Source organism: Mya arenaria, chromosome 2 (genome assembly GCF_026914265.1).
Source record: "Mya arenaria isolate MELC-2E11 chromosome 2, ASM2691426v1".
Taxonomy (NCBI): domain Eukaryota; kingdom Metazoa; phylum Mollusca; class Bivalvia; order Myida; family Myidae; genus Mya; species Mya arenaria.
In genome coordinates this window covers 65,711,247-65,779,746 of record NC_069123.1, presented here as the reverse complement: position 1 = coordinate 65,779,746, position 68,500 = coordinate 65,711,247, and the positions used below count along the sequence as shown (strand labels likewise).

Here is a 68,500-nt window from a genome sequence, read left to right as displayed (position 1 = left end):
AGTAAATTCTACACCGATACATATGCTAGTCGACATACAACCATATATCCGTGTCTTTTTTGACAATTACCCAGTTTCTGATAATGCCGAAGCTAAATAGTGAAGAGAGAGCCAGGGTTTTGGCAATGCTTGAATGTGGGCGAACGCAAGAACAAGTCGCTAGACGTTTTAATGTCTCTCGTTCGACAATATTACGTCTCATTCGACGTGTCAGAGACACGGGAACGTTTGCCGATAGGCCAAATTCAGGCAGACCCCGTGTAACGTCAGTACGGCAGGATAATTACGTACGTCAACGCCATCTACGTGACAGATTTGTGACTGCTGAATCAACGTCACGCGTAGTAGTAGGTAACCATGGACGCCCCGTTAGTCGACATACGGTGAGAAATCGACTACGAGAACGGGGGATAAGATGCCGCAGGCCGTACCGTGGTCTAGTGCTTACGCGACGTCATCGTCAACAACGTGTTAATTGGGCCCGCAACCACGTTTCAACTTGTCGAACGCCAACGGACGTATTCGTGTCTACAGGCGACGCCATGAACGCTACGCTAACAATTGCGTTCTGCAGCACAACCGTTACGGTGGGGGCGGAGTTATGGTCTGGGCAGCTATCAACCATAGATTTAAGTCCCAACTCGTCGTTTGCCAAGGTAACCTCACAGCCAGGCGTTGCATTGACCAGATATTATGTCCTGTAGTTGTCCCTATGCTTCCCAACGTCAGGGCCTGGTATTCCAGCAAGACAACGCGCGACCCCACGTAGCACGTGTCACCATGAACTTTTTACAGGCCAATAACATTGCCGTCTTGCCTTGGCCGGCGTGTTCACCAGACTGCAATCCGATTGAACACGCCTGTGATTACCTTGGACGACAGTTACGTCAACGTCAACGTCAGTCTGCCAACGTCCAGGAACTTACAGCAGCGCTCCATCAGGAGTGGGCCAGAATGCCTCGGTATTTGCTACGTAACTTGTGCGGTTCGATGGCACGTCGTCTTGCTGCTGTAATTGCCAGTAGAGGAGGTCACACGCGCTACTAAGCATGTCAGTGAATTTGCTCTGACCATACATTGAATTTTCAATATTTTAAGCATAATGAGCATGAAATGCTGTATAATCAATCATCAATTCTCTTAAATGATAAATATTGTAAATGCCACCGTTCTTTTCTAATTTTTAATCATACTTAATAAAATATAGTACAAACAGTTTGAATGAGTCGTATAAATACCAGCGTATTTTCAGTTACACGGACGAGTTCTCAATTTCGATTAGGACATTCATGTGGATTATTGCGCTTTAGAATATTGTCTTAAATTGCAAATTTATATTAAAGATGATTGAAATTAAAATGATTGTTGCTGGATTTGTGATTTATTTATCTATTCGTCATAAACCAGACAAAGAAAATTTAATTATAAGTTCCAATGCGGTGATACAACTTGTTAAGTCTATTCATTATATTTACTAGTTTCATCGAGGAATGAGAACTAAAATCGCCACACCGGCTAGAGATATTTCAATGGAGACTGAAAACATTCCAATTACACTTAAAGACAAACTCAAAGTTTGATCAACAAGCAACCATGTGACATACACAACTGAGGAAAAAAAGTCAATTGAAGACATTGTGCCTTAACAAGCAGAATCAGCACACTGGCAAGGAATAATAACTACAAATGTTGGAAAACGGCTCAAATAACTTTGTGGACTTGCTGATCAACGGGTCATACTTCAAAAGTAACAAGGCAAAGAAGGTACGGACACATACAAGAGCAACATGCTGCATTTCTGTATCTCAACCAGATGGCAAAATATCATGGAAATTGTTATCTTCTTACATGCCGACTCAAAATGTACTTCACGCGATTGTTGCAAAATTCCGTGGCACCAAACGTTTAAGAATTACCCCAAGCCAACGCGAAGCCAGTCGTCAGCATCCAACCCAGCCATGGCATAGCCCGCAAAAGCCCATGTTGGGAATTCCGGCCCATGTGTTTATGCCCTCAAGTGGATCCATTCCGCCTGTAACCCCGACAGCCGTCAAAGTGGTGAGCCTTACGGAACAACAACACAAATCTCATTCAATAACGGTTTGGTAACTGACAGTTGGACCTCCAAGGGACGATATCACGGTTTAGGGTTTAAGATCCATCACTAAGTTTTGTTTCAGGTCTCTTATTTTCTTTCTGCTCTCTCTTTTCTCTCAAATAAAAAAAAACACCAAGCTTATTCTGGGCTATATGAATTAAATGCATCAAATTTGTTTCTTTAATGGACAGCACCACGTTTAATGTAATTATATTTCCGGCTTATATTTTTTCAGTGTCGTGTAGTTATATCAGCCCTTTCCACATTCAGGGACAGTTTCACATTAGGTTACATTAAACTATATGACAATTTACCCCGCCTCGCATACCCTCCTTTTCTACAGTAGTTATGTACAATAGTTCTCTTACACACACCCCATATCTCAAGTGATATCAGCAGGTGCACTTGAGCGTGGATTGTTTTGTATGGATCATGACTCGATTTCGTTCGTCATGGCCAGGAGAGGACCAAAACCCCTTTATTAGGACGTTTGGGCCTGACAATGACTATGACAGTCCATTAAATCGATTATATCTCCGACGGTCATGGTGGTGCTAGGTCAAGAGGGCCGCCCGCACCTCACACTAATTATGGTCTCCCTCAGGGTATTGAGGCGGGTATGATTACGTATCGTCACGGAATGCACCGGAATACGGTAGCTCTAGACTTGAGTACGGTCTCCCAAGAGGTGACTCGGAGTATTGTTGGAGTATGGCCACTTACGAAACGATTCCGAGCATGGTTACCGCCGATCGGAGTATGGTCAGCAACGAAGTGGTCCGGGGTTAAGCACCCAATAGAAAATGTATCGGGAGCCAAGGAAGGAGGCGAACTTCATGTTTGTGAATCTTCTTTAAAATTTTGTCTTCGACGCAAAGGAGGGGAAAGATACTTGAACAGCTTTCAGTGTGAATTACATGAAAATATGCAAGTGTGAACAACTGGTCAATTTTGTGGGAACCAAAAAACTGCACACCTACAACAGTGTTGCAGCATTATCTGCTAGTGAATTAAAACACCTGTGTTTAGACTTTGGCATTGACATTAAATTTTCCCAAAAAGCTAAAATATTTTTGTGCCATGCTCTTGGAGTGTCCACCACTGGTGGAACATCGAAAAGTGGATAAACAGCAAGCAATGAATAAGATGGAGGGTCGTCGAGTACGAACTGCTAACTGCAAAATGTTTAAGTCAGGAGAAGAACTGGTCGAAGGATTTAACGAAAATTCAAGAAATAGAAGAATCATCCATAAAAAAAAGTATTTGTTAAACAGCAATGTACTCACCACATCAAGTGTTAGAACTTATAAAGTTATCAAGACCATTCCAAATGAAGCACTTTGTTCATTCTTTAATTTATTTTGAAAATGCAAATTCAGAGACATTCAGCGTATTGCGACCATTGTGCAATCCTTCACAATCAACAAATGCTGATGAGGTTAAAGTTGTTTTTGCGATAAACAGGTGTGCCATATGGTGGTTCTGTACATGTACTGTTGGACATTCAGAAACATGTGGCCACATTGGGCCGTTCTATTCAGAGCAGCAGATATTCTTGCCACAGGATCTTTGGAAGGACAGTCCTGTACGGAAAAACTGTGCCAGTTCCAAAGGGGAGCAAAGCTCCAGCAACTGTTTTTCAAGACATTAAAATAAAAAAATCTGCAGAACAGTAGGTGATTATGGCAAAGCAGTGTCCAACCCTAACCACCAACCTATGATGGAATTCTGAACCTAAGAGCCAGTTTGTTTGATGTCACACACCACAGTATTGTCATGCAGTCCATGTACTAAATACCAGTAAATATCGTACAGAAAACCCTCAAATTCCAAATGTTGCTGTAGAACTACCAGATATTCTATCCTATGATAGCGAGCATTTGGCATTCAAGCAAGATGTTGAAGTCCAATCAACACCGATGTCTGTTGTTCAGTTACAGCGGTACAAATTCCCTGAAACAGCATCTTCTGATTACCAAAAGTAAAGCAACCGATTCTTGCATGCGGCAAAAACAATGAACATTTCCAGTGAACAGGTAGATCATAAAACAATAGGCCAAGCAGACAACCCATAATGGCATGAGCAACGGAGGGGGGCATTACTGCAATACAATTTGGCGATGTGATAAGATGGAACAAAAATAAAAAAAGTGTAAAAATCTTATGGAGAGCATTATAGGAAACAATTCTCATGACAAACTGAAAAATGTTCTAGCTATCAAGTTGGGGAGGAAAACCAAATCCAAAGCCAGACATGCTTACATAAAGAATTTCCAGCACTGGTACAAGCATTTCAGTCAGTGAACATGGACTGGTTGTTTGTAGTGAGTACAACTTCATCCGCGGCAGCCCAGATGACATTTGTCCATTGTGCATGCCAATAGCAGCCGCGTTCTCCGATTGACCTCTACTAAATAATATAACTATGGAAAAACTAAACCAACTCAGCAATTAGTATAATAAAAAATCGAACACATATGTGGATTTTGGCTCTTCTACTGTACATCAATAGAGTAAATATATCCTAAAACGCCATTCGGTACAGTTACATTTCAAAGCACGAATTTTGTATCGAAAACAAAAAAGTTCAATGCGCATGCCAGTACATGTAACTGCATTATTGTAGCACATGTCATTCATATCATCACGGCAATTTGAGCAATGTTGCTCAGCTTAATTTGCAACCAAGACAACACATAGGTGTGAAGGCCGATTCCTTAAATCTTTAATTGGCAAAGGCATTTAAATTTACCGTAAATAATTGAATTATTTTTGTCATTTGCCATATATTCAATTATTCGTTTGAATCCCTAGTTCATAGTTTACGCAGCATGATGCTGCCTACCATTCCTACTGCCCTTTAAGTATGATGCATGACAAACGTGTGAAATGTTTGCGCTATTTGTCTTCAACGCATGATATCAAAATGTCAAGAGGCGTGTCGGAGGCCATCGTAATTGCTCAAAGGGTCTCCGTTTTAGGGTGTTGAACCTTTAATTAAACTGATGATAATGAGTTTTCATCATATTACATCTCGTGATTGCAACATTGTAATCATAGCCACTATCGCTGTTATCATCTTGCTTTCAGGATGCCAGCAAAAATGATTTACACTAAGAGGGGTAAATCCAAAACGACAGTAGGGAGGCCCTTGAGCAAGCGGTCGACGCTGTTAAGCAAGGCATCCTGACAGTAATGATAGCTTCGGCGACGTTCCATGTTCCCCGGGCAAACCCCGATCTAAATGTGCCAAACGGTAGACCCCCGCTAATTCCAAGGTACAATAAAAACAAGATAGTCAAAGTATATATAGCAGCCAGATGAGAATTGTTTTGGTCAATTGTTGCCAGGCACAATCATGGATGGCCTAAGCATAGCCATAAACATCAGTTTGTCTGGAATAACAATGAAAAGACCAAACATTTTAGAGCACGATCTAGAATAACTTGTTGTGGAGAAGGGAACCAAAGGCCTTAGCAAAACAAGATTAAAATCAACAAACAACAATAATGGCATTTGTCAAGGGGAAGACAGCGAGATCTTTGCATGGTGTCATGATAACATTGGTGAAAGATGGTTCGGTGAGGTGGTTCTGCAATTCTGTGGTCTAGAACTCCCGCAGTTGCTCTTCCTCAACGGCCATTCTTCCTATGAGACGCAGGGAATCCTTATAATGCACCAGTCAATTGTAACCACGGCCCCCCAGGTCCGGGGAAATGCGGGGACTTTGACTTTCGGCCCAGCCAAGCACGGGTAAGACCCCTCCCTGCGGGGAAGACTTGCTGGTAAAATCCCCGCCAAATACCCCCCACCCCAGGGACTCTAGGTAAGGCCCATTTCCCGGTGTTTTGGGTGCAAAGAAAAAAACACCGCATTCTACCAACACTGCGGGGCCAACAGCAAGGATCAAAACACGGCCCATTTACCTGGCATTCCCCGGTATATCCCTGGACCTGGGTGTAGGGGTTGCGTGGTTATAACTGACTGGTCCATAAAGGCGAGGGAATAAAATATTCATATATTATCACTTCCATCCACATGGACCAACAGCTTGACAAGACTGTATTTTGGCTGGTCAACCGCAAATACCTGCTCCGAGTTTCTGCAGGAAACTCCCTAACACCAAGTCACTAATTGGACCTTTCTCTCCTTGTGTCGTCTGGCCTGGGACAATGGCGTCACCGGTGCAAACTTAATAAGTGGATCTAAAGCATGCGGAATATATCCTTTACATACAGATGTGATACCAGACAAAGCATTGGTCCAAGTGGACCGAAAGATGGCTCTTGTGGGAAATCCCTCGACACAAGAGAGTCCTTCGAGTTTAACCGAGCAGACATAGTAGACTGGCATTAATAAGCTTATTGATATAAGTGACCTCTTCAAATCGTTGCGCTTCTCTCAGATACCAACGTAATACCAGCCGGTTACTGACGAAAACTGAAATCAAATTATCCTCAGTTCCACCCCGGTATAATTCAAGTCAGCCACTGTCAAAAAAATGAAACTGAAAGTAACTACTTTCATTCAACAAAGCCTGCAAACTCCTGTTATTAAAAGGAAGAAAAGACAAAACATAACTCACCACCGGTTATTAACTAATGAGGAATTTAATGACTATCTATTGAAAACCAATGTAAACATCACACAGCAATCCTTGATCACAAGTGACAGGGGCACACGCGTTCTTATTTATGAGATATTGTGCACTTCGCCAATAACAAATTATATACATTGAAATCCACCACCAATAGTGGTATTTCTAATGTGAAAATAAAATCTCAAATTGGTACTTAATCTTTTTTCATATATTGCAATGGAAATTATATCCCTACTTGTCTTAGAAATATTGTTTCTTTGGCAGGATTTTAACAAAATATAGGTTCAACCAATGAACAGAAAATTGTTATTCACACGTCTTCATAATATGCATCTTATTATGTTACTACAAATAATTATTTTTTACTTTTTTACATCTGTTGATCAATTTAGTAAATTTTATTATGTATTACTGTGTATTATATGTTAACAATTATTTTGTTTATTGACCAGTTTGTTGTTGTTGTAGACGACTACATTGTAAAACAGGTATCATTGTAACCATATATCTTAATGTGTCATCTTCTTTAAATCAAGATATTATTATTATTATTATTATTTTATTATAATCATTATATATGAAAATTGTAGAGTTCAGTCAATTAAACAGGAAAAGGAATGAAATACAAGGAGCAAAAAACTTGAAAATCAAACCGGAAAAAAATCAACAAAACACCAGAATGAGGGATATGCATATTTGCATTTGTAGTTTACCTGTTGCAGATTTTAGTTGGGAAAAAATGTACATATGCAATTGAGACTAACTTTGTGGATTTAGACTAACTTTGATAAAAAAAACAGTGCTTGTGTAATCACGATTATAACTAATCAATATTAAAAAGAAAAAAGATTAAAAAGACACTGATGTCTGTACCTTCCATCCTGTTTTACATGTCGTTATTCCTCCTACCAACGTCTATACTTCTATGCCATCTCCATCCCTACTCACCCCTTATTTACCATACGTTGTTAACCATTAGTTACATTGTCCTGACTTCTTTAATATATCAGTATTAACGAAAAAAGCTCTTGAAAGAATTTCCCGAATGATGAACACATATCAGATGCTTGCCTTGCTGTTTATTATTGCTTGTCAAACACCTTTGTGCTAAGAAAACAACATACATAGCTACCTGAATCTGCCCTATACATAAAAATATTAGCCTTTATAAATATTTGTTTTGAATAAATTGATACATAGCCAGAAATTTTCCAGCAAAAAAGCGCCAAAATATCACTAATATATTTTTATCTGTACACAATTCATATGCTTCTTTTTGTTTTGATAATTAAATTCAAATGAGTTAAACATGATAATGCATTAAAATGAAAAAAAAAAAAAAAATTGAAGGCCAAATCAAAATTCCATATACTTGTTTTAAAGACTGTCAATTCGGGGATTTTCGTTGAAAATGGACACAATTGAACAATTTCTAATATTATTATTATTATTGCCAGAGTTGCTACAAATAGGCATTATATTTCTGGCTAATTTGAATATCTAGAATGTTCTATATTTATGTCTAAGTTTCAAGCCTTTGCACATTAAGTGTAAAGACAATGACATCGCCTTTTTTCTGATTAAAAAAGATTAGCTTAAAATCATCTGAAATATCAACAATGAAGGAAGTTAGAAATGTAAGGTAGTAGCTGGTGTAACTGTAAATTGGAGCTGTGATTTCTAAGCCTTCTTTTCTTAAAAACAGCTTTAAAAAAAAAACCCCACTTAATTTTGATTTTTAGTAAAAATTATTTTTAGTACAAATTATCATAATACATAATAAAAACAATGAACACATATAGAAGTCCATACATGAACAACGTATGAAATGTTACTGTATGGACTCATCTCTGAAGGCGAGACACACTACAGCCTTCTGGTGGCCACTGTATTCTTTCTTGACCTCTCCTGTGTCCACGCTCCAGAGCCGTGCCATGTTGTCTGACGATGCTGCAATGCAACAGGAAAAGGCACATCAACATCTCACAACTTAACAAGGGCTCAGCAAATGGATGCCAATAATCTTACATTTGTCTTGGTTAATGAAGGGACATAATTCCACAACAATTTAAGCCAGTGTTGTGTGTATTGGCATTGTTAAATGTTATGCATGCCACAATGGCTACAACATAATAGCTACTTTAATACCTTAATTGTTTCTGCAAAAACAGATGTTCAAGCTAAAGATTATTTGTGGCTATTAAACATAGAATCAAATGAAATCAAGACTAACATGCATACCTTTATCAATTGTGTGTGTATTTTTCAATGTTCACATTAATTTATTTTCAAGAAATGTTGTTCTGGCATCATTTAAAGAATGTCAATTGAAATTTTGCGGGTATAAGCAAAAAACCTAATAAATAACAATATATTAAAAACAACAACAATAATACGACTGCTTTCAAATGACGGTGTTTTGATATAATTTATCAGACAGAAATCTGATCACACTTGTACAATAATAGGTAGTATTTAGGGCAAACAATTTAAAGGAAAATATTCTGAAAGAGGAACCAAATATGCCTTATTTACTATTTAGTGCTTTAATCAAGTCAGCTCAAATGCTAATGTGTCTTCCAGGATTGGCAAAGGACATGGTATTTTTCTTCCAAAAAGGACACAAATGTAGCACATCACTGTAACACTTTCCTAAAATGGCACCTTGGAACATGTGACAAGTCATCTACTACAAGCTTACCTAGGCATCTGTTAGCAATTCTTAGGACTTCTTTAACTTGGTGTGCACACCCGTCCCTCATTTCCCAAATAAACTGGTTTAAAAGGTGTTGTCCCGGCATGTGAGAAAATGACCTTTACATATATAGTTCAACAATAATAATCTACTTATGGTTGTGAAAAGCATTGCAAGTCAAAACCTGTGATGATATATTGTGAGTCCTAACCTGTGATGATACATTGTGAGTCCTAATTTGTGATGATATATTGTGAGTCCTATCCTGTGGTGATAAATTGTGGGTCCTAACCTGTGATGACATATTGTGAGTCCTATCCTGTGATGATAAATTGTGGGTCATCACCTGTGATGATATATTGTGAGTCCTATCTTGTGATGATATATTGTGAGTCCTATCCTGTGATGATATATTGTGAGTCCTATCCTGTGATGATATATTGTGAGTCCTATCCTGTGATGATATATTGTGAGTCCTATCCTGTGATGATATATTGTGAGTCCTAACCTGTGATGATACATTGTGAGTCCTAATCTGTGATGATATATTGTGAGTCCTATCCTGTGGTGATAAATTGTGGGTCCTAACCTGTGATGATATATTGTGAGTCCTATCCTGTGATGATAAATTGTGGGTCATAACCTGTGATGATATATTGTGAGTCCTATCCTGTGATGATATATTGTGAGTCCTATCCTGTGATGATATATTGTGAGTCCTAATCTGTGATGATACATTGTGAGTCCTAATCTGTGATGATATATTGTGAGTCCTTTCTGTGATGATATATTGTGGGTCCTAACCTGTGATAATATATTGTGTCCTAACATGTAATGATATAATGTGAGTCCTAACCTGTGATGTTATATTGCAATTCCAGGGTTCGAATTTAACTTTTTTTGATACTCGCAAATTTTTGCGAGCGCTCAAATTTTCAACTCGCAAAACCAGACACTCACTCGCATTTTTTAAGGCAAACCTTTATGTTTGCTAGGAAAAAGTATATATTTAATTGAAAACAATGGCTTAAGGTATAGTTTAATTGTTTTAATGAATGATCATGTAATTGTAAAATAAACGATATCATCATATATGTAACACTGACAGTACGAACTGCGGAAGTCTGATCAGGCCAGTATTGGTCTGTGCAAAACGTTCCTTTCGTCATGTGTTGAGGGTCAATTTAATGTTCCACTCCCTCTTCCACATAGTAACAGTTTTAACGGACGAATTATTTCATTTTGGCTTCTTTTTTGGAACTGATTGATCATTGCCATCAGCCGTCGGCGATTTTAAAATCAACACGCATAAAAAAACTTATCTTTTAGCTTGTCATCATTATACAGACTGTGTCTCGATACGATTATCGCTAAATACCACCACCAAAAATGGAAACGAAAGACCAGTCTACAAAAATACATAGTAACGAGTACCTGCCACATAGTAACGAGTACCTGTCTGTGCGCATTACGTTAATCTACATCATCAATTTCTGCGTGATTATGGGAAAACAAAAGTAGGCATTTCTAAAATTAGTTTTATATCTATTGTGCAGGAATTGATCATCGATTATGATCATATCTATTTCGAGGATTGCATATTTTCTGCAAATTTTGAACTCGCAAATTTTTGCGAGTGTCTTTAAATTCAACTCGCATATTTCAATTTTGGCTCGCATTTTGCGAGTGTGCGAGTGCTAAATTCGAACCCTGCAATTCCTAACCTGTGATGATATATCATGAGTCCTAACCTGTGATGATATATGGTGAGTCCTAACCTTTGATGATATATTTCAAGTCCTAACCTATGATATATTGTGAGTCCTAACCTTTGATTATATATTGTGAGTCCTAACCTGAAATGATACATTGTGAGTCCTAACCTCTGATGATATATGGTGAGTCCTAACCTTTGATGTTATATTGTGTGTCCTAACCTTTGATGATATTTTGCAAGTTCTTACCTGTGATGATATATTGTGAGTCCCCACTGAAGGCACAATCCCACACCCATCTCTGAGAGCTGTCCTTGAGCTCTGTATGCAAAGTCAGGTCTGCTGTCTTCCAAATCTTGGTACAGTTGTCAGCTAAAGTGGTGGCAAGGAGCCTGAAACAATACATACTTTGCAAAGCTGATAACCAAGGACCCTGAAACAATACATACTTTGCAAAGCTGATAACCAAGTTATCACCTTAACTTATTCTATTCTACATTTAATTGCAAAAAAACAAGAGCACCGCCCCGTGGGTGCCAATTGTCCCCTTCCAGATTAAAGCCTTGTGAAAGGGATGAGTGTGTCTCAAGACAATCTCTATGAAAACTTACAAATCCTACCAATAAAACAAATTTGTTTAAGTAACCCCAGCCAATAAGATAATGAACTAATGGCATTTACAGTAAACTTTATCCATCAAAATGCAACAGTTTTAGTCGTAAAACCTACCAGATCGCCCATGTCTACTTTTGACGTATTGCTCTCTATCCACATACTGAGTTTCATGAACTTAGCTTTGATACTTTCTGAGTTATCACAGGACCAAATTGGCTATATTTTTAATATGTCAAGGGCCATAACTCTGCATAACTTTGTCTGACAAAATAAATAAACTAATGTGCATAATCTCCATGTTGCCTTCTTTCCACATACTAAGTTTCATTAACCTAGCTTTAATACTGAGTTATCCGGGACTGAGATTTTTGTGGACGGGCGGATGGATAGATGGATGGAGGGTAAATCTTAAGTCCCCTCCAGTGAAACCAGTAGGGGACTAATAATCACAATGATATCACTGCCTAGAATATGTCATGAACAATACCCGTGTTCTTATAATTAATATCTAGAAATGATTTGTACACTAGTTTTGTTTTCATACAATGCTTAATAAATGTAGCAGTCTTTAGTTAAAGATATCAGTTTTGACAGCAGATATAAATTGACACATGAGTTGCACCCCTTATCAGAAATGACAACTTCCAAGTATGAAAAAACAATGTTTAATTAAGACTATTTTGTGATAGAAATGGTACAAAAACGCTTTCAGTAGAGGCTCAAGCTGTATTATCTTTTCTAGAATCGATATATTTGTTGTATCAAATGATCCTAAAACACCTGAAAATAAATACCAATAGCGTGCACAAACACAATTTCACCTTTGTTAGGTTACTTGTGTATCATTTATGCATAAAAATATTTGCATCCTCTCAAATGAGAAAATTTGGACAACTAAAAAATTCTACTCACGTTGAATCTGGGCTAAAGAGGCATTTGAGAGCGTATCTGGGGCTCACGGTAAAGTCATCCTTCTCATGCAACATTGTGGGGTCATCATTCCTGCCACCTGTGAGGGTCCAAATATAGCACTGACCCTGAAATATACAAGCATTTAAATACATTTTGAGTTCAGAAGAAAAACTTTCATGGTTTTGTATATACATGTAGCACCAACCCTACTTTCATTCATACTCTTGGGCTCTTAAAAGTATCTACACTTTATAATTGGAGGTTTCTGATTTTGATAATGTTAACGTCTACAAAACACAATCCTTTCCAATAGATTACCTTTATCCAATATGTACATTTAATATATGATCAAATAAGAACTATCTAATTTTAAGTATAATGATCAATTTAGTGCCATCTTGCTTTAATATATGATTAAATAAGTACGGTCTATCTTTAAGTATATGTTCAAATAAGTGCTATCTTACTTTAATAGATGATCAAATAAGTACGGTCTAACTTTGGGAATATGATCAAGTAAGAACTGTCTACTTTTTAGCAAATGATCAAATAAATACTATGTAACTTTGAACATATGATCAAATAAATTTAAACTTCCAGAATTCATTTGAAATCTAGTTGAACAAGTCTTTAATTCTAAAGCAAGACTTAGTTATCATCAGAGTATACTTTGAGTTAATGCTGCAATCTTTGTACATCCCCAGATCACAATCAAGGAAAGAAGATTTTCATGAATGCTTAATAAAGGTAGCTTTTCTTAATGATAGCTTAAGCTAAGATTGTTCATACTACCCAACACTAAATTCATACCATTAAGGATTCTCATGAACATTTTTTCTCTAAATTTGAATTAAAGCTGTTAATGATGGTGATATGAACCCTCATCGACTTTTCTAAAAGGGAATACATCATGATCTTACTAGATGAAGCTGTCCAAAGCCATCCTTTCTTGTAAAGACTTTACTCAGAACACATAATTTGCAAGGTTTTCCAACCTATCATTATGCCAGCTTCTGAACATAAAATCTTGTTCCTTCTATATTCAATAGTGATTTTATCACTCAGTAAATTACATGATTAATTATACCTTGGAATATTCTGTTTGTGTTACACGCAACTAATTGAAACAGTGACCTGGGCCAGGTATCAATATATATTGATTTTAACCTTATCCTTAGACATGCCTCAGTGATTTTATTCAGCCTACTGGTCTGCTAAATATACCAGCCCAATCGAAACACTGAGTTTCTAATCTTAAATTTAAGTTCAATCTAAGTTGTTTATTGAATACGGACCCTGGAGATTGATGATAACTTTTGTTTGGAGCCTAGTATTTGAAGAAGGAATAAATATTGCATCTTTCATAGACAAAAAGGGATCTATTTATAGATCATACTTTGTTTGTAATTTATGCAATGTGAATGAGCCCTTGAGAGAGAAATAATTTTGATCTCTAAATTGGGTGTTGATGTCTACATGTAACAGTAACATTGTAACCTCAACCACAGAAGTATGCAACTACACATTTCCTAGATGTTCTTCACATGTACATGCACCAAACATAGGCACAATCATGAAAAAACTGATGATTTCCATCTTGTTTAGTTTTAATATGAATGACATACAAACAAATATTTGCAGAATAATCAATCCTGTTTTTCTCGTCCGGATCGTAAAATCCGACCCTCGCACAGGCTGCTTTGCCAGTAACTCGGCAAATCTCGTTACCGGCTTACACGCATGCCTTCGGATCAGATTTTTTATCAGTACCGGAAACACATGATTGATACTTATAATCCAACAGATCAAAAAAACTGCCAGGATGATTTCAACCTCACTACATTTACTCTAACCCTGTTGGTGGCAGTGTACATCATTGATTCTAACATGACTTTGTAAATTTGCACTTTAAACGTGAGTGTGTATTGTTGGACAAAAAAATACAGGACAGCATAGTAGAAAGTCATCTTCTTTGTTTGTGACCTACACTGTGTTGATAACACCTTACATGATCTTTTATGCAATTATTGGAAAATTGATAACTACACAAGACAGTGATGTCAAACAAAAATATGACCAATGAGTCTGTCACTGACTTTTGACCTGTAGACATGAGTCTAACCCTTTACACACCATCATATCATTGTGAATATTTGTGTATAATTCCCTAATGCATAGCCTAGTTACAGCCGCAACAAGTCAAAATAGAAAGACCCCTGACTGTCATTGTGACCTTGACCTACTGCCATGAGGCTTGCACACGATACACTGTCTTCTCATGGTAAATATTTGAGCCAAATCATTTTAAAATCCCCCAATGTTTGAACCAGTTTAAGCCAAGACAAGCCAAAATACAATGAATTCCGACAAATGGCCCTTGAGTGTGACCTTGACCTACAGAAATTGGTCTAACTCTTACACATGACACACTGTCTTATCACAGGGAATACTTGTGACAATTTCTTTTAAAATCCCCCAATGCATGAACAAGTTACTGCTCTGACAAGCAAAGATGGGACGGACAAATGTACACAAGGGCATACGATGAACCAAAACTGTGATAACTATGTCTTCTCACTAAAAACTGGACTTCACAATAAAAACAGAATGAAAATAGGCTTTACTTTCTCCAGCTTTACTGTATATAGAGCATGGTTTGTGGTTCAGATGCGTAACAAATCAATACAGGCCTTTATGGGTACATAAACAGGGCTGCTAAAGTACAAACCATGCTCTATTCATAGTTATGGTAGAATCATTTTTTTTCCTGAATCTTAATATCAAAGTAAATAAGTAACCTGAAACCAGTTGATAGAGCTGATAAGATACCTTATTATTTACTGCTGACATCATTGTTCCCATAGGGTCAATGCTGATAGACTGTATAGAGGCATCAGGGTCAGGTATCTGAAAATACACAGCGGCAACAACCATTACATGTTAAGGTATTCAGACCACTATAAATAAGCTGATTAACTTACATGTATGATAACCACAAATAATTGATATTAAATTCTGATACCTGGTGACCCCTTATAATACAAGTATCACTTTAAAGGTTATTACTTGATATTTACTTAAATGTAAATTAAATGACTGAAATTACTTGTATTTTGTTCAATATTTAACCTGCAATGTGATGTAAGATAGCCTATTTTGCTATCTTTTAAGGCTAAAACAACTTTTCAACTTAAATCATAATATACTTTTTCTCTACACACATGACCTTTTCAAATGACACCAAAGTAATATTGGGTCATCAAGCATAACAGAATCACATATTCGAGTATCAGTCACCTTAATTAAACCCGGAGCAAACTCATTATCTTACTTTGTGGTTTAAATTGCTTTTATGGAGCTTGCTAGAAGTATCATATTATTCTAGTTGGCACTTTATATTAGTTGCAAGAAAAAAATTACAAACATGCACTTGGGAATACATTTCCAATTAGCATTCAATTAAAAAAAAATGAAATTAATATTCTAAATCTAATCAAACGAACATTGTAATCAAAGAAATTTATGATGATAAACTTTGATAACAAGAATGTTCAGATTAGTAATAAAGCCTCTAGTCCCTGCAAACATGCAATATATTTCCAAGTGTTGACATGTCACTAATGAAAGACAAGACCGTTGTCATGACTGCAGCCTTATGAAAGTCAATACAGTTTAGTTTGCCGTACTAAAGGACGGCTTAACAGTAACATATATAACAAATTTATGCTCACTAAATGCTCATTTTTATCTGTCTTCAGGTCCCATATATGTATTGTTCCACTTTGGTCTCCTATAAACAGTTCACCCTGAAATAATAACAGTCTCATAGTTTATTGGTGATTTGTATAGTTTGCCTTTAGTTTGCCTTTGGTCATTTATTATGGCCAAAAATATTTATATATATATGCCTTATTAATGGTGAAACATTATTATGCCCATAAACATATATACAGTAAAATCCCTATATACGACCACCCTGTTTTCACGACCAACCCGCTTATGAGACCAATTTTGTCAGAACAAATCTCTTCCTCTTAATGGTCATTTAAACCCCCCAAAAATGGGCACCACATCATTCAGTAAAACGACCACTTAATCCAGTCCCTTTTAATTATTCACATGTTAAATTGATCCGTTATGCAGATCACAGGCAATTTGTTGATAGGTACTATACATGTTTGTGTTCACACCTCATTCATATGCAATACAAAGAAGTTCACAACATGTGTCTCCGTAATCACCACTTAGCGACAACAAGTAGTTGCTTTACGATAGAGGTCAAGATTAGAGTGAAAAGCACAGTAGTGTTTGATAATTGATAGGTTTTTGATTTAATGCTTTTGATTGGATTTTCAGGGCAACTTACTGTGAAAATATAATTTCAGGACATTGAAACAGAGTTGTTATAATACATGATACTCTTTGAACAGTTTGTGATGTAAATTAATAATTGACTTTTTATTTATTTTTTCTACTTAAATAGTATTCACTATAGCCCCATATTATCCATACCAAGTTAAACATGTACATGTACATAGTAGAACTCTGAAAGAATTCCACCACTTGACCATTTACAAACCTAATCTGAGTACTGGTACAACCTCAATAATGAGACAAATCATTAAACGTAAAATTTTAAAATATCAATATATTTAATAAAAACAGTACCTTATTGCTACTAAAGAAGATAAATGCAATAATATAGTTACAAATAGAAACAGGTGAGTTTCTAGCTTTTCCTGTCTAAATTGCATAGCATTACAATTATGTATTAATTAAGCTAACGTTGGTAAAAATTATGTCCCTCTTAGCTTACACAAAAAATCTTAAATTTGCCCATTTATTCTTAATACAATATCTATTTCCAAGATCTGAATAAGCCTTATATCAAAGTAGAAAATGATATTCCACCTCAACAGTATTTTATTACATATATCAGAGTCGTAATAAAGCATATGGGAGGTTTCGGGAAAATAATGATGATAAATGTTCACGTCTCAATGTGTAACTCTTTTAAACACGATTTAATGCATGCGAAAGTAAATATTTGTTTTAATTAAAACTAACTAATGAAGAATCATCACATCAATAATTCCTCTCAAGGAGCGATAATGACTTTGTACCACGTAGGTCAATGAATAAGATAACAAAAACAACATATATTTTGAGATCATAGAAAAAAATAACTTTGTAATATAACATGAAATGGCTTGATAAAATCATAATTTGACAGAATTATTTTTAATTGTATTTGTATCTCTTTGGAGATGGTTCATTTTCCAATTGAAAGCAAACAATTATCACTAATTATGATAATGTACAGGTAGTGTTTCCATCCGTGATATCCATTTATTGTTTTAATACATGCATTAAATCTTGACAAGAATGTTAAACAAGGAATGGTATGATCCGATAGATAATTTCTATTTACTATTCTTGGTTTTCTGCAACATATCCGTATGAAAAAATAATATTGCCACCTGTATATACATGTACATCAATATACTGAAATCAACACCAAGACAATATTATGAATAATACCTTCACCTGTTTACTTCAAAAACCATTCAAGCTTAAAAAGCCTTCAAACCTGGTTTGGATGGAGGCATATACAGTTTACTGGCGCATTCACTTGAAATATTCTTTGGCACTGTAAGTTTCTAGATCTGAAATGACATATATACAAGTGATTACATTAATTGTAATGATTGGGATTAGCATGTTAGCAATACATAGTGTTAATACTGACATGTGTGGCATTGCACCTTATCTGCTTTAATACCAAACTTCTAGTATAAACTTTCAGTTTTCATTATTTTGTTTCCTGAAAAATATTTTATTTAAACACATAAACAGTATCTATTCAGTATAATACCAATGTCTTAGAATGCTGTATCTTTAAGCAATTCAAAAGTATATTCTAGAAATGAATCCATCTGCCACTAATCTTCAATGTTTGTTGTCAGCGAAAAAAATTCAAGAAAATCAATTGATATATATCTGCCTGTCTGGGTCTTATGCTTTATAAATTAGATCCTTAGTTGTCTAGGTTATATTTGATGCTTCTCATGACCAGTACTCTAGAAGAGATCAGTACTGTCAGCTAATGTTTGATTTGGTATTTTACTGTACAGACTATGGAAGACAACTCTTCCTAACCTGAGGTCCCAAATCCTGGCAGAGTTATCCTCTCCACCTGTGTACATCCACTTCCCCTCCTCATGGAAACCAACGGCCGTCACATTCTTACTTATTCCATCATAGTTTATCACAGGTTTGGGGTTGTTGGAGTTCAGATCATACATGCGGATGTGTTGGTACCCTGCCAAAGAAATAACACTGCCAACGAGATTGACTCATTTTGCTCTCAAAAAAAATGTAAAAGGGTCAAACTTATCCATGTAGACATAAAGTGAAAAGTGGCCCACCCCTGGCAACTATGTTGTTTTATGAATCAACATGATGTGAAGGAATTAGGCCGAGGATCACCTCAGGCCGAGGGTCACCTCAAAAACATTTCTGTGAAAGTATTTTGAAATTGGGTAAATGGTTTCTGAAGAGATAATTTTCAAAGTTTTCCATATAGACTAGGGCTGCCACGATACGCCAAGACCGTATTGCGGTATATCGCGATACAAGAGCAGCGTATCGCGATACGTACCACGATATTTTTGTGTATTAATAATATTGTTTCGAATTGGAACATTTTTATTCAAAACAGCAAACTGCTTAAACAATTCATAGATATGATGATATCATATGTTGACTAGAACATATCTAACTAAAAACAAATGAACCAAACACAACAATAAAACCATCACAGAGTTCAAAACTTCTATATCATTTCAGTCTTTAACTTTGGACTAGAAATTTGAAACAATTGACACTAAGACCACACATAGTAATTAGACTGTCTCAAGTTCTTCATTACTTAGTCACATTTCTGACAGTTTTTCTTACAAAAGAGTAACATGTCTACAAGATCTGAAGCTAGGCAAGATCTTTGGGCGGTAACTATATCTCCCGCTGTGCTGAAGACGCGTTCGGATGGTACTGACGTCGCTGGGATGCAAAGCCGAGCTTTAACTAGATTGGCAAGTAAAGTAGAAGCAATGCTCCTTCCACCAAACAAGAGGATCCATTTCAATTTTTATTGGTTGGACAATTTTGTACTTGGAAACCTCCTCATCCACCCTCTCATAACTATATTCGGCTTATTGTTTATCATTACATAACTATAATGAAACAAAATTATTAACTGTTACGTTTAATAACAATACTATAAACTGTAAGAAAACACAAAATTGATCGGTAACAAATTGATCGGTACGGTGAACGGCGATCCAGAGACCCGGGTTTTAGGGATATTGCAAGCACCTACATGACTGGAACAGGAAGTAATCGATTATTGAAGTTTTCCATATAGACATATTGTGGAAAGTAGCCCAGTCCCTGGCTGCCATGTGTTTTTTAAGAATCAACATGGGGTGAAGGAATTTGATACAGGGTCATGTAAGGAACATTTCTATGATTTTTGTTTGGAAATCATGCCAGCAGTATCTTAGAAGACGATTTTTAAAGCTTTTTTCCTTTTGGTTGGCATGGCAACCTGAGTTCTGCTTGAAACCATTTTTATTGAAGGCATCTTGAAAAGGGCCAACTGAGGAACATTCCTGTGAAGTTTGGTTGAAATTGTCCCAGCGGTGTAGGATAAGAAGTTGTATGGAAAGGGAAATGTTGGCGATGCACTGAGGAAGACGGACCATTACTGTATCACAATAGCTCACACAGAGCAATCTGTGCTCACAGAGCAATCTGTGCTCACAGAGCATTGTACCCAGGTGAGCTTAAAACATGACATCATCAAATATTTTACTGATAATAAAATGCTTCTGATCAGCATTTTATGTCAAACACTTTTTATATTAGTCTCTTTAATTAAAATCAAACCATAACTTAATTAATTTATCTCTGAATATGTTAAGAAACTTACAACATACTAAACATAAACAAGAGCTGTCACAGAGACAGCGCGCTCGACTATTCCGCCGCTTTTCAATGTAAGGATTGAATTTAGGCGAAACATGCATGGATCACTGTTAGATTAGATTTCAATGCAATACATGGTGTGCTGAGATATTAACATAAATGTGGTTCCATGCAAAATTTTAACGAGAATTTCTAAGTCTAATTATAAAGCGCCATTATTTGCAAAATACAGTTATCTAACTTGGTTATTCAATCAAGTTGGGTGGTTGAATACCATTGTATAAGGTCTCAATGCAATACATCAAATAATTGCTGAGATATTATCCTATGTGTGCTAACATGCAAGACCTTAACCAGAATTTCTAAGTCGCATAATAAAGGGGCAAAAATTATATATTATGAAAGATAGAGTTATCTTACTTGATTAAATAAGAAGGTTAAATAGATGGGAGCCTGTGTGTAAAGTTTCAATGCAATACATGATGTATTTGCTGAGGTATTGACTTAAAAGTGGTTACATGCAAAACCAAAATTTCTATGTCGAATAAAAAGGGGCCATTATTTTAATTTAATGCAAACTGGAGTTATCTTACTTGGTTATTTAAGTAGATTGGATGGTTGATAACCATTGTATAAAGTGTCAATGCAATCCATCCAGTAATTACTGAGATATTAACCTACGTGTGCTTACATGCAAAACCTTAACCAGAATGTCTAAGTCAAATAATAAAGGCCCATAATTTGCATTATATTCAAAAAAGGGTTATCTGGGAATACATATCTAATGTTTCAATGCAATACATGATATATTTGCTGAGATATTGACTTAACTGTGGTAACATGCAAAACTTAACCAGAATTTCTAAGCCGAATAATAAAGGGCAATTATTTTGCATTGAATGCAAACTAGAGTTATCTAACTTGGTTAATTAAGTAGGTTGGATGGTTGAGTACCATTGTATCAAGTAGCAATGCAATACCTCAAGTCGTTGCTGAGATATTAACCTATGTGTGCTTACACGCAAAACCTTAACCAGAATTTCTAAGTTGATTAATAAAGGCCTATTATTTGCATTATATTTAAATAATTGTTATCTAACTTCATTAATTTAGTATGTTAGATAGTTGGGAATACATATCCAAAGTTTCAATGCAATAACTGAGGTATTTACTGAGATAATGACTTAAAGGTGCTTACATGCAAAACCTTAACCAAGGTGTGACGCCAACGCCGACGCCAGGGTGAGTAGTATAGCTCTCCATATTTTTCGAATAGTCGAGCTAAAAACATGAAAAATACCAACCTGCTGCAGCAATCAGCAGTTTATCTGGTGTGATCTCTAATGCATTTACTTGCTGAAATTATAGAAATATAGCAGCAGGATTAACAAAAGCACTACTATCAACCTCTTGGCAACTGTAACAATTACCAGATCAAAAGTTAAAGAAATGAAGAAAGAAAGACAACAGTACAATAAACTAAACATCAGATTGCATGTTTCATATTTACGATAAAAAAATTAAGTTTATGACAAACAACTCCTTTTTCTTAAAACATTAGTAATACGTTTAGCCATTAACACAAATTACAAACCGAAGCGTTAATATGAAAACTGTGACCTGGCATTTTTCACTAGTCTTATGTCACTGGTTTCCAGACATTTATGCAAAAATTGGCTCATTCCAAGACAAAAAATAACAAGTGGGCCATAATGGCCCTAAAATGTTCACCTAAGCAAAGGGCCACAACTCTGTGTTAAAGCATTAATAAAATGGTTGCAATTTATACATATCTTTACTGATGACGATGCCTTGTTTTATATTTGTAAAGGGTCATGCAATGAAGCTACCTGTAAAGTTTCATTGAATTTAGCCTGTTAGTTTCAGAGATTTTTTTTAAATTTTCTTGTTGTTGAACGATCTCAATGCCTTATTTCTGTAGAGGGTCATGCAATTAAGCTTCCTGTCAAGTTTCAGTGAATTTGGCCTGGTAGTTTCAGAGGAGATGTTTTTTTAAAGCAAAATAGGAAGTTGGCCAGATTGTTGTTGTTGTTGATCAATTGCGACCCATTGTTGTATTTTTGTAGAAGGTAACCCATGGAAGCTTCCCGTAGTTTCATTGAATTTGGAGTGGTAGTTTTACAGATGTTTTTTTAAAGCAAAAAAGGAAGTTGGCAATTTTGTTGTTGTTGCTGTTGATCAATGGTGACCCCTTGTTGTATTTTTGTAGAGGGTCACCCAAGGAAGCTTCCTGTAAAGTTTCATTGAATTTGGAGTGGTAGTTTAAGAGGACATGTTTTTATAAAGCAAAACAGGAAGTCAGCCAATTTGTTGTTGTTGCTGTTGTTGCTGTTGTTGTTGATCAATCGTGACCCCTTGTTGCATTTTCGTAGAGGGACACCCAAGGAAGCTTCCTGTGAAATTTCATTGAATTTGGCCATGCAGTTTCAGAGGAGATGTTTTTCAAGCAATATTGACAGACGACGGACAAAGACCGAGCTCTGGTGAGCTAAAAAACAGTTGTTAAAACGTTCAATTAGTAAGAGTGCATCTTTAAAATTGGTTACAAAGTAAACAAACAACAGTTTAAACAAGATACAATGTAGACTTTTTGCATTAAATCTACACAACAGTTCTATGTCATATATACTATATTTACTGTTAAAGACGTGACCCTGTAATTGGGCTCATAATGACCCAAAGCTACTTCAGAGTTCTAGGAACATAAGGCAACTACATTGATCCATGCCTTGTGGTGCTGGACAAGGGTTTGTAGGAGAAGTCACAAGGAAATTGCTCAAAAGGTGCGAACTATAATTTGAATGAACATGACCACTAGCCTATGTCACATACTAAAACTAAAAAAAAATTAAATTAATTTCTAAGCCATCTTATTTTGAACAAAAGCCTTTACAGAATTTTTAAGTCTTTATAATTTGAAAAAAATACTAATGGGCACCTATTTTACCTACATGTCATGCTTTGAAGAACATGATGCATTAACAATACTGACCACTAACAAATGCTACCATATATAAAAGCTCCAGACCTCTGAGCTGTGAACAAGTTTTATTGTGAGTTACCATTTACGGGTACCTATCAATATTTCAAATTTGATCAGTGTACATTGTTGCGTTGGGTTATGGTGCGTTGAAGTACAATTCGAAAACAGTTTAACTTTTAATCAACTACATATTTTAGGTTCCAGACAACATACATCCATAATCATGCAGACAACAGTTTTACATCAAGTCTATAGTGCCATGAATTATATCCCTTGCTAGATACTACAACTCCTCCCTTCTTTAGACTAATACAAACTTGTATTACAACTCATGAAGTTCTAATAATCCTTAAAATCAAATGTTTACTTTAACAATTGACGATGATTATAATTCTTTAACAATCATTAAAGATCTCACTAATGCAATAATAAACTCTTATAGCAAATGTCTGCATAATGTATCTTAAACATCTTTAACCCTTTACTTCATAGATACGCAATTTTACTTATCTATCCATAGCTTCATAGATACGGATCTTAACGTTTTATCCATAGCTTCATACATGATATCGTTCGCACGCCCATACAATAGCTAGAGCTTCTTTCTCTGTCGTCGAGTATCGCTTTTCACTGTCACTAAGTGTACGGCTAGCGTAACTGATAACTCTCTCTTTTCCGTGTTGTTCTTGTACTAACACTGCTCCGAGACCTCCGAGACCAACATTACTAGCATCTGTCACTAATTTAATCTTACATCCTGGCTTAAAGTATGCCAATGTTTCTGTGTTTGCCATTCTTCTCTTAATCTCATTAAATGACTTCTTCTCTTCACTTTTCCACTGAAACTGTGCATTCTTCTTTGTGAGTTTTCTCAATGGTTCAGTTACTGTAGCAAGATCAGGTATGTATCGCGCACTAAAGTTCACCAATCCAAGGAAACTTCTGACTTCTGAAGCGTTCTTAGGTTCTGATGCATTGATAAGGTCTTTAACATGCTCTTCTGTAGGCCCTATGCCTTTATCAGACACAACATGTCCCATGAAAGTTATCTTATTCATGTTGAACTGTGACTTTTCAAGGTTCACCGTGAGACCTTTAGCTTTTAGTGTTTCCATACAGGTTTTGAGATTTGCATCGTGATCTTTCTGACTTTGACCATGTACTATAATGTCATCTGCAATGTTTGCAACTCCGTCACATGACTGTAACACCTGAGTTATTATGTGCTGGAACATTTCCGGTGCTGCGTTTACTCCAAAACTTAACCTCTTGTAGCGGTATAAGCCCTTATGCGTGACAAAAGTAGTTATGAAACGTGATTCTTCGGCCAATGGAATTTGGTAGAATGCCATATTTAGGTCAATCTTACTAAAATAACAGCTATTATTCATCTGTACCAATACTTCATCTACGGTTGGAATCGGATGTCTCTCTCTGGTTATAGCTTTGTTGGCTTGTCTCATGTCAACGCAAATTCGTATGTCCCCTGATGTCTTTGGCACCACCACCACCGGACTCACCCACGGTGTCGGACCCTCGGCCTTTTCTATAATATCTTCTTCTTCAAGTTCTTCAAGCTTTTCAGCCACCTTCTCTCTTAGTGATATAGGCACAGAATAAGCTTTCTGAGCAACAGGCTCTACATCTTCATTAATGTGAAGCTTCAACTCAAAATCCTTGAGCTTGCCGATACCCTGAAAACAGTCACCATACTCAGTCCTTATGTCTTCAACATTATACACTGTCCCTATTTTCAGAATGCCTAACTTCTCGGCAGTTTCCCTACTGAGCAGAGCTGGAGCTTTCCCCTTTATAACATAGAAAGTCACATTGGTTAAATTGCTAGAATTGTCGTTTAGCGACACATCAGCTTCGAATTCTCCCAACAAATTTAAGGGTGTGTTGCTCCCATATGCATACAATTTCTTCTTAGTTCTTTTGTTAGAGTGACACAAGATTTTCTGTTCTTTTAAATGTTCCCATGCGTCTTCGTCAATAATATTGGCAGAACTCCCACTGTCAACGATAATGTTAATTGGAATCTGTCCGATCTTGATCTTGTATCTTGTGAGCTTACTATCTGGAATCGTAAATGCATACTGTCTCTCTGAATCATCGTCTTCAACATTTCTCACATACCCTTCCTTCTTAAACTTGTGTTTTGCCTTAGACTTACAACATTTCTGAAAATGACCTATGTTGTGACATTTGTGACATTTTCGCGACTTTGCCGGACAGGCTGGATCTTTACCAAAGTATCCAATAGATCCGCATCTATAACATGATGGACCGTTTAGACGTTTGCTCGCAAATGGCGCTACTCCATTAGCTTTTGAACCCTTGTGTTTACTTGTCTCGGCATAGACCCTATTTACTGAACTGTCAATATTTTCAATATTTTTACTCCGGATATCACTGAGTTCCATGGTACTTGCCAATAACCTTACTTGATCGAGTGTTAATTCATCCCCCTTTTCAAGTAATTTTGCCCTAAGCCTGTGCTAATTGCATTTCTCAATTACTACAATGTACAGCTTTGCTCCTTAGTCTAGTTATATACTGATCAACCGTTTCTGTACTTTCCTGACTAGTGTTCCTAAATTCATAACGTTCATACGCAATGTTTTTCTTTGGGGTAAAATGTTTCCGCAAAGTTTTCACACATTTGTCATACTCATCGTCCCCATCTACCTCGGTTAGAGTAAAATAAATGTCCTGAACAGCTAGTCCTGCACTATGCAACAATAAGGCTCTTTTCTGCTTTGCATCAGTTATCCCTTTCCCCGTTGCAAATAAATCAAAAGCACGCTCCCATCTAACCCAAGCTTGACCTAAGTGGGTGGGGTTTACATTTGGATCAAATTTGTCCACTCCTAGAACATCAACCGTCGCCATTTTCCTGTTCTGTATTTAAACATAGATTTGGCCGTATTTAAACATTGGTTCTGCTCCTCGTCGCCAGTTGTTGCGTTGGGTTATGGTGCGTTGAAGTACAATTCGAAAACAGTTTAACTTTTAATCAACTACATATTTTAGGTTCCAGACAACATACATCCATAATCATGCAGACAACAGTTTTACATCAAGTCTATAGTGCCATGAATTATATCCCTTGCTAGATACTACATACATTCTGAGCATTATTTCAGTTTGTGTGAAAATGGGTACAGGGTTTCAAGAGAAGAATTCACTTAAATTAAAGGTTATCAAATGAAGACCGATGTTAAAAAGGACAATTACAAAATATAGAAGGAAAGGCAAACCTCCATATTAATGACAATAAAACATTGCCAACAGAAACTATTTGACATGATCATCTTGAAGCAACAAATCAAACTCAACCCAAGATTAGGCTCGTAAAAATTGCTAGATGCATCATCAGGCTTTAAGAGCTAAAGTAAACCTTGGAGGAAAAGTGTGCCCGGTGTGGGGTTGGAACCCATGATCCCCGGAACACTAGCACGGAGCTCTAACAAATAGAGCTAACCGGGCATCTGGTTCTTGCCCACACACATTACACTCCTCCCCTAATTAGCCTGTTAGGCCTTTGGAGGCACTCCTGCTGTTTACCACTGCAACCAGTAAAGTAAACTTTGGAGGAAAAGTGCGCCTGGTGTGGGGGTCAAACCCACGCCCGCCGGAACACTAACATGGAGCTCTAACCAAAAGTGCTAACCGGGCGGCTGGTTCTAGCCCACACACACTACAGATCCATCCATTAATTGATAATGGTATTCATTACTTAATTATGAATCTCAAGAAGTTAAGTATGCTGTATTCTACTGACTCTTTTTCCACAATTCTACATTGTAAAACAAAATGAAGCAGACCACTTGTCGTTGAACACTGATTGTTTACTTACTGAATCCGGGTGTTGCACAGTCCTGTAACAAATCCCACTGTGCGCCTGCCAAAAACGAATTGCATGATCATAACCAGCAGTGGCAAGTATTACAGGGTCACCTGAAGCATCACTTACACTCATTGCACAAGCTATCAATGTTAATGAGCTTGCGAAATGAACAATTATTTTTGTTGCTTTTTTGGTTTGGTTTTTTGAAGTCGCGAAATTGAATGACTTTTATACACAACTTCCTATAGGTTACAGCAAACTAAATGTGTGCAGAAGCAGGTTACATCAATTCAATGTACTATACAAAAGCTGGGACCAATAATACAGTAATCTTACTCCCAGACAAAAGCAAGCATCGGACATTCAACTGCTGAGAAATCAAAATATTTAGACCTGGGTTCAAAAGGACCTCGGTCACAATCTATGTAACTTTGCCTTTTTAGCGCATACAAAATATTTTAAAAAGCAGTCGGTCTAAAATAGGTTCCACGTTAGTAAAGACCTCAGTTTACTTTTATCTATGTTCACGCTACATTACTGTATACATAACAATATTTAGTGCGTTTTTACATAAACCTACTGAAATGTATAAACTATAGTTTATAGGTCCGTGGTTTTAAATGTTCTTGTCATTGATAAACGACCTTATTTTTTATCACATGTACGCAAAATAGCATCACACTATTGCGTATGCATGTTTCTTAAAAAGGCCGACTTCAAATGAAATACGTTTTTGAATATTTCTTAGCCATACTTCAGCTTATGAAATAAATCATGCATACATTGAAATATTTATACTCTTAATTGACCATAAGTCCTAAAACTAAACATTCTACAATGTATAGTTCACAGTGGTATTTTTATTTAGCTGAAAGAGCTTGTATAGATTTTCACAGTTTTAATTACAGCATTACTATATCTTTTGCATTAACATTTTTGCCAAAAAATGTGCCCATTTATATCATAATCCTTACGCCTTTTCTTGATAAGCAGGCGGGAATGATGGTAAATTTAATAATAAAAAAATCATGATATCTAACATCTAATGAAACAGAAATTTGAAGTAATTATTAACCGATATGTTATTAAAGCGTATAACTGTGGGATTCTCATTTTTCATATTCATATTTTTATAAAAGTAGTACGTGACCGTGGTCCTTGGAAATGTTCCTATTCGAAATTTGTTTTAATAACGGCAGCTCTTTATGAACAATTGGATAACTTATCTGTTCGGCTTGTGGCTGTGTTATATAAAGTATGATACTTATATAGGGCATTACTTTGTCTGTGCAGTCACCAATGCGTACGCTCCTTTTTATTAATCACGTCTTAGACACATTTCCCGTGCCTTTAAAATGGCACCCGAGGAACTTTTGGACATGACGGGGAAGGAGATTTATCCCTCTAGCGACACACTGAAGGCCATGTTTCTTGAACGCATGGATCTACACGCACATGAGGAGGAGCGGCGTACTGACGCGGAAAGGCGCCGGATTTTTCGATGAATCAAGAAATCGAGAGATCAGATTAGCACCAATAGTTATACAGCATTGTATTTTGATTTACGTTTCTTTTACACTGTTAGTTAAAATTGTATTTCGTTGTTTTTGTTAGTGAGCTTGGCGATTCAATATCGAGTGTCGAACCATTCAAACCATGTAACCCGAACTTAGCACGCCTCACCCCATCATTTTCGAATGGGGTGTATGTACAAGGATGCTAGCTGCGCGTATATATTTTACAGAGCAGGTTCACAATAAAGGTATCCCTGGTTCTACTAGGCCAAACTCATCCTGAAACCCTACCGGTGGTGGACAGCGCTTCCAATATCTGGTTACACAGTCTGATGGAGGTGGGAAAATATAGTTGCGGTACATCTATGCTGTACAACAATGTTATCTTAATTCTGTGGCCTCTTGTACTGCACGACGGGGGATAAGTAAGGATAGACCAGTGATGGACGTATGCTGTAGATGATCTGGGCGATCATGACCAATTTGGTGTTCATGCGGCGACCTACCAGTGATTTTCAACATAGGTAACTGATCATCCAGTTAGTGCTGGAGGTGGTCATGTATAGACGACCTTTACGATCGTAACTGCGCAGCACTGGGTGGTTTCAAGCTTGCCTTATAATCAGTTACATGCTCGACAAATATGTTATCTAACACCATTTAAGGATATTTTCAGAAGCCGTAGGTATGGTCATCAATAGTGAGGCACAACCATTCAGATTATGATTAAACTGTTTAACTCACACCGAATTGATACTTTCCTACTTATGTAAAGCCAAGTTTCCGGCTAAAGAATCATGACTATAGTGAATGCCTTTTTAACTTCTGAGTACTATTAATTCAGACTTCAATACTATTAGTTATCGTTAGGCTTCGACGAGAACTGTCAGGAAGGTCGTGCAAAATTATGTAATATACTGGGTATGTTTTTAACATGTTTGTCAACTAAACATACTTATATACGCATATTAATAAAAAACCTATTTGATCAACTATATGATTTCATTACCAACTCTGGCATTCGATTTTTTATTTGAACATAAAATACATGTATACGTCAACATAAGAAATGTTCAAAGTTTATATTTAACAATCATCTTATGATTGAATAGATACCCGATCCTTTCCAAATCTGATATCTGAAACACTATATGTCTACCTCCTGCATCCTACGTGTCTTTCAAAAGTGGAACTATCTTGTGACTATATTCAGAGATAGCTTGCAAGGACCGGTTCCTCGAGTCTTTCAATGCTGCAAGTAGCCTCTCCGGTCTCTGGTAGACGCCCTCCTTGAACAAAGAACATATCGCATTTGCTTGTCTCGAAAATCTTAAAACAAATTCTTGGATTTCACCTGAGTTGGATTCACCTTTCTGGTAAATGCAAAACGATGTAAATTCTGCTATTTCACATAAAACAGCATATAGTTCGACAAAACTTTGGATATATCGTTCGCTTTTAGTGGCCTCATGTCCAAAGTATTCTTCTTCTAAGTCAAAGTCCAGTTTAACAGCTTGTTTTGCATTAAACAAATAATTGTATATCCGCCGAACCAGTGCTTTAGAGTTCACAATCAGCTTTTGAACACGGAAGGGGTGTCGACGTTTCCTGCACTGATGTGAAATATTCAGCCATTTACTTAATGCCTTGCCTTGAATGTAACCAGCGTTCTCCACATTATAGTTTCTTTTGAAAATATTGCCTTCATTAAGCCCTTCGCACATCCTGTGCCAAACATCAGAACAATATTTGCACATCCCTTTAACACATTTGCAGTGTTTGTCCCGACATTGTGTATATTGTGGTACTATCTGTAAACACAGCCGGCAAACTAGTGCTTCGAATTTTACTATAAAATCTGTTGGCGAAACTGCATCACTTGACTCCATTACAAAAGCAGCAAATTGTCTATACTGAAAACACGTAAGTGGCCAATGTGGTCTGCCGTGGCAATCAAAGCAAAATATATCCCCGCAACAACAATGCGCAAATTTCATGTTGGGCGATTTCCGTAAAAGAACACGATGACAATGCTCATTTGGGCACCACGTACTATGGTCTTGTATTTCCATGAACACGTGCTGGCGATATCTGAGGTATTTGCAGACTTCTGGAAGTGGAGTGAAGGAAAGAACGGTAGCTGCATCGACTTTATATGGACACGAATATTCTGGGCATAGTATACTTGTCACACCCGATGAACATTTTATTCGTATGTAGCTTTCCCAGCAGCTGTTACAAAAGCGATGTTTACAAGCCATTAAGGAGGTAGTTAGTGGAGAAAGTGGCGCGGCTGTTGTGAGACATATTGAACAAATGTTATTGTTAGATGCCGTAGTTTTTCGGGATGATGATTTCAAAGGTGTGCTTTTGTTTGTATCTGTATTTGTGTGAGACATTACAGGTTTTTGAGACAAAAAGTGTTCTAACAGCACCGTATCGTAACTTTGATATGAATCAACGTTCCAAGCAAACAGCGTTGCCAACATTTTTTTCCTTTGTTGCAGAACATTTACATCCGAAATTATTTCAGTGTGTATGTTGTGCTTATAGTTCAAAGAAATGCATCGTTTGGTTTTTGTGATAAGCTCCACAATGCTCAGCAACGTGTCCATCACTATATCGATGGAAATTGTTTCTGTAATCTCCGGACAGTTTAAGTTAATTGAAATGTCATAGGCTTGTTCAGTTACACTATTTAAATGGCTTTGAACGTCGTGCACAAATATCATAAACGCCTTTGTTCTTTTTCTGTTTTTAGATGTCAAACTGCTTTCGTTCACTACGGATTCAACTGTATTTGAAATGTCAATCAAAAAACGTCGCGGAGAACAACTACATTCAATAATTCGCTGTCCATACAACTTCGATAAAGTCTTCGATGTTATTTCATACTTACTAAACAAAACCCTTACAGACTTCATCTGAATTCCTTCACATGGACATTTAATAGCACTCGATTTGTCGTCCTCATGTACATACTCTACTGTTACGTCTCTATCTTCTGTTCGTAAATTATCAGTATATTCTTCTGGTGTTGTTGTGGTCGGAGCTACCAAAACCGCATCGTCATTTTCTTCTAAGGTAACTTGTTCTTTTGTTTCATTCCCGAATGCCAAACAACTCTGAACCATATCTTGATCATTTTGTTTAACTGCACTTTGTTTCCGTTTTGAACGTTTTCGTCTGCATTTTCGGTTCATACATGGGATGTAATCTCCTTTGCCATGTCCATTTGTTGAAATTGTGTAATCTGGAAAGTTCAACCAACCTTCATCTAACGCCTGCTCATAACCTTCGTTGATTACATTGCAATTATTTACTTTCGCCTTTTGTTTATATCCCTTTGCCTTGTTAGTTAATGTCCATGGTTTTCTAATAGTCGTTGATGAATAATCTGGTTTTCGTTTTATATTACCTAAATGTTTTCTTTTCACTTGAGCACACGTTTGTTTAGAACAAGGACCAAGTAGATATAACCTGTCTTGAAGCTCTTCTGAATTAGGAGGGATTAAAGCTGTATGAATTTCGAAGTATCCACGACGTTTTTCTATAGCAGATGTACTCACGCATTGCCCGTTCTCTGTTGCTTCTGTCCGATACCTACTCAAACTTGTTCCATAGTTGCTATGATTACGTTTATACGTCTCGACTTGTTGAAAGTAAGGTTCATCTGTACTGACATCCTGTCTAATTACCAGACCGGCTTTGTCTTCAGCTCGAAGAATCTTTTCGCAGTTGATAACAAATAAAATTGATACAACGTGATTTAAATGTGCGTGGACACTTATCTTTTGAAATAAATAATCTCTTTTATCGATATCAAGAGGGTCACACTCATCGAACTTCTCGCCGATCAAATCCGGAAGGAGCCATCTACCGTTCTTGTTAATGCTATACGGTACATTTTTTACCATATTAAGGCTTTCATTTCGAACAGTTGTCTCTATATTGTTATCTCCCTCCAACAATATAACGCCATGTCTCCTGTAATATATAAATTATTTGTAACGTTCTAGTTTTTTTTATCTGCTAATGGTATTTGATTGAGATACTCAGTATACGTGCAGTTAATCTAGACCTTATTTTTTACATTAACTCAGCTACTATCGTTCAAGGCCAGTGTATGTTTCAAACGAATGCCGATACTAAATCTGGCCGATTGATTAAGGAACTTTTTTGTTACATACTCATATATTTAGATAAAATAGGTGTCTTTTAGGTTGCAAGAAATACTGCAGATCACGAATGTGTCCACCTCAGTTTCAGGGCAATACATATTTGAAAGATAACAACGATGACCTTAATAGCTTTGTTAACTTTAACAAAGTTTTATAACAATCGATCAGTTATCATGTGTTTATATTATGCACCAGTCAATTGTAATCACGTCCCACAGGTCCACCAGGTTCGGAGAATAGCAGGGACTTTAACTTTCGGTCCAGCCAATCCCGCGTATCATACCTGCCCTGCGGAGACAAACTGCTGCTAAAATCCCCGCCAAATGCCCACGCACCCCGGGGACATTCAATGTAAGGACCATTCCTCGCTATTTTCGGCACAAAAACAAAACCACCACAATCACCCGGCACTGCGGGGCTATCTGGAAGGTAAAAACGGCCCATTTCCCTCGCTATCCCCGGTTTACCCGGACCTTAACGGCCGTGGTATCAAGTGACTAGTGCATTATCATAAAACATGTACTGTAAATGTGTTGCAGGTCTTTCACAAAATTCATTATGTTTAGCAATTGCTGGCAATTATACATTTAACGAAATAAGAAGAAATAACACTGACCAGTATCGCCTGTTATGTTTGGAGTTAAATGCCCGAATGGTATGACCCGTGCGTATACCATGCTTCCCTCCCTTCTGAACCATCTTCAAGATTCAATGTTTTGGCTGCATAAGGCAATTATACAGCTGGTTAACATTCTTCATTTTCTTCCAGGTCCCGATGAAACACATTGACATCTCGTCCACTGAAACAACTCCAAAATTCTTCTCATTTTGCTATAAACAGCTCGACTGTCATTGTCAGATGGTTTAAAGCTCATATTTTTAATAATTGTTTATACTTGTTGACATACATCTATGACTACCATATAAATTGGCTTTCGATCGATAAAAGGTAAAAATTTCATGACATAAGATTAGTGCCATCATTTATAGAGTCCGATACTTTCGTAAAGCATTATAGGTTTCCAATACTAATTTACCCGACCTAGTGTGAACTGAACAGATTTCTCTACGGTGGAATGAATTAAACATGTACAATTTAAATGCTGTTCAATGCAAGTACTCGGAAGTTAATGTATGTTTATTAAGTTTAAAAGCAAACATATCTTTGCCCTAAGACCAAGGTTTAAGCATACTTTAATCACACTCCCTATGCACCCTGAGTTACTGTTTTTGCAACGTTGAAACTTCAATGTTGAAACTTAAACCATAAAATGTAAGTGTTTATTTCAACTTTCAAATCCAAACATTAATTATTCAAGGTTTCAACGATCAAATACGACATTTGTTTTATCGTTGTTATGCCTGCTGGGTATACAATTTTAAATAACGATCCCTGACTCTGATACTTAATACACTCGCCTCAATGTGTCTTATACAGTGATTGTTCGCATCTTACACAAACACGAAATTTATATTTTGCCATTTGAACAAGCATTCGGAGCTCCTCGGCCATTTTTTTCAAAAACAACCTCGGATGTATTTGGACGGTTTACATACTCAAGAAGAGGTACGTTTAAGTCCGCTGCAAGTAGATCGCGTAGTAATTTTATTTAGCAGTTAAACTTTATGTCTTAACTCTTGGGAATCTTATTTATGTTTGCAATAATACACTTCACTGGTAATCAATTTAAACTTAGATCAATAATTACAAGTATATAACACTAAATTTAATTAACGATATAATTCAAACAAATACGAACTACTTCAACTGATGTACCGGCATACATCCGAGGTTGTTTTAGAAAAAAAATGGCCGAGGAGTTCCGAATGTTGAACAAGGGGTCACCGTATGGGGGGTGCTAGTTTAATTAACAACTCATAGCTCGCAATGTCAGTATCATTAAGGCTTTGAAAAGCATTAGCACAAGACAAACACACTTATCTTATAAAGAACTCCATTTATTTAATGCAATTATCATACAGTTCACCATTTATTCCAACAATGCATTCAGGTACTTGCGTACAGTATATATTTATAAAAGTATAATCCATACAATGGACATGGAAATTTTCATAAAGCAATTATTCAAATGCGAACATGTCAATTAAACAAGTACAATAAGAAACATATTATGGATTATAAGAGAAAAACAAGAGATGTCACAGAGACAGCGCGCTCGACTATTCCGCCGCTTTTCAATGTAAGGATTGAAAAGTTTTGGCGAAACATGCATGGATCACTGTTAGATTAGATTTCAATGCAATACATGGTGTGCTATTAACATAAATGTGGTTCCATGCAAAATATTGACGAGCATTTCTAAGTCTAATAATAAAGGGCCATTATTTGCAAAATACAGTTATCTAACTTGGTTATTCAATTAAGTTGGGTGGTTGAATACCATTGTATAAAGTCTCAATGCAATACATCAAATAGTTGCTGAGATATTATCCTATGTGTGCTAACATGCAAGACCTTAACCAGAATTTCTAAGTGCATAATAAAGGGGCAAAACTTATATATTATAAAAGATAGAGTTATCTTACTTGATTAAATAAGGTTAAATAGATGGGAGCCTGTGTGTAAATTTTCAATGCAATACATGATGTATTCGCTGAGGTATTGACTTCAAAGTGGTTACATGCAAAACCTTAACCATAATTTCTATGTCGAATAAAAAAGGGGCCATTATTTTAATTTAATGCAAACTGGAGTTATCTTACTTGGTTATTTAAGTAGATGGTTGAGTACCATTGTATAAAGTCTCAATGCAATCCATCAAGTAATTGCTGAGATATTAACCTATGTGTGCTTACATGCAAAACCTTAACCAGAATTTCTAAGTCAAATAATAAAGGCATATTATTTGCATTATATTCAAAAAAGTTATCTAGGTATACATATCTAATGTTTCAATGCAATACATGATATATTTGCTGAGATATTGACTTAAATGTGGTAACATGCAAAACCTTAACCAGAATTTCTAAGTAGAATAATAAAGGGCAATTATTTTGCATTAAATGCAAACTAGAGTTATCTAACTTGGTTAATAAAGTAGGTTGGATGGTTGACTACCATTGTATAAAGTCTCAATGCAATACCTCAAGTAGTTGCTGAGATATTAACCTATGTGTACTTACACGCAAAACCTTAACCAGAATTTCTAAGTTGAATAATAAAGGGCAATTTTTTGCATTAAATGCAAACTAGAGTTATCTTACTTGGTTAATTTAGTAGGTTGGGTGGTTGAGTACCATTGTATCAAATATCAATGCAATACCTCAAGTAGTTGCTGATATATTAACCTATGTGTGCTTACACGCAAAACCTTAACCAGAATTTCTAAGTCGAATAATAAAGGGCAATTATTTGCATTAAATGCAAATTAGATTTATCTTAATTGGTTATTTAGTAGGTTAGATGGTTGAGTACCATTGTATCAAGTATCAATGCAATACCTCAAGTAGTTGCTGAGATATTAACCTATGTGTGCTTACACGCAAAACCTTAACCAGAATTTCTAAGTAGAATAATAAATGCCTGTTATTTGCATTATATTCAAATAATTGTTAATCTAACTTCATTAATTTAGTATGTTAGATAGTTGGGAATTCATATCCAAAGTTTCAATGCAATAACTGATGTATTTACTGAGATAATGACTTAAAGGTGCTTACATGCAAAACCTTAACCAAGGTGCCAACGCCGACGCCGACGCCACCGCCGACGCCAGGGTGAGTAGTAAAGCTCTCCTTATTCTTCGAATAGTCGAGCTAATGAGAACACAAAAAAACAATGTAGGATGCACAAGTTTATAAAAATATATTTATCATTTTTAAACTTTGCACTAATACTTATCATTTAAAGTGATAATTGGAATCAATAAATACAAATGTATGACAGACATAAATTTTGAGTGATAAACCTTAACTACTTACTACTTTCTATTAATAACAAGATTGTAACAGTCTATTTAATAGCTGAAATCGCACAAATATTAAATGACTGTCGGGTCCTAAAATTTACAGTAATCAACTATCGTCTCATAAGGTTGTTTTCGGTACTTATTCATCCTTTTGGTATATTTAATATTGTATTAAGTTGTGTTACTGTTTAATTGGAAGTAAGAGTGCATCTTTAATGCCAAACAATAATTTGTCATACGTACAGGCCTTCACCTGAGGAGTTTCTAAATTGGATTGTTCATTGGAAACAAAAGCAATCAGGTTTGCATACTTTGATAAAAATAAGTATTCTCCGTTTTATGTACATAATCATAGTAGTCAACTGATATGTTGACCTACTTGAACCGTCATAGTTTTCCCTTTAACGACCCGACATAGTTTCCAAATGTGAATTGCATCCCACCTGTTCCAGCAACACTGCCTCATCTCTAACAACAAAGAGAATACAAACAGTCTTCAACAGACACCCCAGCAGGTATAAAGCGTTGGGTTTTTCGGACGTCGAAAACCAAATATCCGACGTCTATCTGCGAAGATGCCTGGTATAAAGCCTGCGTATTTAAGAATACCTACCAGACCTTTTACGGTGATGTAATAGCTATAATTAACTTTTTTTATTTGATAAATGATAAAAATGTCCACAAACCTCACAGATCAAAAACAATCTATATGTATACCAACGTGAACAAAATCTATAATATGCATACCAGCGGACCCCCCACCCCCACCCCCACCCCACCCCAATTTATATGCATACCAGCGTGACCCCCCCCCCCCCCCAATCTATATGCATACCAGCGTGAAGGAAAATACTCTATATGCATACCAGCATAAAAAAAATCTTCCATGAACACACTTCATATCTAACTTCAAAAACAACTCAGAACGCTAATATCATTTCAAGCATTTCAGATTTAATACTGGTTTAAGCACTTGGGCAACCAACTGTACATGTACACATAAACTCATACACAATGATATATTCAAACTGAATTAAACATGATTATTTTGTTTTTCTTAATCATATTAACATCATATAATATTAATATTATATATTTAATGACTTATGTTCAAGTTAAACACGTATTTTTACCAATCCATTAGTAACTTTCAACACAAAAATTTCAAACTTTGATAAAAAAAGAAAAGTTATTGAACACGTCGACTGCCCAAAGCTGAATGACAGTTACACGTAATTCCTCGTGCACGAAACCTTCTATTATCCGCCACCTAGCGGATATAACGCTACATTCAAACGGAAATTATTTTTCTACTAATTATGCCCCCCTTCGAAGAAGAGGGGTATATTGCTTTGCACAGGCATGTCGGTCGGTCGGTCGGTCCGTCGGTAGACCAAAGCTTGTCCGAGTGATGACTCGACAATTCCTGGACGTATGGTCATCAAACTTCACATGAAGGTTGGGCCTGACCAGTAGATGACCCCTATTGATTTTGGGCGTCATCGGGTCAAAGGTCAAGGTCACAGTGACCTTTAATGGTAAAATAATTTTAAAGCTTGTCCGAGTGATAACTCAACAATGCCTGCACCCATGGCCCTCAAACTTGACATGGAGGTTGGGTCTGACCAGTAGATGACCCCTATTGTTTTTGGGGGTCATCAGGCCAAAGGTCAAGGTCACAGTGACCTTGAATGGTAAAAGGTTGTCCGAGTGATAACGTGACAATGCCTGCACCCATGGCCCTCAAACTTGACTTGGAGGTTGGGCCTGACCAGTAGCTGACCCCTATTGTTTTTTGGGCTCAATGGGTCAAAAGTCAAGGTCACAGTGACCTTGAATGGTAAAAGGTTGTTCGAGTGATAACTCAACAATGCCTGCACCCATGGCCCTCAAACTTGACTTGGAGGTTGGGCCTGACCAGTAGATGAACCCTATTGTTTTTGGGGGTCATTGGGCCAAAGGTCAAGGTCACAGTGACCTTGAATGGTAAAAGGTTGTCCGATTGATAACTCAACAATGCCTGCACCCATGGCCCTCAAACTTGACTTGGAGGTTGGGCCTGACCAGTAGATGACCCTTATTGATTTTGGGGGTCATTGGGCCAAAGGTCAAGGTCACAGTGACCTTGAATGGTAAAAGGTTGTCCGATTGATAATTCAACAATGCCTGCACCCATGGCCCTCAAACTTGACTTGGAGGTTGGGCCTGGCCAGAAGATGGTCCCTATTGATTTAAGGGGTCATTGGGCCAAAGGTCAAGGTCACAGTGACCTTGAATGATAAAAGGTTGTCCAAGTGATAACTCAACAATGCCTGCACCCATGGCCCTCAAACTTGACATGGAGGTTGGGCCTGACCAGTAGATGACCCCTTATGATTTTAGGGGTCAAAGGTCAAGGTCACAGTGACCTTGAAAGCAAACTCAACAATTCTTGGACCTATGGTCATCAAACTTGACATGAAGGTTGGGCCTGCCCAGTAGATGACCCCTATCGACTATGGGGGTCATCAGGCCAAGGTCAATGTCACAGTAACCTTTAACGCAAAAAAGTTAACAAATCTTCCCCCACTGATATCTCAACAATGCCTGAACCTATGATCATTAAACTTGACATGGATGTTAAGCCTGACCAGTAGATCACCCTTATTGATTTTAGGATTCATAGAGCCAACGGTCAAGGTCACAGTGATCTTGAATGGTAAAAGGTTGTCCGAGTGATAACTCAACAATGCCTGAACCCATGGCCTTCAAACTTGACTTGGAGTTGCATCTGACTTGTAGATGACCCCTTATGATTTAAGGGGTCATCGGGTCAAAGGTCAAGGTCACAGTGACCTTGAACGAAAAAAACTTGTCTTGTGATAACTTGACAATGCCTGCACCCATGGCCCTCAAACTTGATATTTAGGTTTCTGGTGACCAGCTGATGACTCTGGATTTTGAGTTCATAGAGTCAAAGGTCATGACGGTCATAACACACTTTATCCTCACACTTTAATGGTCATAATCTTAAAACAGCAACAAATCAGCTGTCATTTCGGTCCATGCATATTTCATTCAATTGTCCATATAATCCTGACAACATGGCGCTCAGGGGGGGCATAATGTTTGACAAACATCTCTTGTTCATATACATTCAAACTTAGAAAATTATACTAAATGCAAACCAGCGTGAAAAACCTTGGCCACAAACTATATGCATATCAGCGGGACCCCCCCCCCCCCCAATATATATGCGTACTAGCGTGAAAAAACCCATTCTATATGCATTCAAGCTTGAAAAATAACTATATTACAATTATATAAGAGTATGTACGTTTAGGCCACACCAAATTGATAACTTGTTCATCCAAAAAATAATGGGGCGAGCGAGCGAAATAATAATAAAAATATTTGTTTTGCATTTTGCAAAAAAGAGGAGCGAGCGAAGAGCGAACAAATATATATAGTCATTTAACTCACTTTTGCTCACATTTTATTCACTTATTAACTAAACAATGATATTGTAAATAGTAAAAGGATAACATCCAGTAAAAGAATGATAACACTAAAAGATAATTCTATACAAATTTTATTTTTGATATCAAACAAATGCTATTTGAGATCAAGCAAATGTATTTCTTTAAACTATTTCATAAATGAGAGAATTTAAAACCAGTTTTCCAGTTTTTTAAACCTTTTTTAAAAGTTGTTTTCAAAATACCCTATGCATGGCTCAGTTAAAGCCTGGACACAAACACTAATGGTCACAGCCACCTGCCTGCCCAATGGCATATCCAAATCTATTTACTAGGTTTTCCACTTTTCCTTAGGAAAACTTAGTTATAAATAATTCTCTATTAAAATACAATGTCATATCTCATGCCATGGAAATGACTAGACAAGGTGACTTGAAAAATAACTCACAAAATGAATATAGGCATTTGCAATCAAATATAAACTACAGCTATCATTCTTGCATTGACTACATGATTGGCCTTGGTAGCCATCTAAGTTCTGGAAGAGAATTTACAAAAAACCTACACTGTATTGTAAATTATTTCAACTGAAAATATGTCACAGAAAATTCCAGCCAGCGCCAGACTGATATTAGGCTTTTTCAGAATTTAATACCTATCATTTTTAAACTTGCGGATTTTCCTTATTTTTTTAGATATCTTGTTCAAATTTAGACAAGTAATTAAGAAAACATAAACATATATAAAAAATTAAAACTCACTTTTACTTCTGTTGTACTGCAAATACTGATTGTGTCAATTTTCATATAAAGCAAAAAAATATTTCAAGAAAATACAAGAATTTGCAATATTTTTTCATAGAAAAAAACAACAATCAGCATAAATATTGAACACTTGAATAATTTCCATATATAGTTTAAATATACACATGAACATCTAAAAAATCTACAAACATTTATTCACAACACAAAGTGTGATTAATACCTTTTTCCAATCACACAGTCTAACACCATTTTTTTTATCCTTTTTGACTAAAAATTACAAAATATACACAATCTGGCTTGTTTGATGTTTTTTGTGTGAATGGTAACTCTCATGGAATTGCATGAAGCACATATGAATGTCAGTCAGATTAATTTTTAGCGTCATCCTACTGTCCACGAACATCGACTCATTGGTGACCAAGGCATCGTACCCAAGCATGCCGTCGTTGCCTCATGGGGACAGGAATTTCATGATCCGCTGCGTTGGAGGAATCTGAAATTTTAATAAGCAATATAATACATAAATGTTCATTGTAGTATAATGTAGTATGCATTACTGAAACAATTTGATGATAACACAAGAAAGGTGGTGCTCGTTCCTTGACCTAAATGTATATTGTATTTTTGAAAGTAAACAAATAATACAAAAACTACATCATATTTGCTATATTAACAGCAAAGAAGTTAAAATACACACCTGAAGTTTTTACCTGGACAGGTGTAGAAGGCATAGATGACAGATTGGAAACTGTCTTTTCACTGTAAGGTTCATCCGAATTCCCGTCAAACATGTCCGAACCAAATTCACTTTGGATAATCACTGTCATTCACGATAAAATTCAGCACTTCTTGTCCAGTATATATTCGTTTACTTTTAGCGGGAGCCAAATTTAAACAAACACATTTGTCCAAAATTTAATCAAACTTTAAATGGTGGAAGAATTGTCATTTGATAACGTATTCACAGGGGCAGGTTGCGTTGTTTTGACACACCACGCCCCCGTCCGTTTTTGCTTTTTTTTATCAATTTTTTTTTATCAAAAAATAGTAAGAATATGTTTTCACAAGTTACAGTTACCACATCATATTCTCACTAAAATTTGATAAAAAAAAAAAAAAAAACAACAACAAAAAACACGGACGGGGGGCGTGGTGTGTCGAAACAACGCAACCTGCCCCTGTGAACGTAGTAATTTTCAAAAATCACGAAGTGAACTGTTGCCAATTTAGTCTCGATCATCTAGACGCCTTGTATCCGGGTCTATATCGTTCATTGAGTCTAATTAGAGCGGCTGCACGATTGAGCCGGTGCTTTGATAATTGTAATTATTGAAAACATTCGGAGCTCCTCGGCCTTTTTTTTCAAAAACAACCTCGGATGTATGCCGGTACATCAGTTGAAGTAGTTCGTAAATTTTTGAATTATATCATTAATTAAATGTATTGTTTTAGAGTTGTATTTATTGATCTTAGTTTAAATTGATTCCGAATGTATTGAAAAACGCGGGGGAAAAAGGCTACATTCTACTAAACAAATTAGCGCTCGTAAAAAAAAATATAACATTTTTTTAAGATGATGCGGGCGCAAGTGAAAAAAATATTATTTTTTTTGCTTTTCTGAAGAAATAGGTGCGGGAAATCCGATGAACAAGTTATTAATTTGGTGTGGCCTTAGCAACTTATGTTTTGATGTGACATAGCGCTAGGAAATTAAAGACCAACATTTTACCAGCATTGGATGAGAACATATAACAAATTAGCATGTGTGTGCAATTTCTCGCATTCCATACTTGTTATCATTAGTTTCGCCAAGGCTTTCCTTCAATGACATTTTTGTTCCGCTACCCACGTACTAGAAACAAAAAACACACATGATAGAAACCTAAAGACGGTAGAGCCGACAGAGAGTCGACATTTCTGTAATATGTTATTAAGAAGGTGGTTATATAGTGGGTTCTACGTTTTCAGATACTTTTATCAGACATCAATATTTATGTGCATGAAGTTTCCATCATTTCCGTTGATATATGACCAGTTTATATTTTATGTAAACAAATAATAATAAATTTCCTTTTATTGCCACATAATTATTCTAATGACAATTAATAATATGCAGAATTCAGTAAAACTACTCTGCATGTATAACTCAGCTGTAATTTAGAATTTCAATCAAATTTCACATAATTGTAGAGCACTACTGGGAGTTGTCCCCCCCCCCCCCCCCCTCTACATTAAGTACCCTAGCTCATGTCAAGGAGTGATAAATGTTTTAAAATACATTATACTATTACCGACAACTCTGTCTACTACAACAGTACCAATATCTGAGCGAACTACAAAAGCACTTATCACTGGGTCAACTACAACGTTACCAACCTATGTGTCCTCTACATCAGAATCAACCACAGAGTCAACTACAACAGAACTAATATCTGTGTACCCTATAACTGTATCGATCACAGGTTCAACTACAACAAAATCGATCTCACCAAACACTCTGTCCACTATAGAACACTAATCACTGGGTCTACAAGAGAACCAATCACTGGGTCCACTACAACAGAACCACTCACTGGATCCATTACAACATAACCAATGACTGGGTCTACTACAGCAGTACCACTCACTGGTTCTACTGCAGCAGTACCAATCACTGGGTCCACTACAGCAGTGCGGATCACTGGGTCCACTACAACAGTACCAATCACTGGGTCCACTACAACAGAACCAATCACTGGGTCCACTACAGCAGTACCAATCACTTGGTCCACCACAGCAGTACCAATCGCTGTGTCTACTACAGCAGTACCACTCACTGGGTCTACTACAACATTACCAATCACTGGGTCTACTACAGCATTACCACTCATTGGGTCCACTAAAATAGTAACAATCACTGGGTCCACTACAACAGTACCAATCACTGGGTCCACTACAACAGTACCAATCACTGGGTCCACTACAGCAATACCCCTCACTGGGTCCACTACAACAGTACCAATCACTGGGTCCACTACAACAGTACCATTCACTGGGTCTACTACAGCTACAGCAGTACCAATCACTGGGTCCACTACAACAGTACCACTCACTGGGTCCACTACAACAAAACCAATTACTCGGTCCACTTCAGCAGTTCCAATAGCTGGGTTCACTACAACAGTTCCAAAAGCGGGGTCCACTACAACAGTTCGAATAGCTGGGCCACTAGAGTGATACTTATCACTGAGTCAACTACTGCAGTTCCAATCTTTTGTCCGCTACAACAGTACCAATTACTGGGTCCATACCAATAGTACCAATCACTTGGTCCAATTTAAAAGTACAGACCAACGGGTCCACTTCAGCAGAACCAATCACCAGGTCCACCACAAAAGTACCGACCACCGAGTCTACTACAACAGTACCAATCACTAGGTCTTCTACAACAGTACCAATCACTGGGTCCACTACAACAGAACCAATCACTGGGTCAATTACAACAGAACCAATCACTGGGTCCATAACAACAGAACCAATCGGGTCGACTAAAACAGTACCGACCAACGGGTCCAATGTATCAGTACGAATTACTGGGTCGACTACAACAGTACCACTCACTGGGTCCACTACAATAGATCCAATCACTGGGTCCCCTAAAACAGTACCAATCACTGGGTCAACTACAGCAGTACCACTCACTGGGTCCACTGCAACAGAACCAATCACTGGGTCCACCAAAACAGTACCAATCACTGGGTCCACTACAACAGTACCAATCACTGGGTCCACTACACCAGTACCAATCACTGGGTCCACTACAACAGTACCGACCAACGGATCCACTGCATCAGTACGAATCATTAAGTCAACTACAACAGTTCCAATCATTGAGTCCACGACAACAGGACCGACAAACGGGTCCACTGCATCAAAACCAATCACTAGGTCTACTACAGCAGTAGCACTCACTGGGTCTAGTACAACAGTACCAATCACTGGGTCTACTACAGCAGTAGCACTCACTGGGTCTAGTACAACAGTACCAATCACTGGGTCTACACCAACAGAACCAATCACTGGGTCTACTACAACAGAACCAACCACTGAGTCTACTACAACAGTACCAATCACTGGGTCCACTAAAATAGTACCAATCACGGGGTCTACTACAACAGTACCAATCACTGGGTCTACTACAACAGTACCGACTAACGGGTACACTAAAGCAGTACCAATCACTGGTCTCACTGCATCAGTACCAATCACTGGGTCCACTGCAACAGTACCAGCCACTTGGTCTACTACAACGTAAAGTACCAATCACTGGGTCTACTACAACAGTACCAATCACTGGGTCTTCTACAGCAGTACCAATCACTGTGTCCACTACAGCAGTACCTATCACTGGGTCTACTACAACGTACAGTACCAATCACTGGTTCTACTACAACAGCACTAATCACTGGGTCCACTAAAACAGTACCAATCACTGGGTTTTCTACAACGTACAGTACCAATCACTGGGTCTACTACAACAGTACCAATCACTTGGTCTACTACAACAGAACCAATCACTGGGTCCACTACAACAGTACCGATCACTGGGCCCACTACAACAGTACCGATCACTGGGTCTACTACAGCAGTACCAATCACTGGGTCTACTACAACAGTACCAATCATTGGGTCCACTACAACAGAACCAATCACTGGGTCTACTACAGCAGTACCAATCACTGGGTCTACTACAACAGTACCGATCACTGGGTCTACTACAACAGTACCAATCACTGGGTCTACTACAACAAAACCAATTACTGGGTGTACTACAGCAGTACCAATCACTGGGTCTGCTACAGCAGTACCACTCACTGGGTCTACTACAACATAACCATTCACTGGGTCTACTACAACAGTACCAATCACTGGGTCTACTACAGCAGTACCAATCACTGGGGCTTCTACAACAGTACCAATCACTGGGTCCACTACAACAAAACCACTCACTGGGTCTACTACAACAGTACCAATCACTGAGTCTACTACACCAGTACCAATCACTGGGTCCACTACAGCAGTACCACTCACTGGGTCCACTGCAACAGAGCCAATCACTGGGTCCACCAAAACAGTAGCAATCACTGGGTCCACTACAACGGTACCAATCACTGGGTCCACTACACCAGTACAAATCACTGGGTCCACTACAACAGTACCGACCAACGGATCCACTGCATCAGTACGAATCACTGGGTCAACTGCAACAGTTCCAATCATTGGGTCCACGACAACAGGACCGACAAACGGGTCAACTGCATCAGTACCAATCACTGGGTCTACTACAGCAGTAGCACTCACTGGGTCTACTACAACAGTTCCAATCACTGGGTCTACTACAGCAGTAGCACTCACTGGGTCCACTACAGCAGTACCAATCACTGGGTCAACACCAACAGTACCAATCACTGGGTCCACTGCAACAGTACCAGTCACTTGGTCTACTACAACGTACAGTACTAATCACTGGGTCTACTACAACAGTACCAATCACTGGGTCTTCTACAGCAGTACCAATCACTGTGTCCACTACAGCAGTACCTATCACTGGGTCTACTTAGGCAGTACCAATCACTGGGTCTACTACAACTGTACCAATCACTGGGTCTACTACAACAGTACCAATCACTGGGTCTACTACAACGTACAGTACCAATCACTGGGTCTACTACAACAGTACCAATCACTGGGTCTACTACAACAGAACCAATCACTGGGTCCACTACAACAGTACCAATCACTGGGTCTACTTCAGCAGTACCAATCACTGGGTCTACTACAACAGAACCAATCACTAGGTCTACTACAACAGTACCAATCACTGAGTCTACTACAGCAGTACCAATTACTGGGTCTACTACAACAGTAAACACTGGGTCCACTACAGCAGTACCAATCACTGGGTCTACTACAACAGTACCAATCACTGGGTCCACTGCAACAGTACCAATGACTGGATCTACTACAACGTACAGTACCAATCATTGGGTCTACTACAGCAGTAGATACCACTGGGTCTACTACAACAGTAGAGACCATTGGGTCTTCTACAACAGTACCAATCACTGCGTCATCTACAACAGTACAAATCACATCAGTACCGACAAGGGGGTCCACTACAACATTTCAAATCGTTGCGTCCACTACAACAGTAGAAATTTCTAGGTCATCTACAACAGAACCACTCACTGGGTTATCGACAATAGAACCGACCACTGAGTCCACTACAACAGTACCAATTTTGGGCTAACTACAACAGTACCAAAGACTTGTTCCACTACACCAGTACCAAAGTTTGGGTCAAATTCAAAAGTATCAATCACTTGGTCTAGTACAACAGTACCAATCACTTGGTCAACAACAACAGTACCAATCACTGGGTCAACAAAAACAGAACCAATCACTGTGTCAACTACAAATTAAAGTACTGTCCATCGGCTCAATTATAACAGTACTGGTTGAGAAGCAGTTTACGATGGAAAGCAGTTTCCGACAAATCGCTTTTTCGCGTACTTTCTTTAGATCTTCATAAAGAAGGTACTGCAATTCAACTAACTAGGCAATCAAAAGTAGAAATTCTTACCGAGACACGTAAGTAACTTTAATTATTATTTAATGTTTAATGTTTATTTTTCATTTTGTACACAAAATTGCACGTGGGGGATCGGCACGCGCAGCGTATTGCGCATGCGTGTGAACCTAATTTGCATATCTATGAATAGCTAAGGTTTTCTTAAATTGACTTATACAAATTTATGATGATTATTGTGTACATATTTGTGAACACTGGTGTCATGCTTGTTTCGCACCCACATTCACTTAAATGTATACAAACACAAGTTTCTATCAGAAATGAATCAAAATATCATCGAAATTAAGTGTCTGCCTGATATCAAGTATGAATTGACTGTTGTAAATTTTAAGGTTTAAATTTTTCGTTAATGCTGAAAAATTAAATAGTATTTATCTCATTTCATTCTTATATTTAGTATATTGAATACACAGATAATAAAAACACACAATAGGCACCTTAAAACTGCCCGGCATTCGATTTGTCGGAAATTGCTTCTAACCACAAGCTAATCAGAACAGTATAAGTACCCTCTTTGCGTCCCTATTAGATACGTCACACATCTGAAAAATTTATCGACAATAGCAGCTTGGGCTGGAGTTATCTAAATTGTGAACAATTTTAGTAGTCATAAATAATTCAATAAAAACGTATAAAAACTGTCGGAAACTGCTTCTCAACCAGTACCTCTGGATCAACTGCAATAGTACCAAACACTGGGTCAACTACAAAAGTACCTATCAATGGGTACACTACAAAAGTAGATAGATTTATTTGTGCACACATATGTCATAGTTACTAACAAAACAGCACATGCAGTTATATCACAGACTGCTTAACAAAGAATTAGGGATGATATTTTTACTAAACACCACACAAAAAATGAAAATAAAAAAAATATATTTTTTTAATAAAAATATAAATACGTTTTTAAAGAGCTCAAATATATGGGGCTTATATATAACAAAAAATAACCCATTTAAGTTTTTCAACTTATTTTCAATGGGGTCCTAAAGAAAACTGAATATGTCAAGATCTCAAATGTTGGCTGTTTAAGTTAGGTTTCCCATACAAATATATAACAGACTCGGAATAGTTAAAGAATGATTAAGTGAATAAGATCAATACTTTACAGTTTTAATACCACAGACTTAAAAAAAAACTTCCGAAGGTTTTTAATAGTTCTCGTTGATGGTACGAAATATATGTGTCCCACTTCAATCACTTGGGGCGAAAGGTACGAAATGTATAAAACTAACCAAAAAATTATATGTACGAAATGTTCTATGTTATAAAACTAGTAGCCATAAAAACAGTGAAGAAAAACACATCTAATGATTCTTTATATAGCTGAAATCCAGTTTTATTTGCTCCTATTCTGTTGTCAGAGGCGATCATTGTGTTTGAGGTTGAGTAAGGATTTGATAATTAGTGTAATGTAATCAAAAGCAGGGGAAGCAACTGTTATGCCACGTCGGAATGAGGTGCGCATGCGCCAGATTTACTTCCGTTATGACTCCGAAAACGGAGTTCCTGTGAAATTTTGTAAATAAATCGCCGGTATTACAGCAATTCGACCCGATCGAGACCTAATTCTCACCATATTTATTTACATATTTACAATTACATGTGACTAATTATTTGGATGCTAAACGATTAGCCGTACTCCAGTTTAAAAACATTGTACATCGACCTAATTTACCGTTTATCTGTCAGAATTGATGTCATGTTAAGAAACACTTATTCCTGATGGCAGATTCCCAATATCCAAATAACGCTTGGCAAAATAGGCCACCGTTGCATGGTATAAGCCAGGCCCATGTACCAGGTGAGATTTATGATCGAATTTTTAGTATGTAATTGTTCAAGGCGTGTTTTCAGCACATCTGTCAAATTTTGTAATGTGCTTTGTCCATGTGTTCCTGGATGACATGGCAATGTTGACCTGGAACATAGACTATATATACTAAGTTATATTGAATATTGCTATAATTGTTCAATGTTATAAGATAGTTGTTGATTACTGTTTGTTTCTTGGATGTACTTCGTTTGATTTTTTTTACTTACCTTAGATGTCAATGCAGAATTTCATTTTCTTTTTATTTTGTCAAATTCCTACATACTCTGGCTTTTATTACTTTTGGACTTGATAAGTCTACATGAAACTTTGTCATGCCTACAGAGCTGACTGACGAAATATGTTAAACAGCTGTCAACAGGTTGAAAGATGGTATTATTCTAAGCTTGACTACCAAATATGTGACATTTTGTAAATGAAATGAAAAATTCTGTCTGAATCAAAAGTAAAATACATGTATGTACCAGGTAAGTGCTATTTTTAAAATGTATATTTTCAAAATCTACGGAATTACTCTTGAACTGTTTTGGCCGTGATGTGTATTGTACCCTTTCACACTAATGGCAGGGTTTAAAACAAATACCAATTAGGGTTATACTTTATACAAATGTTCATTTTTGATGCACATTTTAAAAATTTGTGCCACTGGTACAACAGAAAACTGATGAAGGTTAAATGTGCCAAAAGAAAACATGAAACCACATCTAGTAAATCTCTTATTATTTAAAACTGATATTATAATATTTATACAGTAAAACTGCGGTCATTCGAACATGCGGTCATACGAGAACCGGCGGTCCCTCGAGGTCTGAGCTTGGTCCCGAACATTTTTCCTTTTATTTTCATATAAATTATACTGACTCTGCATTAAAACCAAAATAAGTCAAGGAGTCGAGCACAAAATCAGGTCCCAAATACACAAATCATGCACAAAACCTCATAGCTCCCTCCAGGTAATAATTTCACCCTTTTTCACGAGCGAGTGTTCCAAAATAGATAATCATTTGCTACATGTTAAAATTGCAATGACAGTTGAAAGGAAATTTCATAAGGTGTAAAAAAAACCATGACACACATGACAGCTATTAGTTGATAAGGGCATTTGAAGATAATTATGAGTTTGAGCAGGGAAACAGACAAGATGTGCCAATCATCAATCCTTGATTTTGCAAAATCTGACTATTGCCATAATATGCACTAACATATTTAAATGTTGCTTGATAAGAAAATGTGCTTTTTGTAAAAATAAACATAACTTTTTATTCATTTATATTTTTTTCTTTTACATTAAGTATACGATAGCCTTTGAACATATGAGCTATTTTAACAACGCAACACAAAATTGGTGTTTTAGTAAAGAGTCGGATTAAAAAACTCTGAAAGATATTTCATTACAGACTGGAAAATTGAAACTCGGGTCGCTTGAAACATTGATTCCCACGAGGTTTGAGCTCGGACCCGGCATCCTCAAGCGATCACAGTTTTACTGTATATTCATTTATGAATGTATTGTAAATAAATAAATTATCCGGTTTATTCATTGCTGAAAATTTGTCCAAATCTGCTTTGTCTGACAATATACTTCTTCAGTGTGTGTATACCACGTGATAAATTACGTCATAAATGCTACATCTGAAGGCAACAATTTGCTTCAAATGAAGACTTTAAACAAAGATAACTTTCCTATTTTGTCACCATTTCAAATGAAACATAGCGCAGTCTCTGCCCCATATAGAACCCCACCTTCTGTATGATACCAGAGTATGATTGAGAGTTTAGTTTATTTAAAGACTTTGACAAACTTTGTCACAATACGGCCGTCTGACGGAGCACTGTCAAGCATCATTTTGGAAACTGGTTTGTCGAAGTGTTTGATAATACTAATTGCCTTATCAAACTCCAGTAATAAAATGAAGACGAGGCATTTAAAGCGGCATAGACTCCGTTTTGTTTCATTTAAAATAGTATAGTAAAAGAAAAGTTATCTTTGATTTAGTCTTCATTTTAAGCAAAATGTTGCCGTCTGATGTGGCATGTATGACATAATTTATCACGCGGTATACACACACTGCTTCTTGTGAGCCAGACCAAATTTATACAAATGTACATTTTTGTTGCACTTATTAAAGGTTTGCACCACTGGTAAAACAGAAAACTGATAAAGGTTAAATGTGTCAAAAGAAAACATGAAACCACATCAATTAAATCAGTTATTATTTAAAATTCATGTTATAACAATTATATATTCGTGACTCCTGAATGAAGAATGTGTTGCAAATAAATAAAACATACTGTTTACTCATTGCTGAAAATTTGTCCAAATCAGCTTTGTCTGACAGATTCTTCTTGTAACTAGACCAAATATTGCTGCTTACATTATATATTATTAATAATGATTATTTTACCTTTAATTCATCGGCATACAACAAAGAAGGCTGGAATAGGCCTATGGGATTAAAATCTATGAAGATGAAAGACACTGATTATTTCAGAACATGAATAAGAAACAAATTTAATGTTCTAATTAAAACTTGAATGTTACAATTATTTAGTATGGATGAAATTTTTTATTTAGACAATTTTTTTTTTTTTGCGCTTTGCTTATTTGTTAACTTCAAGTATTTTTCTGCAGGTGATGTACAAAGACCAAGCGTTTCAAGCAATATGCAAATTAAATCTGGACAACCATTTCCAAATGGTCCTGGACCAACACAACAGTTCTACCGCCCACCTGTACCAGGTGGTGTAAATGGATTATCTTCTCAAGGACAAAATAGTGCTGCACTTCCTGGTATGAGACCACCCACAAGCTTTCCTAATGGGCCCAATGTGCCCCCTTCATCTAATGGAAGTCAATTTGCCCAACCACCTCGTCCTGGCATGCCACCACTTCATGGTCAAGGACAATTTAGGCCAAGTGGGCCTCCAACTTCAACAACTCTTGGACCGAGGCCACCAATGTCTGCAGGTCCACCTGCTGGTCTGAGTGGCCAGCCAAGAATGCCTCCCCCGTCTTCACAGCCAATGGCGACTCAACCACAAGGCCCACCAAGAGGCCCCCCTGTACAGGGCACAACCACACCCGTGTCGACTCCAGTGCTTGGTTTACAAGGTTAACTAATTCTATCCATCTGTTTTAGAGTTGCTACTTGTTTTTAGCTTTGTACATTTAGTTATTTGCAAGCCTGTGTTGCATTACTTGCATACAATGCATGACATTACATGGAATTAAATGGCTTAGAATTCAGAAAATTCATGTTGTTGGCCAGACCTCTATTGGGAATAAGTAAAATTTGGAACAGCTCATGACCATATTCTGTACAGTTTGTAGTCAGACACAGTTCCTGATTTAAGCAGTGTTTATAGTTGAGTTTTCGCACTTTAAGTCTGATTTTATTTGCATGTAAATATTTTAAATTTAGAGAAGAATTTGTAGATAATCTTTAAAAAAAGCAAATGTTTGCTACAGGTCGCCCAAATGAACTCCCTGTGCCGTTTCATGGCCAAGGCCAATATAGCCATCAAATTGGCATGACTTTAACGCCAGGAATCACGCCTGCTAATTCAGGTTTGAGCATTGTAATGTGCACATTATTTTGTTTGGGTGATCACTGTCTTTCTTTTCTGCCCTGGTAACCAGCTTTATAACTGTAAAAAGCTAGCATTATTTTGTGAAGTCTGAAATTGCTTGCTGTGTATTCATACCTTTGTTTGTTAAGCTACATGTATATATAGGCCAGATGTTGTTTTTATAATTAAGGTGCCCATTTGGATTGCCAAAAGGAACCTGACCAATATATATGTACTTCCAGTGTTTTCATGGTCTGTGGTACAACATGGTTTGACCTTGTACAATGTCCAATGAGTTCTTCAGTCTTCACATTCTATTTTATGATATTCATTTGGCCCCAATTTTTCTTTTTTAAATTTCAATAATTATTTTTTTATTACTTAATGTACAGGTATTAAAAAATTACCTGAAACGTCACCGTCTAAGACTGTTACGAAAATTTTATTTCCAATTTTGGTGTACCATGTGAATACATGCAGACTTGATTCCAAGTTCTTGTGAGAACATGAAAAGTACATGTGTATAGTGGGAGTGCATGAAAAAGCAATTGTCTTAAGTGCATGTCATTTCTCCATTCTTGATAATACCTACCCGATACTGTCATGTTGCTTACCTCAGTTTTTCAGCAGCTAACAGACTTTGTAATAAGAACATGAGTTGTATTTAATTAACAATCTAGTTTTTACCTATACATCAAATATATACAAGTAACATCAATTTTGATATATTCATATGCACCATGTCATAACTTTTAAAGCAAATTATTTTTAATCACCAAAATGGTAAAGAAAGTATGAAGATTTTAAGAGTATACTTTTCCAAATTCAAACCGTGCACAATTCTACTTTGTACATGTAGCATGCAAAAGAAACTTAATTAATGCATATTATTTCCCATTTTGTATTTATGTTAAATCTCACTCAGATTCCTGGTGTTTCATCAATAGCCTTTCGTCATTATAGTTTCACCTTATAGACCTCCTACTGAGTGTTAAGTATAGGTACCCATTGGTAGACTAGTATAGCTATGGAAGTAAACCCTGTTACTCTTTTTCTGTAAAAGCTTATAAAATAATATATTATAATAGCAGTTATTTTTCATTTTATATTAGTAAAATCTTTGTTCATAGAATATATATACCGTTCAGCATTGTTCTATACAAATTTAACAGCCTGGAATCATCCGATATCGTCGGTAACATAAACATATTGCTTGATCTATTTTTTGGAAGGTTCATTTAAACTAGATGTTGTACTCGTGAGACTACTATGGTCGTAGATTAGTTCATTTATGCTGAATATATATAGCTTTGCAGTCTCCCATAGGGATCATTTATAGATTAATGATATGTTAGCATACTGCTTGAATTTAAATATTGACTATTGAATATTTTCTGTTTTGGTCATGGTCAGTGAGCTGAACAAAGAAATGCCATAACATGTATGTACTGGTAAGTGACAGGTATCTTATATACAAGTGGCATGTTGTGCATAAAAATTGTTGACTATTTTGAATAAAAAATATATCAATATATACATTATATAATATGAAGTTTTATTTATTCACAATTCAGCCCCTCCTTCCCAGAAGACATCTAGAACAAACTCACCTGCTGTAATGAACCAGAATTTTGATGCACTGGAGGGTCAATTCAGAGGAACACCAGGTATAATAATGGTCATTGCTTAATATACCAACATACAATGTATAATGTTTGTGTATGTTTACAGTATTTGTCAACTTAAATTCACAATTATTCATGTGCATGTGACATGCATAAGTATGAATGAATCATCAAATTATCTACTTCTTTTTACAATGTCTGTTTTTTTTAATTTGTATTTTTGTGTAAACTTGTTCATACCTTTTTCGTACCCTTTTTTCCAGAACAAGAGCAGGCCTTAAGCAGTCCACAGTCTGGATTTTCACCTGGGCCTCAAGGACCACCTACATCACTAGCAACAACAATGCCCATTTCCTCACTGTCTAGTCCGACAGGCATGGCTTCTCAGCCAAGACCAGGACCAACTGGGCAACAACCAATGTCTATCCAACATTCTACACAAGGTTTTACCCCTCAGCTTAGTTTATCAAGTGCTAGACCAGGGATGCCTCCCCCATCTGCATCAGCTGGTTCCCAGCCAGGGCATCTACAAAGACCAGGTTTTCCACCTGCAACATCAGTTGGTACCCAACAGACCAGATTTCAGTCTCCCCCTGCAATTCAGCAACCAAGATTTCCCATACCCCCTGCTAGTCAGAGTCAGATGTTTTTATCTCAGCCTAATTCTTCTGTTAACCAAGTTCCAGGATTCCCGCCTCAACCACAGTATACATCCAATCAAGTTCCAAGATTTCCCCCTCAACCACAGCCAAGAACCAATCAAGTTCAAGGATTCCCCCCACAACCACACTCAAAAGCTAATCAAGTCCCAGGATTCCCTCCTCCACCACAGTCAACAGCCAATCAAGTTCCAGGGTTTCCACCCCCACCACATTCAACTGCCAATCAAGTTCCAGGGTTTCCACCCCCACCACATTCGACTGCTAATCAAGTTCCAGGGTTCCCTCCTCCTAGGCAGATGGACAACCAAAGACAAGGATTCCCTCAAGAACAGCAAGATGGTGTCAATCAGGGTTCATTTCCTTATAAACAAACACAGTTTCAACAAAACCAGCGACCAGGAATGAATCCGCAGTATTCTACACAAGGAAAGAGTGTAGGAGAATTTGTGAACTCACCAAATTTCAGCAACATGTCTTTACAGGTGAGTGTGTGAAGGAAAAACTTACCCTTACTATTAAGGGCTATTCCAGTTAAACATATACCCCATGGGGGGAAGGCAATTATTTAGATAGTACCAATGTGTATGGATTGGTGTCTTTTTTTTGGCTAATTTGGACCCTGAAAGGGTATATTTGCTTCTGTAAGGGGGTATATTTTAAAAGTGCCTCCTTGGTGGTTATATGTATAAATGGAATAGCCCTTATTCAGTTCAGGCTTTATTTACCTGCAATATAAAAGGAAAAAAAAAGAAGTGGAAGAAAGTTTCAGTTCATCAAGCATTATCTGTAAAACACACCTTTAATCTTACTTGTAACAACCATGTTACATAAAAATTGTTTTGTTTGCGATTCCCAACATGCAAATTAATTTGGTTTTACAGGGTAGTCCAAACATTGACTTGTTACAACAAAAGAAGCTTTTGCCCCCAGAAGGTTTGGAAATACCTAAACCTACAATACCAAATGACAACAGAAGCATGAACTGCAATCCTGAGTAAGTCTACGCAAAAAGCTATTGGAGTATTTCTTTTTAAAATCATTTGTTGATCCTTCTATTCATGGAAAAAAGCTTGTGAAGTTTAAGAAGTGATGTGGTAGTCATAGACTGATTCCAAGCCTAGGTACATGCAAATTTGGTTGGTGTTCACCAATCTCGTCATGTATGTTCCTTTTGTTTCCCATAGCAAAAGACTGCATTCCTGGCAACATTGAAAGCTTTTTTTTGCAATCACTATGAAAAGAAAGTATTAAGCATTTCTTGTAATAAAAGTTTTAAACCATTTATGATTACTTTTTTTTTTATTTCAGGGTGTTTCGCTGCACCATGAATGCCATTCCTCAGACTTCAGCCTTGTTGAACAAGTCTCGATTACCTCTGGGGATATTGATACACCCTTTTAAGGATTTGTCGGTAAGAATGGAATCTAATTTTTTATAATTGCTCATGTCTGCATATTTGTTTTATTAAATATAATTTGATGTTTTTCTGGTTGGAAGTTTTAAAGACCAAGAACATGAAAAACAATTATTTCAGACATCATGCAGATGTAACAGTATTCTGTGAAATCATTAATGTTCGTGGTTTTCGTGGGTTGGTTGATCCACAAATTCAAGATCCCACGAAATATAGACCCTTTATTCACTTTTTCAATTGCTACGTTATGTACATACTCTAGATTTTCATTACACTGAGGCCGCAGTATACAGGTTAATATACGTCTCACTGTATATCTTATTATCGTTTTGTTAATATATTATAACTGCCTTTAAAAATAATAAACCAAATCATTTTAATGTGTTTTATGAACCAAATGACAGAAGCGCTTGCCTAAACGTGTGCTGTTCATAAAAAATCTCCAGGCTAACAAGATGTGAGTTATGAGTGTCGGTTCTCGATTCTTTTCTTCAAAGAAACAAATATTCGATTATATTGGAGGTTATGAGCACCCAACGTGACTATGTACAAAACAATGCGTTCAATACACTTCTTAAACAAAAACAGGTATATAAATATTGAACATCAGCTATCTTTTGGGATTGTTTTCTCAAACATATGGACCTTCTCGGTGTTTTCACAGTTTGCAAAATTCCTAATTGGCATTCAATGGCTTCGCCTATCTGTATTTATGATCAGGGTACATCTTCTTTTATGACCTTAATTTCCAATTAAATCGATAATGGACATGGGTATATGCACTGATTGGCATGTCGTACCACTATAGCTAGTGTCATAAACCGTGTGACGTAGAAGACGGAAATCACGGGCCAGCACGTTGAGATAACGCAGACGATTTAGGACTATCGCAGTTTAGAATTTTTTCAAAAATGAAAAACCACGAATTCAAGTACCCACGAAATTGTATTTTTTCAGCAAACCACAAAATTTCATGCCAACGAATATAAATGATTTCACAGTATATGTATCAAACGTGTAATATCCTTACAGAGATTAGTTTCAAGTAGTATTGATGTATTAACTTCAAAATGTTACTCAAAACACTAAAAAGCATGCTTAAAGAAAAGCTTTGAAAGAAATTAATTAACAACAGCAGTGACTTGTATAAAACTTGGATAAGTTGTCCACCGCCTCTGTGGTTAGGATAGTTTCACATACAAATGATATGACTGGTTAATATTTATTACTGGATTCAGTACATGTAACTTTTGACTAACAAATAATAAATATTTGGCTTACTTTGACCAAACTAAATAGTTAACCAGTTTTTATTAGCTTGACTATTCGAAGAATAAGAAGAGCTATACTACTCACCCAAGCGTCGGCTTCGGCGTCACCCCTTGGTTAAGGTTTTGCGTGCAAGCACACATAGGTTAATATCTCCGCAACTACTTGAGGTATTGCATTGAGACTTTATACAATGGTACTCAACCATCCAACCTACTTAATTTACCAAGTTAGATAACTCTAGTTTGCATTTAATGCAAATAATTGCCCTTTATTATTCGACTTAGAAATTCTGGTTAAGGTTTTGCATGTAAGCACACATAGGTTAATATCTCAGCAACTACTGGATGAATTGCATTGAGACTTTATAAAATGGTACTCAACCATCCAATCTACTTAAATAACCAAGTAAGATAACTCTAGTTTGCATTAAATTCAAATAATGGCCCCTTTTTTATTCAACATAGAAATTCGGGTTAAGATTTTGCATGTAACCACTTTTAAGTGAATGCTTCAGCAAATACATCATGTATTGCATTGAAACTTTACACACAGGCTCCCAACCATTTAACCTTCTTATTTCATCAAGTAAGATAACTCTATCTTTCATATTATATAATTTTTGCCCCTTTATTATGCGACTTAGAAATTCTGGTTTAGGTCTTGCATGTTAGCACACATACGATAATATCTCAGCAACTCCTTGATGTATTGCATTGAGACTTTATACAATGGTATTCAACCACCCAACCTAATTACATAATCAAGTTAGATAACTGTGTTTTGCAAATAATGGCCCTTTATTAATACACTTAAAAATTCTGGTTAAAATTTTGCATGTAACCACATTTATGTTAATATCTCCACACATCATGTATTGCATTGAAATCTAATCTAACAGTGATCCATGCATGTTTCGCCAAAACTTTTCAATCCTTACACTGAAAAGCGGCGGAATAGTCGAGCGCGCTGTCTCTGTGACAGCTCTTGTTTACTATATGTCGTATAAAAAAAGCCTGATGTTATTTAAATAGCAAAGAGTGAAAGCTGCTAATGGAAGAATAAATTTAGTTGTTTGAAATGTCCTTATGAAATAAACAGAATTTGTTCTAAAATGATGTCATTGTTGACCAGTAATTCACTGATGTTTATACCGCTGTTAATATGATGAAGAAGATAATTTTTCCTGTTTCTAGCAATTACCTGTGATACAGTCAAGTGTGATAGTGCGGTGTCGGTCATGTCGGACGTACATAAACCCCTTTGTCACATTTGTGGACAGTCGACGGTGGAAGTGCAATTTATGCTATAGAGTTAATGAATGTAAGTAAGGGTTGATTATACTACATTTGGTGTTTTTGTCAATTTTATTGGTCAGCTACCCATCAGAGGTAACAGTAATCTATGTAGTCATGAGCCAATGTCATATGAATATTTAGTGTAAATTGAAAACAATGTGCAGTTTTCATTAAATGATTTAAAACATACACAACTTAAATTGTGATTTGTTTGTGTAAATAAGTTGAAGTATGTGATAGCCCTCTGTGTGTATTTCAGTACCAGATGAGTTTTCGTTTGACCCAGTCACAAAGACCTATGGTGATCCACAGAGGCGACCTGAAGTCAGATCAGCCACCATTGAGTTCATAGCACCATCAGAATATATGGTAGGCTTGGTTCTGCTTTGTGGGTTTATAGCACTATATATACTAGTTCATAGCACCATGAGAATAAATGTATATGGAAGGCTTGGTTAAGCTTTGAGAGTTCGTCCATCAGAATGTATGGTATCGTTTGGGTGTTCATAGCACTATCAGAATATATGGTAAGCTTGGTCCTTCTTTGTGAGTTCATAGAACCATCATAATATAAAGTGTGCTTGGGTCTGCTTTGTTCAAGAGAATGAGGTTTGGTACTCCATACATTTACTTGCAACATGTCAAGAATTAATATATACGTTAGTCTGTTAATGAAGTCTGTTTATGTCAAAATCAATGTAGCAACATTTTAAGTGTTATCATTTAGCATCTTTTATCCTGTTTCATTCACTGACTAGTTTATTGTTCAGAATGTGTTTATCTTTATTAAGCTTGTTTATTAAAAAAATTCTGCAAATGTTCATGGTAACAATGGTAACATTTTCAGTTTAAATATTACCCCTTACTCTATAATGTGTTGCAGTTGAGACCGCCTCAGCCAGCCGTGTACCTGTACTTGTTAGACGTGTCTTTCAATGCAATTGAAACTGGTAAGTCATACCGAAATCCGAACAGATAATAGAGAAATTCAAGCAAGACTGAAGTATACAGAAATCAAAACAAGACTACTGGGCGATATTATGAATGAGGGTTCAACAAAATGTTGTAAGATAACGCCTTTTTATTGAATATTAAGCGATGGTCAAAATGGAATAGGTGTTTTAATTTGTAAATCTAAATAAGTAAGATTTCCGGTCAAACCTTGTTTCAAAATATTGCAACCAAGAGTATTGGATTCCAAAAATCAATCGTACAATAAGCTCATTGATAGATGGCTGATATGTCAAACAGTTTATTTAGACTGGAAATTTAATTGTATAATTAAAGTCTATTGTATTCAAGCAACTTTGAATAACATCATAGTTTAAAATAATTAAATGTGATGTAAAGTACACACATTTAAACTAAAAATCTTAAGACAAAATGAGTTCAAATACAATTATAAAACACTTAAGAAGGGCTTTTTTCAGCTTTTATTTTTGCAGTTATTTGATTATATTCCATTGCATTCCAAGTATATGTATTTTCCATTAAGAATGTAAAATATCCCAAAGAAATGAAGAAATGTTGCATGTTGTAGGTTACCTTTCCATGTTCTGTGAGACGCTACTGGATGTGTTAGAGCGGATTCCTGGTGATGGGCGTACCCAGATTGGCTTTGTGGCGTACGACAGTGCTGTACACTTCTTTAACCTAGCAGAGGGCCTCTCACAACCACAGATGCTCACTGTCACTGATGTTGATGGTGAGTTTTGATTTGTTGACATTGAGTTAGCATGCCTGGATAATACTTGACATACCGCACATGTTTTCTTGAGATAAAACCGGATTTTGACATAATTATTTATTATTTTTGATGTTGATGGATTGTTCTTGTATGGTTTTGTTTTGGCACAAGGATGGTGATTCACCATTCACATATGTTGTAATGAGATAAAGCATGATTTGTCTTCTTCAGTGATTTGTATGTGAGATATTGCTTCATAAGGAAGTTTGCTTTTAAACATTTGTTGAATGATGATTTATGGTAAAATTATTTAAAACAGTACTGCAATCAGTATGATGATATTTTATAATTAGCATACATGTATGCCTACACGACTTTTACTTAAAATGCATAACATTGATACATACATGAAAAGAAATATTATAAACTGCAATCAAATTAACTGTACAAGTATAAGTTTCTGTAAATATACAATTAAATCATGTTGCATACTGTATTAAGAAAAAAGTTTACTTTGATATCTTATTAATTCATTACTACTAAACACACTTGCTGTCCAGACATTTTCCTGCCATGCCCTGATGACCTTCTAGTCAACCTGAACGAGTGTCGAGGCCTGGTGATCGACCTGCTGAACCAGTTACCCACCCTTTTTGAGAACAACATGGAGACACGCAGCGCCCTTGGGGCAGCACTTCAGACTGCATACAAGATGACGGTATGGTGGATTTTTGCTAAGTAACGTAATCAAGGTGTTCATACTATCAAGTTTTAAAGCTTAATCTTCAGTTTATATCTTTATATTGCAAACATTTCTGAAGTCTAAAACTGTAAGCTGTCAGTGTAATCATTTTATATATAAGAGTAATGATTCAATATATAAGTGTATACATTCAATCTTTCAGTGTTCATATTCAATCTTTAAGTGTATACATTTAATGTCACAATTTTCAACTTTCAATTTTACTATTTATAAAAATTGTAACGTAAAGAACATTTATGAACGGAACATAGACCATCTCATTCAAAGTTTTATTGCACGTAGGGTTTCTTGACCGGCTTTCAAAACATTGAAAACTATTTTGTTGCAGAGTTCTACGGGAGGTCGAGTGACGGTTATGCAAACAGTTTTGCCCACATATGGTCCTGGGGCTCTACAGAACAGGGAGGACCCAGCTGGGAAAGCTGGCAAGGTAAGCAACACTACTCTTAGATGACGTAATATATTGTGTTGCTTTTTGTTGGTGGGATATTGTATTTTCTGTTTTTGAAGGTATGATGTTATATTTTTCTGTGAAGAATTAAGACAGAAGGAATTAATGATGTTGTTTATAATTTTGTTAAACATGTATAATACATACTGTATAACTTAAATAAGTTGTGTAATAGTACTCAATTAGTTATAACGTTCATTCCTAGACAAATTTCTTACATATAAAAGAGAATATACAGTTTGTGTGGATGTGTTTTAGGATTGTGCCAGCCTGGGTCCGGCCACTGACTTCTACAAGAAACTGGCCCTTGATTGCTCAGCCCAACAAATCGCTGTAGATCTCTTCATGTTCAATGGCCAGTACGCTGATATGGCATCCATAGGTATGAACAAATGTTTAATAAGGTTGAGAAGTAAACTGTTTATTATATTATTGTCTCATTAGTTGTACTATGATAACAAAAGCTCAAATTACATATATTCCACTGTATTTGTACATTTCTTTATAAAAAGAGAAGCAGGGTTACTTAAAACTTGTTTATTTCTCTTATTTAAGATTAAAGTCTTGTCACAAATGCATAGACCACATTTACTTTTACTTGAACAATCCATGTTATAATTGTTTTTCAGAGTGTATTTCCAAGTATTCTGGTGGCTGTACATACTACTACCCTTCATATCATGTTGTGAGGACTCCACATTATGTCGAGAAGTATGAGGCTGACCTGCGTAGATACATGACGAGAAAGGTCGGATTCGAGTCTGTAATGAGAATAAGGTGCTCAAAAGGTATGACATTTATATGAATATCTGGACTTTTTTGTTATGAAAAAAAAATATGGAGATTTGTTTAAGAAATAATTGCTTAAAGTCCATGAACTGTAATCAATATCTTAATGTGGAATGAACTTGTTCTTTTCTTCAGGAATAAGCATCCATACTTTCCATGGAAACTTCTTTGTACGGTCCACGGACCTGCTTTCCTTGCCAAATGTGAACCCAGATGCAGGTTTCGGCATGCAGATGTCGATTGAAGAACCGTTGACAGATATGTCCATTATGAGCTTTCAGGCTGCCTTGCTCTACACTTCAAGTAAAGGTGGGACATAGTCTATTGCTGCGGTTAAAATAAGTTTGTAACCCCAGCACAGGTTCATGGTTTTCTCATTATACCCCCCAAAACAAAGTTTGGGGGGGTATACTGGAATCGGGTTGTCCGTCCGTCTGTCCGTCTGTCCGTCCGTTTTTTTTTTGTCCGGGATTCATCTTTGTCGTTATTGAACAAATCTTTTTCAAACTTTCAGATATTAATGGCCATGATGTAAACTTGCGCCTCTGTGAAATTGGTACGGGTCACATGACCCTGACCAGAGTTATCTCCCCTTGATGTGTTAAAGTAGGCAAAATAAGCCCTGTCCGGGATTCATCTTTGTTATTATTCAACAAATCTTTTTCAAACTTTCAGAAATTAATGACCATGATGTAAACTTGCGCCTCTGTGAAATTGGTACAGGTCACATGACCCTGACTGGAGTTATCTCCCCTTGATGTGTTAAAGTAGGCAAAATAAGCCCTGTCCGGGATTCATCTTTGTTATTATTCAACAAATCTTTATCAAACTTTCAGAAATTAATGGCCATGTTGTAAACTTTCGCCTCTGTGAATTTGGTACAGGTCACATGACCCTGACTGGAGTTATCTCCCCTTGATGTGTTAAAGTAGGCAAAATAAGCCCTGTCCGGGATTCATCTTTGTTATTATTCAACAAATCTTTATCAAACTTTCAGAAATTAATGGCCATGTTGTAAACTTTCGCCTCTGTGAATTTGGTACAGGTCACATGACCCTGACTGGAGTTATCTCCCCTTGTAGGCAAAATTAGCTTTGTCCGGCCTAACTCCAGGGCAAACAACCTAGACATGGAGGGGTGGGGGGTATTCGTTAGCCTATGGCTTACAGTTCTAGTTTTCAATAACTTACATAGCTGGACTTGTTATACTTCTCAAAGCCAAACAGTAATATAAGCATTCTAGTTTATTCATTCATACTCGGATGTACATGTAGATGAATGTTTTTGATATAAAATGTGAACTTGTGAACTCTTTTATTGTAATTTGGCGAAAAATTTGCTCATTTAAATAGATTTTATGGAGAAAAACAAGTGGATAGATGGCAGTTTTTTGTCTGTTAATATTGAAATATATAAAGTCATGGTATTGTGATAGGTGGCGTAGGTGGAGTGCAAAAACTTTAACCCTTGCCATAAATCATAAACCTTTCAAGATATTTAAATCATACTTGTTATTCAAGTGGTCAGAGGGTCTTATAATTGATAATAATAAATATAATAATATGATATATAATTATTTAGTTATGCCCCTCTTTTGACTGAAGGACGAATGATTAGCGTTGGCATTTGACTTTGCAGTGCTCTTGGTTGTCCATACTGTGAGATAAAAAATAGCCTTGCTCAAGCAACTAATGTAACAGTATGTTCACATGCATTGTTATGAATTTGTTCCATTTTTGTAGGAGAGCGACGTATTCGAGTTCACACACTGTGTCTGCCGGTCACAAACCAGATAGCCGATATTCACGCTGCAGCTGACCAGCAGGCCATTGTTGCCTTGCTTGCAAAGATGGGTACGTCAAGAGTATTGTTCTTGTATGGTCATTATATGTAACATTATGAAATGTTTGGAATTGCATAAATATTTTTTATTGCATGACCTCATCTTAGTTGTAATGATCTTGTTAATATAGTTTACCCTTTCCTGTTGGTATTGATTAATGGATTTTGCAGACCAAAACTCATCGACTATAATATCAGTGTCTCGTCAACAAGCCTTGAAGATGAGGATTTATAAAAATCAAGTCATGAAATACTATGTATCTCTCAAAGACTTTGTATTATTATTATTCTTCATTAGTGCATTCATCTTGTCCCTCAAGCTGTTTATCATGACTGTACTGTATTTGTTGGTTACAGCTGTTGATCGAAGTTTAACGTCATCCATATCTGATGCCCGAGAGGCTATCGTAAATGCAGCCATAGACACGATCAATACTTATGGGGCAAGCTTGCAGAGTGGCCAGAGGACTGGAGGTTTGGTAATCAACGATCAACTGAGGCTTATACCACTCTACTGCCTTGCTTTGCTCAAATGTGTAAGTCTGCTGAGAGATTTAGTGTTTGTATGCCATACTTTGTACTGCTCCTTTAGTTTGGCATTATTGATGTGTTAATTGTTGAATCAAAAATTGTGTTTGACATGCCTCAGCTTAAGTTAATATGGAAAAAAGAGATTGTTACTTTAAGTTCATTTAATAGCAAGTGCTACTTGCAAGTAAACATGTAGCTACATACCTAAGATATACTTTATTCATATCCTTTATTCTTGTTGCAGACGGCGTTCCGTACATCAGGCTCCACGCGGTTAGATGACCGCACATATGCTCTGCAGCAGTGTAAGGTCCTGCCCGTCGGCCAGCTCATACAGATGATCCACCCCGACCTTTACCCACTTCACACCATTATGGACGTGGTCAGTCTGACTGGATTTGAACCATACATTTATAACTTTAGACATGTTTACAATATATTGGAGTTTTAAGTTATAATTTGTTTTTTTGTTTGTTCTGTCTCTTGATGTCTCAAAAAACTGCTTAAAAAGCATATTCCAAAAGTGATAAAAATTACCCTTATTATTTATTATAATTAAATTAACAGCAAAAACAAAATCAATTAATTCATGAGCTTAACAGTCTTAACCTGTATATTACAATCTGCTACATGTATATTTTCCTGTTCAGGAGATGAAGAAGAAGGGCTCACTAGAGTTCCCTGACCTGCCCCTTCTGCAGTTGAGCTCGGCCAACATAGACCGGTATGGGGCATACCTGCTGGACGTGGGGGATGTCATGTACCTGTATGTTGGGGGAGCCATCAGTGAACAGTTCTGCAGAGACATGCTGGATGTGCCAAACTTCGCATCCATACGAGAGGGAGGCATTGTAAGTAATATGTACTGGCAAGTTCATTAATCTTCTTTGCTACCAAGCAATTTAACTATTTAAAATAAGCTTTTAAGTAGAGATGAAATGAAAATATGTATAAAAAAATTTACACATTTTTTTTTTATCATAAATCTATATGGAGTGTTTGTTTTCCCATTAATATCGCCAACTGGTCTTCTAGGTCAGTGATTAATTATATGTTCCATTTTTGCACGAACTTGATGTGATTCATAAATATATATATATATGCTGATATGATACAGAGAGTATGTACATTTAAATTTCATATGCATGTTTTCCTACAGAGAGATTTGCCCGACCTGGACAATGATGGGTCAGAAAGGCTCCGTAGTTTCATCAACTATCTTTTGGACGGCCGATCAAATGGATCAGCTTTAATTATCGTCAGGTATTAACTGGCTAAAATTTGTTGATTGTTAGGTGTTAGATTGCCATTAAGTGGCTATGCACCTTTTTTTACTTAATTTAAGAAAATTGCCACTAAGAAATGATTACAGTTTTCAATTTTGATGTGCTTGAAACAAAATGTTCTATACTTTAAATGATTATGATAACAATTAAAAATGTTTCATGCCCCTTCTATATTCATAATGTTAATATATTATATTAAATGTTATGGGAATACTTGATTGCATTTAATTAATCATGAGCAGTATTGAAGAATTGTTGCTGTTCAAAAGGTTAACATTTTATCATAACTTCCAGGGATGACGGGAAATTGAGAATGGCATTTTTCCAGCATTTTGTTGAAGACCGTACGGACAGTACTTTGTCATACCACGAGTTCTTACAACAAATACAGAGTCAGATAAAGAGATGAGGCTAGACCCAAAACATAAGAGTGTATGAACGTTTTAGGAATTGAGCTTTCTACAGAGAGCTGAGCTTTTTACATGTCTTTCTTCCTGATACAGAAATATGTAACATGGATGAAATGTGGTATGAGTATAAACGTTCCTCTTGCTACTAGTTTTGAAGGGAAAGAGGATTAACTTGTCTAAATGCATTAGTTTTAACTTGAAGTTACTTGTAGGCCTTATGAAGATGACCAGTGTTGTATTAAATTATTTACTTCAAGAAAATGATATATTGAATGTACAGTGTACAGAGTTTAAAATGCAAATGTGTCAATGTTTGTGCTATAGCACATCTGCGTGAATGCTTGTAGGTATAATGTGAAATATTCATGTGTGAATTGATACAACCCTTGGAATGAATGCTTTATGTTATATATTTCACAAAATTTTTATACAAGTTTCTTTTTTTTCATCTGTCTCTTGGAAGAGAATTCTTGAAAAAAAAAAATGAATACTGACAAAATCCTGATTTAATTGATACAATTTATACTTCAAGCTTCTTTGGTCTTTTTCTGCTACTTGTATGCTGAATTTTAAAACTCATTTTAGAACTCATTATAAATACAAAACTTAAATTTTGTAAGCACAGGGGCATTTTATCAACAAGCATAAACAAAAGATCACATATTTAAATTAAATTCTGAGTGGGTATTAGAAACTTAATTATTATCAGAAAGATAATTATAATTTAAACTTGTAAATCTCAGTAAAAATGGAGTAAGGTTTTCAGCTAAACAATTGGTTTCAAAAAAGATATCATAACCAGGTTACAATACGCTTGTTGGTTAGATAAACCCTTTGTGTACATTTGTTTTTATTTTCCTTCAGAATAGAAAAGTAAGAGTGAACTCTGATGAAAATCTTCTCAAAACTTCTGTCAAGGGTGCCAAAATCTTAATCTTGACCATTTTATTGCTTTGCATGTATATCTTAAATGAATTTAACTATACTTCAAGCACAATGGTTTTGTCTCTAAGGCTTTAGCTGAGTTTTTATTTGAGCCTATTATTTATGACAATGCCATTGATGTTATACCTCATCATCCTCTCTTTGAACACTGATGTCAGTGTAG

The 68,500-nt window shown here is 36.6% G+C and overlaps 4 protein-coding genes across 5 annotated transcripts in view; 2 read left to right on the top strand and 2 right to left on the bottom strand.

Moving 5' to 3' along the window:
- Positions 1–7,760: 7,760 nt before the first annotated feature.
- On the bottom strand, positions 7,761–27,703 carry LOC128225208 (target of rapamycin complex subunit lst8-like). The gene is made up of 9 exons (XM_052935280.1): positions 27,491–27,703; positions 21,929–21,980; positions 18,795–18,957; positions 18,226–18,301; positions 16,367–16,441; positions 15,465–15,542; positions 12,636–12,760; positions 11,358–11,500; positions 7,761–8,648 (listed from the first exon to the last, which is right to left on the bottom strand). The coding sequence occupies exons 1-9, from the start codon at positions 27,611–27,613 to the stop codon at positions 8,530–8,532; spliced, it is 954 nt and encodes a 317-aa protein (XP_052791240.1). The 5' UTR covers positions 27,614–27,703; the 3' UTR covers positions 7,761–8,529.
- Positions 27,704–30,010: 2,307 nt separating this feature from the next.
- On the bottom strand, positions 30,011–34,040 carry LOC128219287 (uncharacterized). Its single transcript, XM_052927101.1, has 2 exons — positions 33,793–34,040; positions 30,011–32,982 (listed from the first exon to the last, which is right to left on the bottom strand). The coding sequence occupies exons 1-2, from the start codon at positions 33,873–33,875 to the stop codon at positions 30,165–30,167; spliced, it is 2,901 nt and encodes a 966-aa protein (XP_052783061.1). The 5' UTR covers positions 33,876–34,040; the 3' UTR covers positions 30,011–30,164.
- Positions 34,041–43,922: 9,882 nt separating this feature from the next.
- LOC128216705 (uncharacterized) lies at positions 43,923–47,235 on the top strand. The gene is made up of 4 exons (XM_052923354.1): positions 43,923–44,516; positions 44,656–45,591; positions 45,875–46,049; positions 46,226–47,235. Exons 1-4 carry the CDS (start codon positions 43,923–43,925, stop codon positions 47,233–47,235), a joined length of 2,715 nt encoding a protein of 904 aa, XP_052779314.1.
- Positions 47,236–49,437: 2,202 nt separating this feature from the next.
- Positions 49,438–68,500, top strand: part of LOC128208384 (protein transport protein Sec24A-like) — a 19,349-nt gene continuing 286 nt past the window's right edge. The window contains exons 1-22 of one of the 2 annotated variants that reach the window (XM_052911947.1): positions 49,438–49,765; positions 52,428–52,907; positions 53,265–53,363; positions 54,940–55,032; positions 55,254–56,134; positions 56,534–56,646; positions 56,961–57,063; positions 59,532–59,658; positions 59,893–60,002; positions 60,517–60,583; positions 61,174–61,338; positions 61,881–62,038; positions 62,412–62,513; positions 62,793–62,916; positions 63,164–63,322; positions 63,459–63,632; positions 65,066–65,176; positions 65,523–65,701; positions 65,941–66,078; positions 66,347–66,547; positions 66,856–66,959; positions 67,277–68,500. The exon at positions 67,277–68,500 is cut by the window's right edge and continues 286 nt beyond it. In XM_052911947.1, coding sequence (XP_052767907.1) covers positions 49,687–49,765; positions 52,428–52,907; positions 53,265–53,363; positions 54,940–55,032; positions 55,254–56,134; positions 56,534–56,646; positions 56,961–57,063; positions 59,532–59,658; positions 59,893–60,002; positions 60,517–60,583; positions 61,174–61,338; positions 61,881–62,038; positions 62,412–62,513; positions 62,793–62,916; positions 63,164–63,322; positions 63,459–63,632; positions 65,066–65,176; positions 65,523–65,701; positions 65,941–66,078; positions 66,347–66,547; positions 66,856–66,959; positions 67,277–67,391 — 3,882 coding nt within the window. In that variant the 5' untranslated portion in view covers positions 49,438–49,686 and the 3' untranslated portion in view covers positions 67,392–68,500. The remainder of the gene's footprint in view (positions 49,766–52,427; positions 52,908–53,264; positions 53,364–54,939; positions 55,033–55,253; positions 56,135–56,533; positions 56,647–56,960; positions 57,064–59,531; positions 59,659–59,892; positions 60,003–60,516; positions 60,584–61,173; positions 61,339–61,880; positions 62,039–62,411; positions 62,514–62,792; positions 62,917–63,163; positions 63,323–63,458; positions 63,633–65,065; positions 65,177–65,522; positions 65,702–65,940; positions 66,079–66,346; positions 66,548–66,855; positions 66,960–67,276) is intronic. The other variant, XM_052911953.1, reaches the window with a different exon arrangement.

Coding starts and splice junctions, on each gene's coding strand:
- LOC128225208 (XM_052935280.1), bottom strand. CDS start 27,613: ATGAGTGTAAGTGATGCTTCAGGTGACCCTGTAATACTTGCCACTGCT. Junction 18,958..21,928: donor ACTGCTGATTGCTGCAGCAG/GTTGGTATTTTT, acceptor TTTCTTTGGCAG/GGTACCAACACATCCGCATG. Junction 11,501..12,635: donor CTCTTTAGCCCAGATTCAAC/GTGAGTAGAATT, acceptor GTATTGTTTCAG/GCTCCTTGCCACCACTTTAG.
- LOC128219287 (XM_052927101.1), bottom strand. CDS start 33,875: ATGGTTCAGAAGGGAGGGAAGCATGGTATACGCACGGGTCATACCATT. Junction 32,983..33,792: donor AAACATAACAGGCGATACTG/GTCAGTGTTATT, acceptor TATATATTACAG/GAGACATGGCGTTATATTGT.
- LOC128216705 (XM_052923354.1), top strand. CDS start 43,923: ATGACTGGGTCTACTACAGCAGTACCACTCACTGGTTCTACTGCAGCA. Junction 44,517..44,655: donor AAGCGGGGTCCACTACAACA/GTTCGAATAGCT, acceptor TTAAAAGTACAG/ACCAACGGGTCCACTTCAGC. Junction 45,592..45,874: donor TCACTGGGTCCACTGCAACA/GTACCAGCCACT, acceptor CTACTACAACAG/AACCAATCACTGGGTCCACT.